The 72,089-nt window shown below is 47.0% G+C and overlaps 1 protein-coding gene across 1 annotated transcript; it reads right to left on the reverse strand.

Moving 5' to 3' along the window:
- Positions 1–13,151: 13,151 nt before the first annotated feature.
- LOC115330007 (plasma kallikrein-like) lies at positions 13,152–49,906 on the reverse strand. Its single transcript, XM_040210634.2, has 3 exons — positions 49,825–49,906; positions 46,920–47,080; positions 13,152–13,406 (listed from the first exon to the last, which is right to left on the reverse strand). The coding sequence occupies exons 1-3, from the start codon at positions 49,904–49,906 to the stop codon at positions 13,152–13,154; spliced, it is 498 nt and encodes a 165-aa protein (XP_040066568.1).
- Between the last annotated feature and the right edge of the window lie 22,183 nt (positions 49,907–72,089).

Genomic DNA, 72,089 nt, shown 5'->3' on the forward strand with positions numbered 1-72,089 from the left:
TTGCATCTTCCTTTCTAGGACGGGCGACGAGTAATTGTGTGCACTGGTTTATGCTAACCGAAAATGCCTGAGTTCTTTAAACGCCTGTGTCTTTTTTTTTTTTTTTTTAAGGTCAGCGAAGTTAACGTCAACAGTCTTGAAGGGTTTTCGGAATGTTTTGGAAGAACCATTTCGTCAGTCCGCAGACCTTATTCGGCTTTATGTAGTTGGCATTCGCGGCAATATGTCAATTAGTTCTAGGGTTCCTCCTTCATGTGGTTCCATCTGAAATTGTACCAGCTAGTTGTAAGTGCGCTCAAAACCACGATGTCCGCGTGAACCTAGATATCGTGATACAGCCTCAGCACTTTAGGAAAGGGTGTTTCATGAACAGTCGATTTGCCGTCTTCAAATCAGAGGTGCTTCTGTTGCTTCCCATACTTTATGAAGATAAGCCACCTTGAATGGGAGGTATAGAGCCAGCCGGACAATGCATCCGTGTCAGTCAGAATGTTTCCATTTACATTGACCAAGATATAATGAAGGTTAGCGTTGTTCAAGAAAGTAGTCTCTCTTAGCGTCATTGGGCACAGACTAAAACCCTGTTTTATTAGTTGTCTTTTTTATCTCAATCGTCTCCGCTGGTTTCTTCGACGTAGTCCTCTTGGGACAAGTTTGCGGTATTAGAGATGGTCTCCTTTTGTCTTCAACCATTAGGGGGAGTACTCGTCCAAATGGTCTAGTTGAAAACATTCCAAAGCTTCCGGTGCTTGGTTGTTGTCACACGCTGGGCTTTGGTGAAAACGAGCTTTCATAAAAATTTTGACCAGTTCTGTGTGTTCGCGAATTCAGACACTGTTGTTGTATACATCTTAGCAGTTCCTCAAACGTCGTGGGAAGCTGCACCTTGACTTTCTTTTGAAGGTCCTTCGTCAGCCCATGAATTATGAAAGGAGGCAGTGAAGAGTTTGGTAGCTTTGATTCCTGCAAACTGCATAACCATCCTCTTTTCAAAACTTGTATGGCAGTGCATGCCTCACTTTGAACTTGTAGGCTATCGCGCTCTCCCACGCTTGTACCACGTTCTAACAAAAAGTGGAAAGAAAGTTGTCTCGTTATTCCTGCCCTTACTTTTGCTCATGCGAAAGCACGCGAAGCTCGTGCCAATTTGGCCATGCCATCGAGAAAGAGACGCAAGTTTTTAACCCTGTCGTCGTCTGCCTTCCAGTTGCTTTGCCAGCATACGTACTCGCAAAAGGTAATCCTGCACTCCGAGCTGGTAGAAGCTCTGTCGAAGGTCTCGGGCTTCATCCGCTTAAAACATTGCTTGTTTAACGCTTGCATTGTTTAAGTGCCTGAAGCACTTCGAATTGCTGGATTATGCACGGTTCTTGCCAATCAAGCAGCATTGCATGTAGAAGGCCTGCATGTTAAAACTCGGGGTTTGCTTGCGTTGGCTGAGTAGATTCCAAAATTAACTTTTGATAATCTGAGATTTTCGCGTTTGTCTTGACATTGCATTTTTTTAAACATCCTCCAGGCTTCGGCTTCACTTGCCAAGTAGATATTGAATAAATTCGAGGGCGCTTACCATTGGCGGCAACGCGACGGCCTCTTAATCTTGCGGCTGACATTTCATGGAGCGTAGGCCTCCCCTGTCGTCGCTTTCAAATTCCAAGGTCATCCTCATCTTGAGGTAACTTCAACTTACTGCTATTCTTTCGACAGCACAATTCTGTAGTGTTCCAAGACCTAAAAGCCAGGAGCCACACTATAAAAGAATGATCGCATTCTTTTTGTTTTATTTGAATATCCTCTTCTTTTTTTATTCCCGTAGTCTAGTCCTCGTTGTCTTGTCTCCTTAAAGTATCCATAACAATATTCATATCAATATCCATGACAGGCCAGCTCGAAGATGGATCTGCCTGTCAGATAAAATTTCACGGCCCTGGCAATATAGATCGCGCTGCGGCGATGTTTATAGGTAAAAAACCCATCACAAGAACGGCCAGGCAATCTAAGGCGTACGGGAGCATGGCATTTTTAAGAATTCGGACGTAGCCCCAGCGTTCAGTGTTTCATCTATTTTTGCAGGAGTCACGTTGACGCTGATTCGGCCACTGAATGAAACTTGCTAGGTATATCCAGGATTAAATTTGGGAATATTTATTTTAAAATATATAGGCACGGAGGACATCATAAACAAGGCCTTAAATCAGTGAAAGAGTTCGCTTCTGTATAGTAAAATACAAGCAATTGAGTATAAGGGCAGAGATTCCCGCATAACAGAAACAGCTGGAAGTTCAATCACCTGTAGTTTACGCAGGACGTTGTGGGATATTGTCCGAAAACACGTTTTCGGACAATCTCCCACTGTCCGAAAACATGTCACCAAACATGTCTTTGCCGATTCTGTTAGTACCTTTTGTTGTTCTTAATGTGCGAAAGTTTAAACATAAATCGAAGATGGGTTTTTATAAATGAGTTTTAGAATACAATTTAATTATTCAAAGGCCCCTTCTGGCCATTTCCCATAAATATTTTCCCATAACAAGGACAACAATAATTAGCGAGAAAAAAAAATGTCAACACACTAGCAAAGTTGAAAAGTTCTGGTATTAAGGCATACGGAGAAAAAAAAACTCGTGTGACTATTTCAGCCAGATGTGCCGTGTTACCGCTTTTTGTTTGAAAATTGCCTCCGTCCGAACTAAATGATAAATATTTCGAGTCGATCCTCCTAATACGTAATTTTTCACTAAATATTTTTAGACTTGGAGCTATAACAGTGTTTTGTGGAGAGGCCCGAATTTCCAACTCCGCACAATTCGCGAGAAGCGCTTCTGACTGAGCGTGTGCTTCTAATTTTTTGTCCCGCAAAGACAAAAAGACCTCCAGTGGGCCACGCAGATGAAAAGACAATTGCATGAACTCCCGCTTCCTCGACCGCTCGTGGCAGGGAAAGTGCACTTATAACATTTAAATAGTTCTCAATTGCCTCATACTACAACGCCGATCACGTTGATACCACCCACGTCAACCCAGGACTTTCGCTTGGCCAGAGTCGCGCTTTAAAGTAATGACTACGAAGGCGGCCACCGCAGAGCCTACTCCCTCCCAGCCGGCTTACGCCGTCGCCACGCCGGTGCTCCCTGCACATAACCAAGCCCCACCTGTCGCCATGCTCCCGGCCCGCAACCACACAGTCCCCCACGCCAGGCACACGGCAATGGAAAGCACGATAGAATTGGACGCTCTCAGCGGACGCACAATGCCGCCATTTAGCCCTCGTTGCAAATTCTATGAGAGCGCCGCCTTCTCGAACAACAAGCAGCAAGCATACCCCGCTTCCAGCGCCCCGCACTCAGCTGACATCTCATCGAAGCACACCGGCGCCTTGACTCCCTGCTACAGACCACAAAATCACCTACCCACCTTGCACAGGACACCGCGTAGCTGCTTACTTACAACGACCTGTAAGTGACCCAAAGCATACAACACGGAAGTAAGATCCACGACCAAGTGTTTAGCGCCTACGTGAGAATACAACTTCCAGCATCGCAAAATATAATTCTTCCGAGCGCGTCCTACTAAAAACTGTACCACAGCGCTTAGTTAAATCACCACGCTGCAACTTGGTAGATCGACCCACAAATTCCTATAATACCTAAAGCCATTTCCAGCGAGGATTGGTGAGGTGATTCATGGAATGGACCAGGGCACCACCACGGAATAGGTATACCATACATTATCGCACCCCACGGACCCCGTACCCTGCCTATATTAATGATCGGTGCCTCCACATCTGCAGTCGTAACTTTCGCCGAAGTGCATGTACCGTTTTACATCAAAGCCTACTGCCTCTCCACATGATGCCACCCTTATCGACAAACTGTGCAATGCTGCTCTCTGTGTGGTGAACTTGGATACAAACAAGACGTCCGTTCTACCTCTGATACGGCTGTATGTGTTCAGTGCAACAAAAGAAGAACCACACCTGATCATGACTGCGCACCCACGTGCCAACTCTGCTGCCTGGATCACCCCACGGCCATCGAGGACTGTTGCAAGGGACTCCACCCACCTCCTCCACGTGTGCGTGTCCGCGAACGAGCATTTCCCAAGCAGAAGACCTTCCATAACCCACCTATCCACCAAGCCCGGTCAACGCCTCAACAACCACTAAATCAGAACCTTCAACGCCTCAGCAACTACGAAAGCAGATTATCCAACTCCCAAACAAACACCAGGGGATCTGGCCATCTGCAGTCTCCCCCCCACCTCCCCCCACTGCCCTTCACCAATTCCCCCCACTGCCCCCACACCCAACCCCACCCACTACCTCGGTTACCACCCTCCGCATCCATACCCTCGAAGAAGAAAACGCGTTCCTACGCCGCCAACTCGGAGCTACTGAAAAACGCGCCGCAACCCTAGACACACGCATTGAGCAGCTACTAACCGAAATGGAACTCTTAACGTCAATACCTGTCTCCCCTGCACCGCAAACACCCCTCCCCCAAATGGCCGCCAACACACATGACTCCTCCCCTACCACCTCAGATATAAAACACCTAAGACGTTTTATACATGACAGCAACAATTAGATCAACACCCGTTTTTCAGGCCTAAAATCACGCTTCGACGCCATAAAGAAAACCAAACCCAAAGCCCACAAAAAACCCAAACATCTCACCGCATCCCAAGACCTGGACAAAACGACCCATACCACCATACCCTTCGGGGTCACTTCCAAACTAACTTAAGGACGCATCAGCGCCCCCAACCTCGCTACTCCTACAGCGATGGAACTGTCGATCGTACCGTACAAAACGAGCCTCACTTTTTTCACTCACACTGCAGCACTCAGCTGACAACTTTGCCCGACAAGAAACGGACTCCGGCAATACTACAAGGACACACATCATACACTACAAACCCCACATCCATACCGGCCACCCTAGTACAAACAACCCAAACTGCCCAGCCACATACCCTCCCCACCACAGCAGACAACATTTTGATTGAACTGCAGCCCCACAAGAAGACCCATACCAGCCTTTTTACTCTAAATATATAGAGCCCTCCCACCGCATCCCTCTGTAAGGGCGACCGCATACTAAGACACGTACGAAAACGTAACACACGGACAAAAACTCGGCTTACGAGACATTAACGCTCCACACATAGCCTGGGGCTATCTCACAAATAACCCAAAAGGCACTGAACTACAAGAAGCCTTCAAACAGAATATTCTGCACCTATGCAATACCCCCAATACACCCACTGGCATCGGCAGCAGCGTTTCAAGAGACACCTCTTCAGATATCACGTCCACCTATACCAGGGGTGGCTAAACTGCGGCTCGCGAGCCGATGTGGCTCATCGCGGGTCCAAGTGCGGCTCGCGGCTTTGGGGTGAGCTTGACCCCTTCCTCTCCTGTGTTCCAAAGACGAAAAGAGTCCTAGAATTTAAAAAAAGGTTCCAAATCTCGGCAGCATTGTACTGCCCTACGCAGAAACAACGGGACAGCTCCTTGATACATTGATGTGTCCAGTGGCACTGTTTCCTTTATTGTTCTAGAAAAAAGTTTCGAGCCGTATACCCATAACGGCCGTCAGGGGCAGTGGTTGGCTAGAAAACCAGCGGAAGCATTCATTTTTGCTCAGCGCTTAAAGTATCGTTCTGCTGCTTGGTGGTATTTGTTGTTGTCAACACTAGTTCAATTTGAAATGCGCTGTTCCTTCCATATTGTTTATTTTTAAAAGTTGCATCCCCCCCCTTTTTTTTTTCTACGGCTCCTCGAACTTTTGTTGTTTTCTCTGCGGCTCTAATTCCGTGTCCCTGTGGACAGACCTGACCGATACCATCAAAGACGCCACAAGGGCCTGCCTTGAAGAAACCTTAGGCAGCGACCAGAACATCATTTAACTCCCAATTCCTCATTGCAAAAACAATCAGCAGCGAATAGGCACAGCCCGACTAACGAACTGAGTTTGACTAACAAAGTGAGACAACACAATTCGGGAAAACTCCCCCTCCGACGCTATTGAAAATCCACGACCTGGACCTCCAAGCTCCTCAAAGGAACCACCAAACAAACCAAAGAATTAGCGCTAACTCAAGACAACCCAGCTATTGATGCCCACCTTCTCCACCTTTGGGATACCCGAAACGGACTACTTAAACCATGAAAAACACGCCAAGCAAACCTTAAACTGCAGATACGCGTCACCAAACGCACGCTCGAAGTAGAAATCGGCGCCCCCTATTAAACCAACAAAACTGGTGTAAGTTCTGCAATGAACTCCAACGAACACTGGGAGCCTGTCGTACCAGGGTCCCAGTGTTCCATTTTGATCCGCTCCATTTTGGGAGCAAAAGAATCCATATCGACTACGGCGCGTCAACTTCGAAGACTTATACAAAACCTCCCAGACACTAAGCAAGACCTTATACAAGAATTAAAATAACCCCTCGAAGCAACATTATCAAACCTACCACACGTTTTCCACCATACACCTGTACCCCCAATCGCGAACTAGGTGAACCTTTCTTCATCACCGAAATTGAAGCCATAGTGCACAACCTCATAAGAAACTCCAACCCGAGAAAATTCAACATTCCAAACAAACTACTTGGAAGCCTCGACCCAACAGCCCTTGAAAACCTAGTATCATACATCAACTATCTCTGGACACCTGCCCCATCCTCCCCCAACGAAAACATGAGGATATAACTCTCATGCCTAAACAGGGTAAACCCCTATACCCAAAATATCTACGACCCATTTCCCTCACATCCTGTGTGACAAAGCTCCTTGGACACATGGTCCACAACCGATTTTCACCCCACACCGAGAAAAACGGTTAATGCCCGGATGCGATGCATGGTTTCTGCCCGCATCTCTCAACCCAAGATGTTCTAATTTGACGTAAAGCACACATCATAGACAAATTTTAAAAAAAAAATCACAAAAAAAAATCTCAATCGTAGCGTAAGACATCATTGGAGAGTTTGGCGATATAACGCATCAAGGAAGCCTTCAAGGTCTCGCTTCGACTAACTCTGGCCAACGACTCTACACCTACATTAAATCCTTCCTAACCAACCCCACCGCTGCAGTCGGTATCAGGCACCTCTTTTCCGACACCTTCAAGTAAAACCGAAAGGAGCCCCACAAGGATCAGTGATATCTCTACTACTCTTCAACATCGCCATGAAAAACCTACCTCCTCTAATACACTCGATCCCCAACCTCCAACACGCTATATATGCGGGTAACCTCACACTCTGGATTCCTACGATATCCAAAGGTGAACAGCAAGGCCTCTTCCAAACTGCCATCCAAGAAACACAGCAATGCCTGCACGGCCGGTAGCTGGAATGTGCTCCGTAAAATCCGCCTTAATTACACTATCCAAACGAACACCTAAAGAGCGCGCCAACTCCATACCAGATCTGGAACTCAGCCTGCAATAGTCCATTCGTCCTCAATGTCTTCCACATCTGAATTCCTTAGCTAACCACACCTAAAGTAGATCAGGTATCCAAATAATTCCCCCCTGCAACGTGCTCTCACACACTCATGCGCCTAATGCATCGAGTTTCTCGCCGAATATTTGACCTCCAAGATTCAGATACTCATCGTATCATTCAAGCCATCCTCATCAGCCGGATAGCATATCGTACTCCGGAGTTAGTCCAAAAACCCTCTGAACAAGCTCAACTAAACACAGCGATAAGGCGAGCACACACCCCGCGGTCTCAGCGAAAAAACTACTGAAGTGCTACTTTGGGTCTTACAAGATCATCCGACGCCTCGGAGATCTGAACTAAGAAGTTCTTCCCCGACGGAACACAACCATCAACAAGACGTCAGCCGCGACCCGAGGTGGTGCATGTATTACGAACGATAGAACTTTGCACTCTCGTCTACGAGTGAACTGTGAACTGTGAACTGTGGCTCGCGATTCTGGTCTTTTTTTTGCTGTGAATATGAGTTTTCGTTTTTGCTCCATTGGAACGATGCTTTTTTTAAAGGGGTGGGGGGGGGGGGGGGGGGAGGGATAATACCGAGCGCCCAGCTGACCATGTAGGCCGCGCGCCAGTGGCCAAACGGCTATCGCGCTTGCCTTCCGCGCAGGAGGCCACGGTTTGTTTCCTAGCCGCGGCTACCCATTTTTGTTAACTCTGTAATGTGATGTTCTCGTAAATTCGAAAACTGTCTTGCTAATTCCAGGTTAGAATGTTCTGCGCACCGAACCTTCTACGCCGAATGTTCCGGAAGCCCACGCGTGTACAAAGCGGGCTCCGCGTGGCGAGCCGCAGTCAGTCTTGCCCCAGCGCTCGATCCTGCGGTTACGCCGACATCGACGCCCGCGATGCTCTGCTGTTTTTCTCTGTTCCCTCTTTGTTTTGGGCACAAGTTCGCCCAATTATACGTTTAGTTTCTTCAGTTATCAGAGCCTTATCAATTGACATTCGTAACAATATGCAAGTCTCCAAAATGACTTGCTGGCGTGTCGTCTTCATAACGCGAATATAGCCAAGGAACTTTGAGTTTGTCACTGGCAGGCCTTTACGAACTAAAACCAAGGCGTTTAGCTGAACATTGCGAAGATTGCTGCTGTTGCGATTGTCAAAGTTTTGCTTCATTCTCGCCCGATAGTTGAACTCTTCGACCGCCGTTTACTTTTGTTCCTTGAGCTTCAACTTCTCGAAAATTCGCAACTGGTTGTACGCTGGCAATTTAGAAGCTTCTCCAAAGACCACATAATGTGGCCTGCACCCAAGAGTGGTAGTGTGCGAATGGTTGAGATGTGACACTGCCGCCGCGAGGCTACATTTATATACTACTTTGAAGGTTGCATACATCATCATGTGCCGTTTAATGTCTCGGATGACTCTCTGCCATGCCAGTGGCTGCCGGATGGTATGGAGATGACCGCTGCAAAATAATTGCGAGCTCTAGAACCCAGTTCCGGAGGCGTTTGCTTATAAGGGCAGTCGGTTGTCAGAAGCGACGGTCCTGGCATATTTGAAGACATCCCGCTGCAATAGACGATTCCGCTATTTGCATCTTCCTCTCTGGGACGGGCGACGAATATTTGTGAGCACTGGCCTATGCAAACCTAAAATGCTTGAGCTTTCTGAAGGCCTGTCTTCTTTTGAGTTCACCGATGTCCAGGTGAACAGTCTCGATGGGTTTTGGGAGTGTTTTGAAAGAAACATTTTGTCAGTCCGCAGACGGTATTTGGCTTTATGGAGTTCGCATGTGTGGCAGCATGTCACGTACTTGTTTGTCCTGCCTCAATGTAAAAAAAAAAGCGGGAAAAAATCTAAAATTTGTTTTAAAATGTGTAATAGCGACAATCATTGCACAATTTTTTTTTTTTTTTTTGTGCTTCCTCTTGAATGTCGTTTTTCCCGGCTCTGTTGCTGCTTTCTGCAGGCGGTCAGGGACCCGTCAAGGTGTACCTGACAGCTTTTTTCCCTGATCGCCACCATCGTATGGTGGAAAATAAGCATTATTATTATTATTATTATTATTATTCCATCTGAAAATTGTTCCAGCTGGTTGTAAGTGCGCCAAAACCCGTAATACCCGCGTGAATCCGGATAACGTGATACAGTATCAGCACTTTAGGAATTAGTGTTTCGGGTACGGTCTACTTTCCGGCTCCAAATTTGAAGTCTTCTGTTCCTTCCCATTCATTATGAGAGATTTTCCTCCTCGAACGGGAGGTCTACAGTCAGCCATGACAATGCACCCGCGTCAGTCAGAATATTTTGTTTACAATGACCGAGATATAAAGAAGGTTAGCATTGTTCAAGAAAACAGTTTCTCTTGGTGTCATTGGGCGGAGACAGAAGCCCTTTTTCATTAGTTTTTGGCATCGCAATCTTCATTCCTGCCACTTCGACGTCGTCCTCTTGGGACATGTTGACGGTGTTGGGGGTCGTCTCCTTCTGTCTACAATAATTTGGGGAAGTACTTTGTTCAAATGATCTAGTTGACCAGGTGCCATACCTTCCAGCATTCTTTTTTTCTTTTTGTCTAATGACACGCTTGGCTTTGGTGGAACCGAGCATTGAAAAACACTTTCAACCGCTTATGTGGATTGGGGTATAGAGGCAAGGTTGTTGAATACGTCTTAGCAGTCCTTAAAACGTCGGGCGAGATTTCACCGTGATTTACTTTTGTAGGTCGTTCGTCAGCCCATGAATTATTAAGGGAACTAATGAGGTGTCAGGTAACTTTGAATCTGCGAGCTGCAGAAGCATCCTCTTATCAAAAAAGTACGGCAGGGCATGCCCGTATTTATATTGTAGGCTATCGTGCGATCCCATGCTTGTACCTCGTTCTCATAAAAAAAAGATCGTCTCGCTATTCCTGCCATTACTCATGCCCGTACTAAAGCACGTGAAGATTTTACCACAATTTATACATCCCATCGAGAAAGACAAGTAAGTTGTTAACCTTCTTTAACCTAAGACAGGGTACTTTGAAGACTTTAACCAATATCTTCAATGTGCCCGAAGTGTCGAAGCCGGCTCGGCTCCTTGATCACGGATGACTGTATGTGGGCGCAAAGGTAGCAATCTCTCGTTGACTTATTCTTCTCTCTCTTAGCATTGTTTTCTTCTTCTGCTTTTGTGTGGGGCGCATCGTAGCCCGTGGATATAGCTGCTTGGCAGCGTTCCGGTGGATTGTTTTAGATTGTGGTCAGTATTTTGTATGTCCAAAGATTCTAATAAGAGACGCAAGTCTTGTTGACTGTAAGGTTAGTCTTAAAGATAGAAACGGAGCTGGTCAATTGTACATATCGTTTGGCAAGTTGGACTACAAGCAGTCCTGGCTCTTAAGGCATCCATAAAAAAGTCGAAGACGTTGTTATCGCCATGGCCCGCACCACTGCCGAAGAATATCTAACAACACTCACTGACTCCTGAACTGCATGCCACAGCTTCCTCATCGAACGGATATCACAACCAGCATTCACAATCCTACAACAAGTGAAGTAACTTCCAGAACGACATATTGTCTGATCCCCATGGGCAAGAATCTCTCAAAGGAAACGAGGCGGCACACGCAGTTGCCGCGCTCATACGCACCGGGCTGTTTCCCAAGGGGGAGCAGACTTTCAAGCTCAAAACACCCTCAAGCCGAGGCCTCTCCAAAAATACGCCTATATACTCGCCCACTACCGGCATGAGCACCAAAAATGTCCAGCATCCCACCCGCTCCTATTCATCTTCCGACGACTACAAACTAACTTTTACACCCACAATTCCCTACTCCATGCCGTGTACCCCACACTCTACCCAACCTTTTGTAAATACTGCTCGACCCTGGCGCCCTATACCACCTGGTATAGGAGTGTGAATTAACCCCACCAATTGCTCCTAATCTCAAAGCCAAATACGAGCAGAGGGCGGCACAGCTGACCAGCTCCGACCTCTCTTCTCAACGTAGCCTGGTGGAGAGGGTCCTGTGAGCCAAAAAAGGCCAGGGTACCCCGGACAAGAGAAAAAAAAACAAAAAACACAAGGCGGGTGCCAAGACATCAGCGCCTCAGGCTAATAATATTGAAGTTTTTACTTCCTCCTCCGTAGAGACAAACATCTGTTTCTCGCACAACAGATTTCGTGTTTTCTTTTTTTTTCGTTTTTTGATGGGCGTCGAGTCTATAAAATATTTTTTTTTCGCAGAAATTAAAAAGTGAAAGCCGTTTACAACTCCCTGTAACACCGAATTAGAGCGCAGCTCTTGAGGAGGAGGAGGGAAGGGTACTGGGTGGTGAAGTGACCTGGGGGGGGTCATGTGACCTTGGAGGGTCACGTGACGATGCCGATGATGTAATCAGTGACGTCACTGATGACGTCATCCGTGATGATGACGATGACAATGAGGATGCCGGTGACGTCATCAGTGACGTCACTGATGACGTCATCAGTGATTATGACGATGACGATGTGGATGCCGGTGAGGTCATCAGTGACGTCACTGATGACGTCATCAGTGACGATGACGATGCGGACTCCGATGACGTCATCAGCGATGATGACGATGACGATGCGGATGTCGGTGACGTCATCAGTGACGTCACTGATGACGTAATTCGTGATGATGACGATGACGATGCGGATGCCGGTGACGTCATCAGTGACGTAACTGATGACGTCATCAGTGATGATGACGATGACGATGCGGATGCCGGTGAGGTCATCAGTGACGTCACTGATGACGTCATCAGTGATGATGACGATGTGGATTCCGGTGACGTCATAAGTGACGATGACGTCATCGGGGAGGTCACGTGACCTCGGCGGGGGGTCACGTGACCCTGGGGGTGGTCACGTGACCTCGGGGGTCACGTGACTTTGGGTGTCACGTGACCTTGGGGGTCACGTGACCCTAGGGGAGGGGTCACGTTACCTCTGGGGATCACGTGACCTTGGGGTGACCTTGGGAGCCACGTGACCTTGGGGGCCACGTGACCTTGGGATGACCTTGAGGGTCGCGCGACCTTGGTGTGACCTTGGTTACGCCGACGGCGACGCCAACGGCGACGCCGACGCCGCTCAAGCCGGGAACGGGCCCCTAAGAGCTGCGCTCTAAAATGGTCACCGGACATGGTCGGCCGAACTTATCTTAAAACTCCCACATGTTTCAATGCACAAAGTCCAAGTGCAATTCCACCATGCTCTATGGAACACACATCTTTGAAACTAAAACATAGATGACGGTTCAAACGATGGGAGGCACGCTGAAGTGAGTGAGGTGGGGGGGGGGGGGTACCCCTCCGCGGGAGTTCTGCACCTGAGGTAATCTAATAACGTTGATCATAAGTCACGTTACGATAGATCATGCGCCGTCCCACGTAGGAAACGGACGAGCAGGCAATGCGATTTAGTTTACTTAGATTCCTGTTCTTTACTAAAACGATGCGGATGACAACCAAAGCTACGAGACTAGAGACAGCAGGAAAAAGCGAGTAATTGAGAAGGACAGCGTCTCATTTGCACCATTAGCCCGTAGATTTTGATTACGTAACCTAGGTTCCACCTTATTAGCAGTGTTTGATCACACTTTCTGTTCAATAACTACTCATTGGTTAGAAGAACTTGCAATCACAAGGTGCCAATTACTTTCACAAATATGCACGTTAGAACAGGTCAATAAAACAAGGCCACACACTATGATTACACGGGTCTATTCTTGCGAAACATGGAGGCCAGAAAGCTGCCGGAGACTCATGGTGTCGTTCCAGCGACGCTGCGATCCAGTCCAGTTGTGTCGATACTCTGGCAAAGACGGTTGGCTGATTTGCCTTTCCAAATACAGTACCCCAAGATGTGCACCCCGCGAGGACGTAGCGGTCGTCCGACCTCGAGCATTGAAGAGGTCCTCCGGAGTCACCCTGGGCCGGAAGTGAAGATATGTTGCACGACTCGACAAAACAGAAGCAAGTCAGTGATTTCAAAATTTGCTGAACTTCTGAACCTTAAGATCAGTTGAAAAATCGAATATCTTCAAATTTATTATCGCGAAAAATTTAAAATTCCGAAATTCATTTAACTTATTAGCGTCAACACCTTGAGAGTTAAAAATTTGTGAAATATTATATTGTAAAAAAAGTTTAAAACTTTAAAACGCTTCGAACCTTTCAAGCCTCGGATAGGAAAAACTATCAACGGTATCTCTAATAAAAAGCCGCTTTTGGAGTGCAGAAAAAAAAGAGTTTAATGCTAGCGCTGGACATGCGCAGTATGGCGTCTCTGTTGAGAACATAGCGGTGGGAAAGAAACGGCAATATTGGGAGAAAAACGCCCCACGAAAGCTTAGTATTGTTAAGTCGTTTCTCCGCTAAGTTCAATGCACAAAGTGGCATCACGTGATGTGTATGTACGTCGCAGTACTATGACTTGGCACCACGGAGTCACGTCAAGTAACCACGTCAAGTGACGACATGGTAAGACGCTACACCTCAAATTATCATCGATGTGGCATCAGTTTCCCGGCTACATTTACTTTAAATTGCAATGGCCGACGGATCAAGTAATTTCTGCTACCATTGCGTACCTTAAAAACAAAATATTTCATGTTTTATGTAAAAGTGAAAGTCGCTTACAACCCCCTGTAAAATCGAATTACAGCGCAGCTCTTGAGGAGGAGGAGGGAAGGGTACTGATCAGAGCGTATACCCCTCCTCTTTCCTCTTCACCTCCTCATCATATCTGCTACCCCTCCCTCCGAGACTCGTCGGCGTCGCCTTCGCCGTCGGCGTAACCGGAGGTCACGTGACCCTCGTGATGTCACATGAGCCTCGTGACCTCACGTGACGTCGACGGGGTCGGTGACCTCACGGGGGTCCCGTGACGTCATCGCCATCGTGAGTGATGGCGTCACACGTGACGATGATGTCACCAGTGGCGTCATCGTGATGATGATAATGACGATGAGAATGACGTCATTGTGATGACGTCATCACTATGATGTCAATGATTACGCCATCAGTGACGTCATTGTGAGTATAATGATGACGTCACTGATGACGTCATCAGTGACGTCGCAAGTGACGCCACGCGTCTTATAATGCACCGCGCGGTTACGCCAAAGCCGACTCTGACGCCGAAGGCGACAGCGACGCCGCAAAAGCCGGAAACGGGCGCCTAAGAGCTGCGCCTTAAAACGAAGGGCAACGGCACTTTTTTTGGGTGGCATTTTTGTTCTCTGAGTATTATAGTTATAACAAGGGAAATTGTCAACGCCTTTTCGGGCTCTTTGGAATTGAACAATTCAGTTGCGAATATATGATTATCCATATCTGATTCGGATCATCTTTACAGGTACACAGGCAACGCGTGCTTTGTCAGGTGGTTCTCTAATGTGTGACGAGGAAGGCCGTAACTGTAAATACTGTAAAATGAACGCCCAGCAATTTATGTTCCCTCTACAAAAAATAAATTTCTCCAAATGGAATAATTTCTTATTTATAGGGTGCATATAAATCTAACTGCAAAATATCATCCGGTGCATTATTGTACTTCGTCGTACTACGGCCCTGTAACGCGTTGATAACTAGTGTGCGCGTCTTAAGAAGTAGCCCATTTATTTCCAACTGACGACGTCAAAGGATCGTAATGTCGCCAGCCATGATCCTTGCAGTTTGGCAGCAGCGGTAGTGGTTGAGGCTGCGGTCAATTGGTGACTGCAGCCTCGCTACGGCCATCTGCTTCAGCCGAAAACACTTATAAATAGCGACCAAGCAGAGTTCTCTGAGCTCAGTGGTTTTGGGTTACACGGGGCATCTCCTGCTCTCTTGCCGCCGGCCAGTGTGAGTATTATTCAGCAACACCAGCTCCATACCAGTGACTCCCTTGAGCACTTTTGTTTCCTATGTCGAAAAAACTCGGCAGAGAACCAGAATCAATCGGATGTGGCAAACGCTTTTGCGTGTTGCACTCAAGCTTGAAACTGCACTGAAGCATCGGCAGTCAGGACGCCGCGACGACAGCGATACCGCGTGCTACCCTCTCACTTTTGGCCGGGACTCGCAACTGCCAGGATCGCGACATCTGAAAAGAGGCCAGCTTTTGTGTCACCATCTGTTGCCACTTCGGGACCAAGCATGTCGTATGGGAAGGATAGGACAATAATTACCTGTGTGAAAGACGCCTTGCAGACACCGTAGCTGTAGCGCCATATATAGACCAGAGTGTCGAACCGATATTTTTATTGGTTCGGTTCGGGTTCGGGTTCACGGCTTTCGGTTCAGTTCCGGTTCAGTTCCAGGGCGCAAAAAATAACGGTTCAAACCGGTTCGAACCGGTTCGAACCGGTTTGAACCGCTAAATTGAGAATATATTTTCCGCGTTGTTCTGTCAATAGGCGCTATTTAGGCCGTGAAACTAACTGCTGTAAACGATCTGATTTTTGCGAGGACCTATTTTTGAGAATTTCGCGAATCACCTACAATTCGCGAAAAATGGGTCCCGCGAACAATTTCGGTAAAATGTAAACAGATTGAAATTTATATTGAGATTCCACCGCGTCGAGAAAATTACAACCCGCGAATTATTCCAAAACTTCAGCTTTGACATAAATCGCGAAATATTGAGCCCACGAAAAATAGTCGTTTACAGTATATTGTCACGGGTGGTGACTAAAAAAACAATAAATAAACAGGAAGAAATAAACGTTTAATGTGGCGAACTTGTGCCAAAAATAAAAGAGTACAAAAGATAATAATAGAGCGTCGCGGGCGTCGAAGTCGGCGTGGCAGCAGAGTCGAACGCTGGGGCGAGACTGACTGTGGCTCGCCACGCGGAGCCCCTTATGTACATGAGTGGTCTTCTGGAATAATCGGCGTAGAAACTTCGACGCGTAGAACATTCGGGCCTGGAACAAGCAACATGATTCTCGAATTCTCCAGAACACTGAATTGCAGGAATAAACAAAAGACACGTCACTCCCAGGATTCGAACCCTACCTTTTCGCGTAGGAGGCAAGCGCGATAATCGTTAGGCCACGCGCGCGCTGCCTACTTCGCCAGCTGCGCGCGCGGCATTACTCCCCCCTTTAAAAAGTGCATCGACCCGATGCAACCCAAGAACAAAACAAATAAAAATAACGGTAAACTAAAGAGTCCTTTGGAACATATAAGGTCCACAGTCCTATCTAGCGTAGTACGGCTTCAGTCGCACGACGTGGACGACTTCCGGTCGTGGTGGGCGGCGTGATGATGTTCTTGTTCCGTCGGGCATCACCTCGTAGTTCAGGTCCCCGAGTCGACGAAGCACTTTCTAAGGTCCAAAGTAACGTTTCAGGTGTTTCTCGCTGAGACCGCGGCGGCGAATCGGTGTCCACACCCACACCCTGTCTCCGGGCTGGAAGTGGACGTCCCGAAGACGAAGGTTGTAGCGGCCAGTGTCGATACGTTGTTGGGCTTGAATCCGGAGTCTGGCGAGCTGACGGACTTCTTCTGCCCTTTGGGCAACCACCTGGGCGTCGTCGCTTGCGCCGACAGCCGGTTCGTGGGGTAACATAGCGTCCAGCATTGTCATTACCTTCCGCCCATGCACCAGTTGAAAGGGTGTCACTCCGGTGGTTTCTTGTACGGCCGTGTTGTAGGCAAAGGTGACATACGGCAACACCACGTCCCATGTCTTGTGCTCCACGTCGACGTACATGGAAATCATGTCGGCGATGGTCTTGTTGAGTCTTTCCGTCAGCCCGTTGGTCTGAGGGTGGTACGCCGTGGTGCGACGATGGCTGGTGTGGCTGAGACGAAGGACTTCTTGTGTCAGCTGGGCCATGAACGAGGATCCACGATCTGAGATCAGGACTTCGGGAGCGCCGTGCCGGAGGACGATGGATTCAATAAAAAACATGGCAACTTCCACAGCAGTTCCGGAAGGAAGGGCTTTCGTTTCGGCGTACCGCGTGAGATAATCTGTGGCGACGATGATCCAGCGATTTCCCGACGTCGACGGCGGAAAAGGGCCAAGTAGATCCATTCCGATCTGCTGGAAGGGTGCCGTTGGCGGAGGAATTGACTGCAAGAGTCCGGCCGGCTTCGTTCGAGGTTTCTTTCGTCGCTGGCATTCATGGCATGATCGTGTGTATAAGTGGACGGTTTTGGGGAGCTTGGGCTAGTAATACTTTTCACGAATACGGGCCAGTGTCCGGCTGTAACCAAGGTGTCCGGACGTCGGGTCGTCGTGGCAGGCTTGGAAGATCTCCTCTCGAAGGTCGCTCGGGATTACCAGCAGCCACGTCGAGTTGTTGTTGCCGAAGTTCTCTTTGCAGAGAACTCCCTGTCTAATGGCGAAGGTCGGCAGGGCTCGTGAGAAAACACGTGGAATGGCACTCCCACGCCCTTCAAGGTGCTCTATTAGTGCGCGCAGCTCAGGATCGTCTCGTTGTCGTCGGGCCATGTCGTCGCTGTTCAGTGCGCCTAGAAAACACTCGTCGTCATCGCCGTCGCTGCTGTCGGAAGGTGTTTCGACGGGAGCTCTGGACAGGCAGTCGGCGTCGCTGTGCTTGCGGCCAGACTTGTAGAATACGGTCATGTTGAACTCTTGTAGTCGATGACTCCATCGCGCAAGGCGTCCTGACGGGTCCTTGATGTTCGCAAGCCAGCAGAGCGAATGGTGGTCCGTGACTACGCGGAACGGGCTTCCGTATAAGTACGGACGAAACTTCGTGATCGCCCAGACGACCGCAAGGCATTCTTTTTCAGTCGTGGAGTAATTTCGCTCCGCCTTGGACAATGTCCGACTTGCGTAGGCGATGACTCGCTCGGTGCCCTCTTGTACTTGAACCAGTACCGCGCCAAGTCCTCCGTTACTTGCGTCCGTGTGAATCTCGGTTTCCGCATCCTGGTCGAAATGTCCAAGAATAGGAGGCGCCTGCAGTCGTCGCTTCAGCTCGTCAAATGCCTGCTGCTGCTCCTCGGCCCATTCGAACTTCTCGGCGTCCTTCGTGAGGCTTGTGAGCGGTGCGGAAATCCTTGCGAAGTCTCGAACGAAGCTCCGATAGTAGGTACATAGCCCAAGGAACCTTCGCACGGCCTTCTTGTCCGTCGGCGCTGGAAATGCTACGACGGCGCGAGTCTTCTCTGGGTCGGGGCGAACGCCTTCGTTACTGACCACGTGACCTAGGAACTTCAGCTCGTCATAGGCGAACCGACACTTTGACGGCTCCAGGGTGAGTCCGGCGGTTCGTATGGCTTGGAGAACAGCTTGTAGTCGTCGCAGGTGCTCGTCGAAGTCGCTGGAAAACACTACGACGTCGTCGAGGTGGACGAGACAGCTCTGCCACTTCAGTGCTGCCAGTACGGTGTCCATGACACGCTGGAAAGTTGCTGGCGCCGTGCACAGTCCAAAGGGCATCACCTTGAACTCATACAGCCCATCCGGCGTGACGAAAGCTGTCTTCTCTCGGTCCCGCTCGTCGACTTCGATCTGCCAGTAGCCGCTCTTCAGGTCCATCGATGAAAAGTATCGGGAGTGGCGCAGCCGGTCTAACGTGTCGTCGATGCGGGGGAGCGGATAGACGTCTTTCTTCGTCACCGCGTTCAGTTGCCGGTAGTCCACGCAGAACCTAAGTGTTCCGTCCTTCTTCTTAACCACTACGACTGGAGAGGCCCAGGGACTGCTTGAAGGTTGGATTATGTCGTCGTTCAGCATCTCTTGAACTTGCTCCTGGATCACTTCCCTTTCTTTAGCGGAGACTCTGTACGGTGACCGATGCACAGGCCGCGCGTCGTCCTCGGTAACGATGCGGTGCTTCGCAACGGTGGTTTGGCGCACCTTTGACGACGTGGCAAAGCAGTCGCGGTATTCGGTGAGGAAGTCACTGAGCTGTCGTCGTTTCAGGCCCAGAAGCTTAGGGTCAATGTCGAGCTGCGCTGGCGACGTACTGTCTTGCTGAGGTGGCGAGGATTCGTCAGTAATGGCGGCGATAGCGGCGGAGTTTCGGAGTTCCTCGACCTGGCCCACGGCTGTACCTTTTGTGAGGTGTTGCGCTTCATTTCGGAAGTTCGTCACGAGGACCACAGTGCGGCCATCCTGAAGTTCAGCAACTCCTCTTGCGACGCCTATTCCTCTTCCAAGAAGCAACTGGAGGCTTCCTTCGAGCAGAACTTCGCCGCAGAAAGCTTCGGTGATCCCGACGGGTACGAAAACACTCGACCGCGGCGGTAAGTTCACGTGGCTTGCGAGGACTCGGACCGCAGACGACGTCGCTATGGGTTCCTCCGGTGGTGAAACAGGTTTTCGTAGCGTTAATCGGTTTGCTCCGAGGTCGATGACGGCGCCATACTCGCAGAGGAAGTCCATTCCGAGGATAACGTCCCTGGAACAGTCTTGCAGAACGACGAACTTCACAGGGCACGTCTCACCGTGGATCTCGACGCGAGCAGTGCATCGCTCGACTGGTGTGATGAGGTGCCCACCGGCGGTTCGTATTTGAGGGCCTTCCCACGGCGTTGTCACTTTTCGCAAGCGGCGAGAGAGCCTCCCACTCAAGACTGAGTAGTTTGCTCCGGTGTCCACGAGTGCCGATGCGTCGTGGCCGTCAATGGGAGGCACTCACTTGATCGAACGACGTTTTAGCGAACGCCCACGTTTCATCGAACGACACTTTAGCGAATAGTCGGACGCCGCAGAGCGGCGTTTTCGGGTGGGCCAAGTGAGTTCATATTTTTGTAATGAGTTGCCGCAGACTGTCGCCGCGAAGCGCGACGGATGGGTTAACGCGCGCCCCCGTTATTCGCTAAAACGACTATTCGCTCAAACGTCGCCGTTCGCTGAAATGTCATTCGCTCTTGTGATATGGACCCGCCGTCGATAATGATGTGTAGGTTGTTGGACACCGATGCAGGGACGTCGTTGTGATGCGTAGCGTCGAGAGAGTGGGAGCGCTCCGGCGTTCTTGGAGGCTCTTTACGTCGGTCGTCTTCGGCAACTCCACCTCCAGGGGTTGCCGCGCCTAGTTTCCCCGGCGTGGAGCGAGGGGCGACAGGCTTTCACGTCGGGGTCGGTGCATCGGCGAGGCTGGACGTCGTGGCGACGGTGACCGGAACTCTCGGCGGGACGCTGGCTCAGGGGACTGAGGTCGTCGCAGGTGCTCGTCGATTTCCCGAGGGCGTTCACCATAACGTGGCCGCGGGTCGTTCGGGTGGAACCCGCGCAACCCGAGTTGTCGGTACGGGCATCGGCGGTAAGTGTGGTCTGCTTCCCCGCAGTGGAAGCACAGGGGGCGTCGATCGGGCGTCCTCCACACGTCTGTTTTTCTGGGTGCGGGCTGTTCCGGACGGACCTACGGGACCCGCTCTTCTTGTCGTCGGAGGTAGTGTGGCGTTGGGGCGCCTCGTCGAGGTGGCGGCGTGTATTGGTGAGCAGCCGGTGGTGGTCGTCGCGCTACTGAAGCGTAGGTTACCACCGGTTCTTCTGGTTCAGTGATGTCGACAGGAGACTCCGGTTGAATGGCACGCTGCACTTCTTCTTTAACGAGCTCGGTGAGTGAGAGCGCAGCTGGTCGTTCTGCTGCCGGCACCAACTTCCTAAACTCTTCGCGGACAATGTCTCTGACCATCTCACGGATCGCAGTGGGGTCAGAGTTGCCGGAACTGATGCTGCAGGTAGATGGTGAAATCACGGTGACGCCATTATACCGCTGGTAATGGCTCGCCCTTGCGAGGAGCGCCCTTTCAAGGTTGGTTGCCTCCGAGATGAAGGTTTCCACCGTCGACGGAGGGTTACGGACAAGGCCGCCGAAAATGTCATCCCGGACACCTCGCATGAGTACCCGCAGCTTCTTTTCATCCGTGGCCTGCGGGTCGGCGCGGGCGAACAGGCGGAGGACGTCTTCAGTGAAAGATGTCACGCTTTCCTTGGGTCCCTGGTTTCTCCCTCGAAGCAGGTCTTCGGCGCGCTCACGTCGGTGTTGACTGACAAATGTTTTCTTCAATTCGTTCTTACAAACTTCCCACGTGGTCAAGGCGACTTCGTGATTTTCATACCACTGCCTTGCCGTTCCTTCCAGTGAGAAGTAGATGTTCTGGAGGCGCTGCTCATCAGTCCATCCGTTGTGGCGGGCCACTCGGTCGTACTGCAGGAGCCAGTCTTCTACGTCTTCGTAGAGTTCACCGTGGAGAGGGCAGCCGTCCGCGGTGCGACGGGCATGTAGATGACGGTAGAAGCGGCGGGGGCTTGCGACTGGTTGGCCATCGTCGGCCTCGTTGGCTGCCTGGTCCGGGGTGGCAGAAGTCCGTGTTCCGGGGGTAGGCCTTGGGTGCGGCGACTGGATCGGGTCTCGATCTGGTCTTCGCTCGGTCCTCGGGAGGCTGGGTCCGGACTTGCACTGCGGGAACTCGGAGGGGAGCGCTGCACGGACATGCGGTACCCCGCACCTCCACCAAAATGTCACGGGTGGTGACTAAAAAAACAATAAATAAACAGGAAGAAATAAACGTTTAATGGGGCGAACTTGTGCCAAAAATAAAAGAGTACAAAAGATAATAATAGAGCGTCGCGGGCGTCGAAGTCGGCGTGGCAGCAGAGTCGAACGCTGGGGCGAGACTGACTGTGGCTCGCCACGCGGAGCCCCTTACGTACATGAGTTGTCTTCTGGAATAATCGGCGTAAAAACTTCGACGCGTAGAACATTCGGGCCTGGAACAAGCAACATGATTCTCGAATTCTCCAGAACACTGAATTGCAGGAATAAACAAAAGACACGTCACTCCCAGGATTCGAACCCCACTTTTCGCGTGGGGGGCAAGCACGATAATCGTTAGGCCACGCGCGCGCTGCCTACTTGGCCAGCTGCGCGCGCGGCAATATAGTTTTTTTTAAATTGTTTGTTCAATTCAGTTTTATTCTCAGGTACCAAAATTATAAAATTCTGTTATTTATTCCTACACAACAAGAAAGGAAAATCTACATTAACATACAAAACGTCGTGTTTATACGACTCAACATCCCTTCGTTTACCAGAGTCACATATATTGTACCTGAATCGAAATGTTTTCGGAAGTGAAGTAGGTTGCCTAAAATACCCGTGATTGGTACAACTTTGTATCGCAGTATTAGATGTTGAATCGTGGTTTTGCCCTTGAACTAAGGAATTAATTACAGTGAATACGATCATGAAATGGGCACCTCGTCGCCATATATATCATGAAATGTGTTTTACGGAGTACGTTTCACAATATATATATGATGACAAGACGACTGAGCTTAAGGGAATATAATTTTCAAAATGTCACGAAAGTCACGGGACAAGTCTTTCCAGTCTATATTTTATAGGAACACTAAGCGACAATCGCAATGCTTGTTTTTCTAACTAGCATATTGTTTGCTCTCAGCACCATGATGCGGGCGACGAATCATGCGAAAAGGAGTGGCTGGAATTGTTCACTCTAACCTATGAGCACCTTAGTACTGAGATCGAATCTGACCAAAAACAGTGCTTACCCATGTGAACATTTTCTTATATTGGATAAACTGGCATGCCTGGATGTTGAGGTTTGCTCTTGACAAAATGCAGGTCAATTTAATTTGCAAATAAGAATCACCCTTGCTAATTGATGATTTTTGTTAAATAGAACAAAGTGGTATTTCATGCTCTACTCAATTCGGAAGCTACCTAATTGGACATTTTCTGAGAGTTTAAGTGTGCAATCGTCATAGTTCCACCGTTCATTCCAGTAAAAAAAAGGCGATAGTAAAAACACATAAAAAACGCGATAATAAACTTCTATATATTTGAGAAGTTATATGTGCGTGAGGAACACATATAGTTATTTAAATTAGCTTCAAAATAATAAAAAAAAACATTATTTAAATCTTTTCAAAATCACCTATAACGTGTCTATAGAGGATAAAAGCGCCGAAAACTATTTGCCGAACATCTTTCAGATAATTTAAAGGCGCATTTACTTATATATCTTGGAGGTGAGAATCTTCTATTTATGCTGCCAAATCTTCAGAGAGGAATTAAGTATATTTTTATTATCATCGATAAATTTGACTTTATGAAGTTCACATAACCGCCTGAGACCGACACGGAAGGACGATACTCGAAAATACGCCAGCTGTTGTGTCTTCGGCAACGTGCTTTTGTTAGCTGTTTTGCAGTGTAAAATAGTGGGTTGCAGGGCATGCCAAAAAACACTGTGGTCACATGATATATCGGAAGGCAAATACACGAAATGTGCAGAAATAAGGAGATGACACGCAATTTTTTCTAAATAATCCCTTACACAACGCTTTACTTCAAAAAGAAATGCATAGAAATGCGTAAAATGATATTCCTAATTAAACATAGATTCCGCGCAGGGCAAACGAAGATTTTTTTAGAATCCTAATATAAATCACTTTTGGGTATCAGCTTGCCTCAGCTCGAAACGTCGCGGGATACTATCACGAGAGGCCAATGTTATCTTAGGTTTTACGAGCACTTGTTTTGAGACCTTACTTCATCACTTTGTTCTTTATCAGTCATGTGCTCCAACATTTCATTAGGCTGCCGTATATCATCGCGAGACTACTATAAATACTACACAACTTTACACATTGGACGTCTACTGCTGGTGTTGCGAACGTCGCACTTCACCAGAAAGTTGAAGTATTTAACATGGTTTGCACGTGACGTAATCGCACTAGATGCTGGTTGTCATTGCGAGTTGTTCTTGCTGAGAAAATCAAATCCGGTTTGGCAAAATGCACGCTGCAAAAGTTTCGCGCTCAGTGCAAGCTATGTATTTGAGAGGCACACATTTTTCTTGTTGGTACATCGTCGTTAGGCACGGCGCGAGTATCTGGCGCGACGAAAACGTGCTTTCTGGCAGGAGTGTTTTTACAAATAAAAGTTGTACCAACTACCCATCTGTCACTATCGTTTCCAGGCCACGTTTTCTAGTCTGCGCCGAAAATGTGGGGTAGAGGAATCTTTACGACACAGTATGCTTTAAAACTACCCCCCTCCCCACTCCCTTTTTTTTTTTTTTAGTTGCTCCTCAAGATACTTTTTATTCCTCAGGGATCGCCTGCTCCGTATTGAGTGGTGTTCACTCGACAATTATATTTGTGTCACTTGTTAACAGTAATTCTTCCTTGCTTTAACTTTGCACCAAACTGTGAAGGTTAAACAAAATACAGGGCGGTCGAAACTTGGAGAACTTGAGAGCGACACTCCTGTGAGACTTAGAGCGGCTGCCAACGTTCGGCTATCCCCGTGAGGCCATTAGGATCTTTCTTTTCAGGTATCCCTCCCGTACACCCTAATAGTCCCATGTAACGTCCGACTAATACGGGAACGCGACAGAACAGCACACGACAAAACAGCACGCGACAAAACAGCACGGTCAAAACAGCACGCGTCAAAAGAGCACAGCGTCAAAACAGCACGGCGACGAAACAGCACGCGTCAAAATAGCACGCGACAAAACAGCACGGCGTCAAAACGGCACAGCGACAGAAGAGCACGTGCCAAAACAGCACGCCGTCAAAACAGCACAACGACGAAACAGCACGCATGTAAAAAGGCTGTTATAGGTAGCGTTTTATGAAAACAAAAGAGAACGTAAAGAAAACGGGTCGGACATTCCATGGCATTATTTAACAGCTAGTGGAGAAACAATAAAAAAAATGTACGCTGGCGGCGACGGGATCGCACTCAAGTCAGTATCCCGAGTGCTGCTGCTGTGTGATTACTAAAAACAAATAAAATTAGCAGTAATTACTACTACTTAACTACGCTAATCTCTGAATAGACTGGGTAGTTAGAGTTGGCTGCGTTGTCTGGTTCTTTTTTTAAGTATCAGAGAAAGAGGAAAAGTTATTCGGAAAAATATATCTATAAGTTCAAGTTATGAACTGCCTGGTTTGTGGCGGTCCGGTGAGGTTCCGTAGTACTCGTTGTTTCGTAACTACCACCTAAGCGTATACGTCCCCTCCCCCCCCCCCCCTCCAAAAAAAGAAAAAAAGCGGGAGATGCGCCGATTACAGATGCATTGATAGAACCTGTAAGATAAGGTGACTTTAATGTGCAGCGTATTCAATGTGCATGCACCATGGGCACCGATTCTGCGGGGTTCATTCGCCGTAGATAAAATCTCCTGGAAACACGCGGCTAGGGCTTGGAGGCGAGAAGTTGTACGTTTTGAGTTAAGTTCACAGATTATTGCCGACGAAGGCCTTGATCGAGTGGAAACCGGTGAAGCAGTAACATGCCGTAGCGTCAATGCTGTGGCCTTACACTGCAGCATGGGCTGAACGCAACGTTGCCGCACACGCCTTCTGTTTTTTTTTTGTTTTTTTTGACAACTAACGACAGCACATTGCCGTGCGATTGAATTATTTATTGTAGACGATGTCAACAGCAAACTTGCGCGTCAATATGAGCAAGACTGCTCGAAAAAATTGCGATGGCTTAGCTCGGCTATGCCAGGATATACGTAGTGTGAGCTTATGCGTACAAAATGAGAGGCGCTATCAAGCGGCTCCGGTGCAGCGTCAGACTTGGCTACTGCGCAACGGAGACGCAACGCGGTGGCGCCAGTGTGTCTGCCGCGGCTATGACGTCACTCCTCTGGAATGCGCAGACCCACGAGGCGGGCGCGGCGGCGGCGGCTCCTGCGCGCCAGCTGTGCGCCGTGTGACGTCACTGCTCCTCGCGCATGCGCAGCACGGAGCACGGCTCATTATGCGAACCACGCGAAACTGCTGAACCTCGGCCTGTGTAGCTCACGCCACAAAAAGCCAGAATACGGACCAGCGGGGGCTTCGGTACTTCCCAGGGAATTGTCATACGCGCATCGAGTATACTCCCCACTCCGAACTTGCTTCCAAAAGAACAGATTCGAAACATTGGCCGTCGAAGAGTTGGCTTTCGACGAATTGGCCTAGAACCTCAATTCCTTTACTGTGCCTTATTTGAGAAATGCATTTTTTAAACTTCAAACGCTATATTTAGGGTTCAGCGTTTTCGGGTTAAACCGAATATAACCGGTAAAAGTACGTCGAATTCATTTTTCCACAATCGGTCTTAACTGAAAAAGTTCAGTATTTTCGAGGGCGTTTGGAGTGGTGTGTGTGCGTGGCAGGGGGGGGGGGGGGGGGATGTGACTCGGAACTACGGTTTCGAGTTTTCGGATAAATTCGGAAAACACCCGCCGGTAAAAGTTTCGTCTATTCCGATTTATCTGATAAACTCTGAATTTCGATGTGCCAATCTCCGTCCCCCCCCCCCCTCCCCGCCCACACACAAACACACAAATATATTTTACAATTAATAATTTAATCAGCGCGTAGAGTAAATGTCCCGGGAAAATGCCACCATACATATCTTTTGAATTTCGGTCAAGACAACAGGTCATTGTACTATCGGGTCAAGACAAAAGTCACTGTTTATGTTTCCGGTTTGGGTCATACTATTTGTGCCTGAGAGGAAGGAGAGGTTGTGTTTTTGTAACCGCGAAAGCTATGGACCATAGATATTACATAAAGTGGAAAAGAGGGCACTTGAAACTTCTCTATTACATCCTTTTCCACTCTATCTCTTGCAGCCGCGCTATAGGTTGATGGAATAGCATTGAATGAATACAGGCTTCCCAGTGACTACCTCCAGTAGGTTATTGATTTTAAGGTATTCACGTTTATCGAAATAACACTTGTGTGCCACTTTTGTTCTAGGACAAATTAGTATTGCCAGTAGTAATGGCACCAACGCTAAATCCAACTGAGGAAAATATCAATTGATACAATCGCGTATTTTTTGTGTTTTTTTTTTTACCCAGAATATGTTTACATTTGGATATTATTTGTTTATTATTTATAAGAAACATTGCGAATTTGAGCTCCAAATTTCGGAGAATTCGGAATCAAACAAAAATAAACTCCGATAAACTTCGAATTTTCGGCGAAAAATAAACTCAGAAAAACACCCTCCGCACTTGACGAAAAAACTCCGAAAACACGGAACCTTTCTCATTACTGACCATATGACCACTACCTTTCGCAGTTTTCAGCTGGTCTGCAACGTCAGTTCAACTTTCAACAGAAGCTCCGGGGGCGCAGGGGTCTTCAGGACGAAATCTGGGTTTTTCACCTGATAGAGATTTGTGCCGAATTCTTTGTTAAAAGAAGAGAGTTTAATCGTGAAATCAAACAACGGAAATCAAGAGCGTCCGTAAATGCCGCGCATTGTTAAACACCCCTAGCTTCCGTCTACTAGAGGAGGGCATAAATACGAGTGTTTTATTGTCGTTTCTGCCGTCGGCGCTAATTTATCACCTCTCGCAGTCGTGAAAATGGGGGAAAACGCACCGAGTACAATGCTTGCTAATTGCTCCATTTTGATGTTTGCCTCTCCGACCGAAGTAGTACTGAAGCTCATGCTCATCCTGTGTACAAATACGAGCACACGACGATGTCAGACACAATAAGGCCCCAGTGCATTTTATAGAACAGGTCGCGACGGCTGCCAAAGACGGCAAAAAATAAGAAGACCAGTACCTGGTACTCAATATACATTTTACACAAACGCTTTTAATTATTGCACTTTCGTTAGTATACTGTTTTTTTGTCAATAAACCTAATATAACTGAGAAGTTCTTGAGTCTACAAATATGCACCGACATAAACCGAAAACATTTGTTTGGAATAAAAACCGAAAAAAGTGCGCGGAATTTCAAATAATACAAACCTAAAACGCTGAATATTGTCAATGTCATGTTTTTGACGCTGTGCTGTTTTGTTGCTGGGCTGTTCTGACACTGTGCTGTTTTGACGCCGTGCTGTTTTGGCACGTGCTCTTCTGTCGGTGTGCCGTTTTGACTCTGTGCTGTTTTGTCGCGTGCTATTTCGACGCGTGCTGTTTTGTCGCCGTGCTGTTTTGACGCTGTGCTGTTTTGACGCGTGCTGTTTTGACCGTGCTGTTTTGTCGCGTGCTGTTATGTCGTGTGCTGTTCTGTCATGGTGCCGACTAATACGTCACATTTAGACCCTTTAACACTTTTATTCTCGGGACAACTTTCTGAGGCAGTTCAGGAATAACAAAAACATGTTTGGGAGCCTCAATGGTGTGCATACATGTAAAATGGGTCATGCAGCATCTTTTTTTTTTTACCTTAAGTTCAATAAATACCGCTAAGTTGTAATCCTTGACGTTGATAACTTGCAAAAGCATCCATTAGTTTGCCCTTCCGCGAAATGGCAGACAGTCGAAAGAAAGAAATGAAACAGCTTTCTCCTCCTCAACTCACAATTAGAACTCTCAGCCACGTGATCTGATCCTAATATATACACCGTCAGTGTTTATCATAGTCATACGCAGGGTTGGCAAAGCAGAGAGCATGGGCTGATCTTCAGATATAATTTTAGTTGGGCTATAATGCCCGAGCCCCACTAAAGCGACAAACAGAAACAAACGACAGCGGCTAGCCTTAAACCAGAGTATTTCGCGATTTGACAGGCTTTGTAGAATAAAGAAGGCTATGCTCAAACACGAGTATCATGCACACGATGGTACCATTTGCACGCTTGTAAACACTCGTGCTAACTTCGCGAGCACCGAACAACTCAAAGCCGTATAAAGGTACCATCGCGAACATGCTGCATCTGTCTGAGGCTTGTCGCTTTCGTTTGTTTCTGTTTCTAGCTCTAGTGGGACTCGGGCCCATCATAATCTTTGAGTTGAACACGAGCGTTACCAGAATGTTTGGCGATACTGGTTGTCATGAACCAGAGCATTTGACTCGGGATCATGACAATCGGGTACATCATGGTGTCACGTGGCTCTCAGTGCGAAGTTGTGATGCCATGTGACGTCACGGTATCAACAACGTTAATAGATCTAGCGACGTCCTCAATTCGAATCGACTTAACGCGGTGAGTCACGTGACGTCACGGGGTCACGTGACATTACTTGACAGCATGTCTTGACATCATGACGTCACGTGACATTGTGACACATGGCTAATCATAGTGCCAATAAGAAAGCGCCGCAAAAAACCAGGATTTATTATACATTGCAATTCTGTATATGACGACTTGATCAATACGTAGAGGAATACACGTGCCAATAATAATAAATTTGTAATACTAACCAAAAAATAAATACCGTGAACCGTTTTGAACCGGTTACCGTTATATTTTTTTCCGGTTCAGTTCCGGTTCAGTTCCAAGATGGCGGCGAAGATTTCGACTCGGTTCAGTTCCGGTCCGGCTAAAAATAACGGTTCTGTTCCGGTTTTCGGTTCGGTTCGGTTCCGGTTCGACACCCTGATATAGACTATCCCGCGGCGGTCTATCCCGCGGTGACACCACTCCGGTGTCACTACTATAGGCAATGGCGCGTGCGCAGGCGGTACACTTCAAGCGAAACCTGGTTCCCGCGCCAGCGCAGTGCCCACACCTCGTGACGGCTTGTACGGAAACTGCGCAATGACCTATAGTCACTTTCAAGGGGTCAAATTTAGGGTTTTGCGTGCCAAACCAACGGCGGGCATCTGGCACGCCCCAGCGGAGGACTGAGGATTAATTTCGACCACTTGGGGATCTTTTCACGAGCAACCGAAAGCTCGGTTACACGGCGTCTTCTCCGCAATAAGGCTTCGTCAGATTGCAGGCGCCTCGGCCGGGATTCGAACCCGCCACATGGGGATCCGTAGGCCGACGCTCTTGCCTCGGAGCCACCAAGGTGGCTACTTTCAAGGGGGGAACGGTAGTACCGGTAGCTCGTCTCTTTCGAAGGCACGGCCTCCAACATGCGCCCATTTCCTTTCGGCGTACCTTTGCTGCGCGTGCAGTCTCGATGCTCACAGGATGTTTTATCGAAGCTTTTAAGCTCTCACTGGGACAACTCCAAGTCCTCCCTGTCGGCTTTATCCGATCAGCGCGACAAAAGGTATTTTTAGTAGTTCGTACGCTGGAGCTCCGCTTTGCTAACAGAAGATCATGGAGTCATTTCGAAGCATGGATTAAGTACGCGCCCTCTGGGCTCGCCTCCTGTAGCGTACGATCTACTCAAATTCTCTAACCCCTCATTCAAGCTGGTGGTTGAATCGCATACGTGAAGCGATGGCGAACGCTGTTGCTCAAAGATTCGGTGCAGTTTCACGTGCATCGGATGATGAAAACGAGCGGATTCGAAAGCCAGTATGAATGCAGCACAAAGCTTCGTAATCGCGGTTATCAAGGCAATGTTTAAACTTCACTCAGGATCGCAGCTCAATTGTTTGTATTAAAAATACCCTTTTGAGTATTACTTACTCGTCTGGTTAAGTACTTCACAGTACCATGTGCAAAAGACACCATTGATCCCAAAAGTCGAGTGTAGTCTATGTTCCAGGTTAAGAAATGCGGGACAAGCTCCTTGCGCAAATACATCCACTCTTTCCATTTAAATGCTGGGGGGAAGAGGCTCCTCCTTTCTCACCTCGTTCAGAGTGTTCGCATTCTCACACACACAAAAAGATTAGTTATTGAAAGATTCTTCCACGCCCCAATACCTCTTACAGCTCCTAAATAAAGCGATTTCGCTTCAATGAATATAGCTACTGCTGCACCAGAAAGAAAACTGACGATGGAGAACTCTTTCGCATCAAAAGAGGGGCTTAAACAAAAGCTGATAGGCTTTTCGCAAACCCTTTTAGGGGAGCCTAAGAAAACGTAACACGGTGCAAGTCAAAGAACCCTAAAAGGTCTTTTACGACCACTTTTTTTAGGGTGCAAGTGCAAAGATGAAGAACTTGTAAGAGGGACTTGTAGTATTTTTTTACACAAGGTTTTAAAGTGTATTTAGTTAATGAGTGGAATACATCACACTATTTGGACATGTGTCACCAATTATCAACGCAGTAGGGAATGAAGTAGGGTATGGGGCGAGGAAAACAGTGCCAACAATCTGTTGACAGTTAAGAATAGCAGGAAAAGCTCCTCCCTCAAAGCCCCGACCTTTTGACTTGAGCATACGGACCAAATATTTTAATATGTTTTGTTTTACCTTAACCTAGCAATCGCCGATTGCTTCGTACTAGTCATCTAGTCAGCACGTTGGACGGGGACACGAGCGTGTGCTCTATATGAATATAGTCAGTGGCCGGATTAAAATTCAATTGATGCTCCGCCCAAGAGCAATATATCGAGAGAATATGGTAAATGGGAGGAGTGGCAAGCGCCAGGCGTGCACCGACGCACGCTCAAGTTTTTACATGCTATCTTGGTCAGCCAGAAGCCGCAGATAATCCCCTGCTGGTGGTAACAGGAAACGACTTTAGTAAGAGCTTATAAGTTAAATTCAGTCGCTCTTCCTGAATTAAAAATTGGTGCAAGAAATGTTTCGATTTCGATCACACAAAAAGATGTAAGAAACAAATGTGCCAATAGAACCCTGTTTTGCTCGGACGGAGTCACAACACTTGGACGGCAGATTCGCGGCCCTCTGTGTTTGGTGTCAAGATTACATCAATCGTTCTGCTAGTCGAGCATGCTTCTTACGTCTTCTACGTCTTTGTAAATATTCCCGATGATTTTTTATGACCATGCGTGAAGCATCACGTGCATCATATTTTCAGTCTTCTAGAATTGCACCGACGCACTTATTAAGTTCGCTTCTCGCGTCCACCACCGGGGTATTATACGCGGCTTCAGGTTGGCCACAATCAAAAGTGTGAAGACGTCCTGGAAGAAACCCAGCCCGCTTTCGGCCAATGGCGCCTCTTTTTTGCCTCCTATACTTCTTATTTCATGGCAAAACTGCCTCTTCATTTCTATATGGGCAGCTACCCAAGTCGTCTGCGCGTTTGGTTGACACGCAGACTGGCCGCGGTTCGAGGCCTGGTAGCGGAAACACCTTTTTGTTATTTTTGTAATTGTCACGCCCTGATAAAGTCGAGAACCTTGTTGCTCGTTCGAGGTCCGAATGTTCTACGCGCCGAAGTTCCTACGCGATTGTTTCAGAAAATGCGGGTGTACAAATGGTTCTCTGCGTGCGAGCCGGATGCAGTCTTGACCCAGCGCTCGGTCCTGCTGTTACGCCGCCATCGACGCCTGCGAAGCAACCCGTTCTCAATTTTTTTTTTTTTTTTGGAGCGGGGGAGGGTAGGGGTTCAGGCTTGCCCCATTAAACGTTGTGTTTTTCTCAGTAATTCGTCATGTCTTTAATTGAATATTGGTGACATTGTGGTGGAAGTGTGTGGTCTCCATTCTATGCCCGTGAAACGTACCCCTCTGACGATCTTTCGGGCTAGAACACTTTCAAGTCCCGCAAAACTAATCGCCGACGTCGAACCCGTGGCGCGAGCCAGCCGCGGCAACCAAGGTCAGTTTCCGGTGTTTTCTCAACTGCCAGAGCAGCCGAGGAACAAGAAGACGTCGATGATGAACACCACGACGCAGCAAGTGCGAACGCCACCGACGACCATTGTCTACGTGCAGGACCCACTATGGACACCAGCGACCTTCCATGGGGATCGCTGTGAAAATCTGAACGAATGGTTGAGCCGATACGAGTGCGTTGACCGGTTCATCGGATAGGGACCTGAGCTGAGCCTACGGATTGTCTATTTCGCTCTGGAAGGCACGGCACGCACTTGGTTTAAAAGCCAAGAGAGTTCTGTTTGGTTGTCGGAAGACTTCCAGACATAGCACCGACGCAGATTTGCCAGCCAGTGGTGACGTGAACAAGACAAAGAACTTCGTTTAGCAAGAGGACAAGGGCCGAACAAGAGCGTCACAAGTTTCAGTCGAATGCGTTCTCCGACTCATTCACCATGCCGTCGGAAAGACTCCCGAAGGAAAAAAGGTTCTGGTCTTGATGCCGGGCGTGTACGATTCGCGACACGGTACGCTTCGCGACACGATTCGTAACCCACTTGTCTTTGCCTGCTTGCAGGTACTATTCTTTCCAGCAGTACCTGCAAGCCAGTTTCGCCCCAGCGCTCGATACTGCCGTTATGCCGCCATCAACGCTTTTTACGCTGGCCTTTTTTTCTATTTTATTTTCGACACAAGTTCGCCCCATTAAACGTTTAGTTTTCTTCAGTCAGTCGTCGCCTCATCAATCGTCATACGTGACAAAAACGGGCCTGCTCCCCCCCACTGGTATAGTGCATACGCTGCAAGTGTCTCCGCTATAGAAATGTAAAGCGTTGTCTCCTCCGCGACACGACGACATCGACAACGTCGCTCTCAGGCGGAAGCGCATCAAGGAGCGAAGCTCGAGTCTTTTCGACCTGAACGACACCGTCACAACGTTATGGCGAGGTGGCAATGTACCTATAATACTTCGTACGAGGCGAAGTGCTCGAAGATTTTTTACCTCGTGCGGTCGAACGTGAGGGCAGGACTATTCTATGCGTGACAATGGTAGGACGACAGAATCGAAGCATTCCTAATGTACTGTAAAATCAAACTTATTACAACGATGAGATTTAGCGAGCGCGCTGTTTTACGAATAAATATATAAATTTGCGTCGACGGCGTCATATCAGGAAAAATTCTTGATTGATTAAAGCGATCAGGGAAGCAGAGACAGTCCGGTGAGGCCGCATGGCGGTAGCGTAACGCGAGTTTTTACGCAGAGTATCGTATCGATCGTGGCGACCGCATAAACCCAGTGTCGACGTGCGAAGCTTAAGCCTCATATACACTTCTGCGTCTGAGTGAGGTTTAGTGCGGAACAGCATCCTTGCGGCATTTAGCTGAGGCAAGGATGCAGGGAGGAAGTTTCGGAGTAGCAGAGCGCACCTGCTCTCAACCAAGGAAGACATGCAGAGTGCCAAAGACTCGGAGGAATAGCGGGATGCTTCCCGGTTGTTCGAGAGACCCCAACAGTGCAACATGGTCAGGCGTCCTAACTTCAGTCACGAGTTCAAGTGGAAACCCGTCCAACAACTCGGCTGTAGTCACCGCAGCAGTGCAGCAAGACGGCGCAGGAGCGAATGCTCGGACTAGTAAGGGCGCTACATGGATATCAAGCCGAACTGTGCTCTGACCACAGTGGCTACACCACGGCCACAAATACTACCAGTATACAAAAGCAGAGTACCGCTTGTTTTATGTGTGTTTCTTTGTTTTTTTTCGATTTTGTTTTTTGGTTTTGTGTGCTTTTTTTTTATCTTCTTCCTTAAAGAAAGGAAAATGTGACAATTGTGACGCTTAGAACCTTGTGCGATGGAAGCATGTGAGTGGCTGCACTAATATGCATAACGTTTAAAAAAATAAGAGGACAGATTGTTTTTAGAATCCGATCCTGATGATTGGTGTCTGATACAATTGCTATTTTTATATTTTATTCTGGTGTGCAGCGGAATGGCTTCAAATTACTATTTCTCATACTAGTAAACTTACTGAGTCACTTGTCTATTTTAAGGCATGCTGTATTTTAGTGACTATTGGAACTATTTTCGTGCTTTCGGCGTTTTGTGTTTGTCCTCGCTTTGTTTGAAAACGTTTCACTTGCGACATTTGTGTTTTTATGGGTAGGATTGTCTTCAGCTGACCCTTAGAGGAATTTGAGATTTATTGCTGATTTGACCAGCTTCAAATTGCTGTGAATGGCTAATTGCAACGTTGAATGCCACTTATGTGTCATTCGTGTTTTTAGGACTGGACTGGTTTCAATTGGATAATATTGTCTCCGGAATCTCTTTTTTTTTTTTTGTCAACTTGGCTTGCAAAGGCCAGAGATGGCTGTGAGTGTCTAATATTGACAATTCAAGCAATCTGTATACTATCAACTTTATCGACTTCAACGAGCTATTACTGGCCAAAAAGCATCTACTCTTGACCTAATTGCATTGAAGGTACTAAAAATAACTAGTAGACATTACTTACAATCGACCCTGTAAGTGATGACGCCACAACATGGAGCTCATCTTCTAACATACATTTGCAAGAGCCGTTGTTAGGGGCAAAAAGAACAGGGTATTGAAACGACTTTAAAATTTGTGTCATAAAAAAGTGACGAACGTTTATAAGCATGGTATCTCCTTGACATCTACTCATTATTACTGCTATCGTCCCACGGCCACATAGCGATGATAAAAACCCAAAATAAGGTGTTAAAACCGGGTTCGCCCTGCTAGAAAACGACTGCTACGCGGGTCACGTTTTGCTCAGTCGTCTTTTCTGATGTAACACGCGACTAGATTGAATGAAGTTGATGACGAGTGACAAAACTTCTACTCTCAGGTTCAAATTTCTGTAGGGCTTTGGAAGCAAAGAGTGCCCATTAAAAGTTGGACTAAGGCGAAACGAAGTATAGCGGCCCGCGTTCGACATCCCATCCCGTTGACTGCACGCCGAGGAAAAGGATTCAGGCAACGCCGCGAGAATTATTCATGTCAGTTTCTGCTGCCTCGAAGGCCCACGGTACGAAAGATTGCGGCAGCCAGCCCTCCCAGTTCAGTAAAAAAAAAATGTATGACAAAATAGACAGACAGCTTTGTTGCATACGTGAAACGCATTGAATTAATCGCTCTGTGGTTCATCGCTGAGATTTAGCGCCGCTAAATGCCTATGTTCACGGCGCTCACCTTGAGATAACTTAACGCGGACGGTGCCCATTTATAGACCTTCCTCTAATGACACAATACCGCTAACCCCTCCTCCAGCAGTACACACCCCTCAGCCATGTGAACACTTCCTCCTCACTCACCTTTCTTCACATGACCCCCACCCACCCCTGTGAAACTGTCCGGCTTCCTCCGCCGGTTCAGCAGGTGCACTCTAAAAAAAGGTATCACCTCACACCCTTTTTTCCTATATAATGCACCGTAAAACTTCAATTCGAAGTACAGCGCACAGTAGTCCAACATATGGCCCCAAATATTTCGAGGGGCTTGATAACGGTAAAGTAGGTATCAAAAACCACAGAGAGAAAACACTGAGGTTTTGCAGTAGGGCAAAGAAAACCCCGATTTTTTTTTCTAATCAGTTAGACGTACGTTCGAGATTTTAATAAGTTATACCACATGGCTATGAAGCCTCTCGTGAACGTTAGTAACGTCAGATCGACGTCAGTGCGCTGCACGTCAAACTGAAATTGTGCGGTGTTTTATTTGGGACAATGGGTGTAAGATTACACCTTTTTTCTTAGAGTGTGGTTATACTCCCAGTCAGCCATTTGTGGTCACGTGACCTCACGTGCTAGCCAATCAGCATCGAGCTTCCTTCGCTGCTCCTCTTCCCCCGCTAACCAAGTATCGTCGAGCTTCGTGGTCGGTTCTCTTTTTTTTTGGCTTTAAGAAACGCTGAGCAACTAGCCAGAGATGGATTCACGTTAAGAAACCGAAACTGGGCGTGTCTGGTCGTTCCTACTTGGCTAAAGCTGTTACCGCCAAGGCCACCGGTATTTCGCAGAGGAAATAGTAAAGTATTTGAACGAAAGCAGAAAAGGAAGACACCACGCATCATGGAGCGTAGGGAACGTTTTGGGAACGGCATATTTGTACCTCCTCACCTTGCAACAGAAGAGTATAGTGAGCGACCCCTGACGACCGTATGAGGCTGAGTAAGGAATCAAAGATCGGATTGCTCCGAGGGTGTTCGAAGTCAGGGTTAATACAGGCTATGCACGATGCCGGTTTGGCTTTTGAAGGAAACTTGCAGAACGCTGCACTGCTGCCTGAAAACGGCACCGTCTCTCATGAAGTGGGAACACTCGACCGCGACCACGCAGCGTGCGCAGAAGCTATCTTCGCCCATAGGAATTTTGTTAGGCCGCATTACCACTGCCGACACATCTTTCAAAGGCCTTATGCTTCCGGAGGCGCATTCTTTGCTACTTTGGTGAGACAGAAACCACCTGCCGGCGTGTTCCCAGCCTGCATATCTATGCCGAAAATATACTTCAGACATGCTAGAGGCTTGTGCGCGGATAATGTTGTCAATACGACGTCAGCAAGCACAGTGCTTGTTGTACGTGACTGCGGCTTTGGGGGGGGGGGGGGGGGGGGGGGGCAGTGGTGGTCGCGTGTGTCAACGCACCGTGGTTTGGAGCGAAATCTCGCGTTGTGAAAACCAGTAATGCTGGGTTCAGTCCCCCTACCATTGGCGCTTTTGATCTCGATGACCATCATACCGCCAGCGGTCGTGAATCACCACTGCGGGAGGCGGGATAAAAACGCCAGGCAAGCATTGCTGGTGCAATGGATAACTTTCCTTTCTATAGCGTACACCAATGATGGAGTGTATCAAAAAGACATCCCTATTATTGGCGCACTCCAAACAATGAACGTCAGATGTACTTCCTCTTTGATTTGTTGTTGTAAAAAAGCGCATCTAGAGCTGTTGACTCTTCAGCCAAATAGCAAGAGTGTAAAACTTTTCAGAAGAGGCACTATCATTTTGAAGGAGACTTATAAGTTATAATTCATACATGCTCGCATACGATTTGCGCACAGACATGGCAACCATATTGAAAAAAAAATCTAATGGCGCTCAAGGCTCATTTCACAGAAACCATACTAACGAATTATGTATCCTAGGCATCAATCCTTCTCGTTAAAGAACAAACAGGCCAATATTAGTTTTGGCCGTGGCTAGCTACCATGTATTACCTGTGAAATGCCACGTCAATGACATTGATTACTTTATTTTGTAATTATTTCTGAATCCTCAATATTATTATTAAATACATAAGAGGCACGCAAGTAAACGTCATTTGTACAATAGTTACCCTAGGCAGCACACAATATTGGGGCGATATTCGCCTCGGGTCGGGAAAGTCGTGCCAGTATTGCCGATTTTTCGCTGTATTCGAAAAATTGTGCCGCTACCATTTTGATTCTGCCGATGTCGACGGAATATATGTTATATTGCGGCGACGCAAGCATGATCTACATGGTAGACGAACTGTGTTTTTCCTGAATATTGTTTCTGAGTCGGCAAAAACTGTGCAGTATTAGGCATTTTCGGCCGATTCGAAAACGATATTGACAGTTAAGTACAAAACGAGCGTGTTGGTAACGGTAATAAGACATGAGGAAGATACAAAGAAAGGGGGGACGGACAAAAAGCCGGAACCATTTTGACACGGCCTATGTCCACAGAATATCTGTTATACTGCACCAACGCAATCCTGATATATAGTTTCCGCAAACCGGGTAACCACGATTGACACGAATATTGTTTATTTTTCTCCCTCCCAAAAAGATAACTTGCAAAGGGAGAGGAGAGAGAAGGGACGACACGAGTGAGAGAAGAGGCATAGTAAGAGGGTGAGTTAACCCAATCTTTTTAGTTCAACGAATTAACCTCACATGGCCAGACTCGCTGGCGCCTTGGAAGGGAGAGGGAGAGAGACAGTTGTGACGTACCCGTCTTTGGTTAATCCTTACTTAGGGTGCTCGGGCCCAACGCAAGATCCGGCTAGGTGCGCGCGCGAGTGTGTGGGTGAGTGTGCGTGTTTCAAGAAGTGAGAGGTAACGGGCGGTGACACATGGCGATCGCGACATGCTTCGGAGAAGGCGCCCCCCCCCCCCCTTTTTGGACGTGACAATCTTGCTGACCTCCTCTCCCTCACCACGAGCCAGAAGAGGACCACGTTGCCCAAGCAAACGGAAACAGGTGAGGGACATGCCAGCAGAGCCTTCGACTGGAAAGATCTCAAGTTCTCCCCCTTGAGTCAGCCACGAGACTTTGGCGCTGAAAGACTTTTCCATGAACTTCGTTCCGCCGTTTTTATTACAGCGTACTATGAGTGTGTTGTATGCTCGGTTGCATCAAGGATTTATAAACCTCTTGCTTTTTCATTGTTGTAATCGCTGGCCTCGGGTCCATTCACGATCGCGCCGAAGCCCGGTAGCTTTGTTGCTCGAGACCCTACGGGGGTTGTCACACAGTGTTGGACGGTTTTCTCCTCTCCTGATTACGTGTTGTTTACGAGTTTAGCCCGCACGCTGGCTAACCTGGTAACTGAACTAACAATCTTTCTTTTGCCTTAAGTCCCCGATGCGCCAGTATCGGCGCTTGGCGCTCTCATGTCTGGTTGTTTTGAGACTTGTTTCCTTCTTCCTGTAGTTTCTCCGTCGTCACCGCAGTCTCGGATAGTTTTTTTGTTTTTCGTGTTCGCTTGATAGTACGCCATTTACGTGGATTCGTAGAACAAGTCCTGATACGGTTTGAGTGACATCTAGTCAACGATGACACTGGTCATTATCGATAGACCCCTCTCTGGACAAAAAGACTTCTTGGAGTTCGTGTTCAAATGGTTTCGTGGCGGATTGAGCGGGACCTATGGATACGATCGACAAGTGAGAAACAACTTATGTATGGGTTTTCTTCGTCATGTAGGACGCGAGTAAAGTGCTGCAGTCGATTTTTTTTTTAATCACCGGGTCAAATGGAATCCTGTTTTTTGTCGTTATTCGCGTGCTGTTGTGTCGACATTTGTAAATATGCGTGCTAATATTCTGGGTTTCATTGGAAGGTGAACAACAAGTTTGTGATTATTGGAAGTCCGTTGTTGGTGCTTATGTGTTTATTTCTACTAATGTTACTTTATTGCCTTTACCGCGTTTATACCAGAATCTTAACAGTATTAAGGTATTATTAAGGTAACAGTATTATTGTATACAAAATAACTTATATTTTGTTCGAAGGTTGCTCTAACCCATAGGGACAAGTGAATTAGTTGACTAAACTGTAAGTTTAGTACCCATGCCACACGAAGAAGTTATTATACTTTTATTAAGTGATATGAGATTTAATCCGTTCCTGGTCTTGAGTGATTATACGAGCATCGCAAGCTGATTTGTCGACCCCATAATGACATTTGATCGACATTCAATTAATTCTGCCATATGGACGGGATATAATGCTGCGCGCGATAACAGTCACATGATCGTAAGTGACACTTGTCTAGCCGTGTCCGCGTTGACTACGTCTACCTGATCTTTATCTGTGATCTGTTTTGCTCTGTCCAATCACTGCATGTATCGCCCTTTTGCCGAAGTATTTCTGTATAAAAAATGCATTCCTACAGCAATATTTGCGTGACTCAGTGTTTTCGACCTAAAACAATCACATTTTTCTTTAGACGTCGTATACGCACACCTCGTGCCATTTTGTAGCAATTACATAGTGGTGCAATATTTTTTCCCGTATAATAAGATGTTTTCTAGGCCCATTTACATGTGCAGCATTATTTTATCTCATAAGACACGTGTATGTGACTGAAAACGCGGTACGACGGTCGATCCACGCGCGTTGCCTTCGCTCCGACTCGCGCCCCCGATGGCCCTCCGTTGCGAAGTCACGAGAAGAGCGCTACGGCCTTATTTCTAGGGGGGGGGGGGGGGTTGGTTAGTGTGTTGTTGGGTTGATGTTTCTATGTGCCGTGTATGTGTATGCGCTCAATGTATACGTTCAGCTTATGCTTGTGATGTGCGTAATGTATTTACATGTGTGTATTATAAAAGTGCCAAAAAAGCCCGAAGCGTAATGGTGGCGTGAGCAAATAAAAATAATTTTGTAGCATATAGATTGGGCGGTATCTATAGCTTGTTGCAACTCAAGAAGGTAGGGCGAGGGTAAGACGGGCCGGGGAAAAGGAAGCAGCGGAACGCTAAAGAGAAGAGGTCTTCCCCTCTCTTCTCCAGCGTTCCGTCTGCATCCTCCCTTCCGCCCCGTCTTACCCTCGCCCATCTTGAGTTGCAACGGACTATAGCACCGACGCTCTAAGTACTATGTAGATATATGCGCAATATCCGGTGACTGCTCGGACGGCACTGCCAGTACAAAATTGAAATACTCGACCCCCGGCGGATACTCAGCCGACGCTCTAAGTACTCTATAGATTACGCGCAATATCCAGCAGGTGCTCAGACGACACGCCAGCTCGATTGACATACGCGATGCCCGGTGGATACTCAGCTGACGCTCCAAGTACTCTATGGACATACGGGCGATATCCGGCGGGTACTCCGGCGACTCGATTGACCTTGGATTAACACGCGATGTCCGGCGTGCACTGAGCCGACGCTGCTAGTACTCTATAGATATACTCGGCGTCCGGTGGGTAGTCCGTCTGACGGTGGCGGTACTCCAGTGATATTGTGCTGGTACTGCCCCGCTTTTGAACCGATATTGTCTAAACATCGTGTCGATGGGAAGAAGCGTATATTCTGAGTATTTGCCAACAATACTGTGTAGATACTCGCCTAATATTCTTGTGCCGCTTGGGACACGACCGCACTCAGCTGTCATAGAGCCAACGATCGTTGGCCTCTCCCAACTTTCATTGCGCTCAACCAAGTTGTCCGGTGTTACACGGTACATAGGCCTAACGACCACCACTTTCGATCTCGGTTAAAACCGAAACGTAACCAAACATATGTCATATTAACAAGTAAAACAGAAAAAAAAGAAACCTGAGGACAAGAAGACAAAGTATACAAGGAGAGAGTTGAATCTCAACAGAATTAATTGGAAAAAAAAAACGCGCACACACACAAAACGACAAGCATCACGCCTCATCAAAGAAACATCACGTCGCCGACCCCCGCAGGTGTGAAACTTGCTCGAGAATGCAAACTCTTTGTCCAATAATGCAATTGAAGGCTGACTGCCGCACCTTTCTTGTTGATTTAAAATAGAAAAAGCCTCTGGAAATTTATCTAGTCATCTGTTGACTGCGTCGTCCTAAGATACTCGTTACATCAAAAACGGGTTTGCAACCCTATCAGTCTGCAGCCAAGTTATTATAGGCATATTTTGCATTCATTAATGTTTTGCAGAAAATAAGATAATTTTAATTTTAGGGTAAATAAACTATAATCCGACCCGTTCATACGAATTAAAGTAAGAAAGACGTGACGAAAGTCTGATCGGCACCGACATCACCATGGCCGCGATCGCCGAGCATGGGCTTTTGCGACGTGCCGTAATCGTTTTAACGGCAACTCTGGCCCCGAATCATACCTCTTTCGACACTTTTTGCTATTAAGCTTACTCTCTAGATATCTCTTCTGATCTTCCGCAATAGTAAGTGTTTTGCTGGCGCTGACAATCGGGGCCGATGCGGCGGTCGCCACCATCTTTAAATATATTGGGGCGAACCCCGTCAGTTATACCTGGTTTCATCTTGCGATGGAGCGCAGCGAACGTTATGTGACACTCAAGCTGTTAACCCGTCACGTGACTACAAGCCCCTCACGTCGCTGCACCCCTTCTGCAGGTCACGTGACCTTCACGCGGTGGTGGTTTGGCTGCGATGTCTCCAAATGTCCGCGTCAGTTCTTCGTTAGACGATGCAGGGAATAATTGATGTACACTCTAAGAAAAAAAGGAGGAGAAAGGTAGCAACAACGACTGTTCCTCCTTGTTGCGGACAAGTTGCCCAGAGAAGGGAGGAACGGCAGTTCAGATGAAAGGAGGAGGCCAAGTTGCTCCTTGTTCAGTTGGCGCAGGGGTAAAAATCGCGCTACTGACTAAGTGGTCAAAAATTCGATCCCTAGAGGAGCGTTTTTTTTTTTTTTTTGTTACGAGGACTGCAACCGAGTTGTGGCCCTTTGAGGTCCCTTGTTCTTGCGACCGCTGTGCAGCGACTGTGATGTGTGGTTTATCTGTGCGACTTCTGTACAACGTTTGGTATTGTCAGCCCTTACCGTTTGTCAACCGACCATCACCTTAATTCTGTGTTTCCGGAGCTGTAGATGGCCGTGCTGCTGTTCTGTACGAAGACGCGAACGGTCGCCGACGTTCTCTGTGTGCATAGGCGCCCGTTCGTTCTTGTTACCCCTTATCGTGTCAACCGACAATCACATTAATTTTGTGTTCCTGGAGCTGCAGATAGCAGTGCTGTTGTTGCGAACGAAGGCGCGAACGGTCGCCGACGTCCCAAGTGTGCGAGGGCGCCCGAAGGTGTTGGTGCTAGGGGGGGGGGGGGGGGGGGTGTGGAAGTTACAGCTTTCTGCTTCTGGAAAAGACGCAAGAAAACGAGAGGGTTTTCATTTCTACTCCGGCCCCTCTCCTCCCTCCGGGAATATTTCTGCGGGCGCTCATGCCTGTGTGTCGTGGTATTTGGCCAAATTGCTAAAAGCCAGTTGGTAAAAGGCCAATTTGTCGATAGACAACTTGTAAAATAGGCCACTTCATCATAGGCCAATTTGCAGACCCCAACTCGTCGAAAACCAGTTTGTTTGGTACAATCTAAGAAAAAATGGAGGAAAAAGGTAGCAACGGCGCTTCTTCCTCCCTTCTACTGACGCGCCCCCAAGCGGAGAAGAAGGGAGGAACGAGACGTTTTCCTCCTTCTCCAGGCAGGCGGGAGAAAGCGTTCGCCCTCCCGACTCATCTTCTTTCGGTTTCGTTTTTCGAGCACATCGCGCACGTTGTTTAATAAATTAATGTTGAGTTGATTGAGATTCAGCGGCAGCGAAGGCCGCCTGTAGTTCCGTCATCTAGTCGAAACGTGCAGAAGGTTTCGGTTGCATTGACGTTTTTACCACTAATTGTATCAAACGAGCAAACGATGCCGCTAGAAACAGCAAAATTACGGAGCACTGCTAGCAGCGCTACATACACTGGGTAAGACGGCCGTCTCCGGTTTGCGGGACACACGCGGAAGTACAGTAGCGAAACCACGAGGAACTGTGTCGACGTTTTCGACGTTGTGGAAATCTCTGGAACTGCCTCCAAGGCAGGCAGGTTTTCCTGCCGGCTGCCTGGGTGCCTTCCGTGCTGAGTTCGGTTCTGTTGTCCCGTGCCGAGTGTCAACCGGCGTTCAACGTGATTTTGTATTTCTGCGTGTCAGCAACATCGTCAACGTGGTTCTGTATTTCTCCGTGTCAGCAACATCGTGATGGCAGTGTTGTGGGTTCTGAACAGAAGACTGGAATTATCGCCGATGTGACCGCGTGTTCCCGTATCAGTGGTGTAACAACAAGATGAGATGACGTAAACTGTCGGGCATTGATGCCGCTAGTCGGGCCGTGATCGGAGGGGCGGGGTGTCGCAGGATGACATTCCACTTTACATTAAAGAGTTTAGGACCACTTGAGGGATTAGGTGCAGTTGATCGACGTGTGGATAGTCATGTTGAAACGCTGGTCTGAAAGGTAAGCTCCTATCGCACAGTGGCCAATGTGACTGTCGGTCTCCGAGAGCGATTGCACTCTGGGGAAAAGACTGAACAGTACGAAATTATGACGGAAAGTACGTATATTTACAATGAAAGTTTAGCATTAAAAAAAAGGTAAAATTGAAAAAAAACGCTATCCTTTATGTTACTGTTTAAATATACTACGGTTCCTGTAGAAACTGCCCTCCAAGTGGCCCGCTGGAATGAGCGCTAGAAGTTTTCGAGCTCGCAACGGCGTAGCTCCGTACACTTAACACCTGCCGCAAGTCGCGGCTTTGACTGCATTCAAGTTGATCGTAAAGCGATTTCTCTGCCCGTGAAGCATCACTTCAAGCTGAGTGAATATCCGCTCTACAAAGCTTAATTCAAGACGGCAATTGCAGCCGTGCGCGAACAGCACAAATAGAAAAACAAACACTACAATAGAAATACTGGCTACGAAGGGCCGTGCGGGGAAACAAACTCATGGCTTGGAACCACATTGGAGCGGCTCGATTTATTGGCTTTCAAATAATTACGGCATGATCGAGCGTTTTCTTTTTAATAAGAGATTCATCCCCTGAGCCATTAAAAATAGTCTCAGATGTATGACATTGCTGGAAAAAAATGAACATGCTCGGAATATTTTTTATTGCTTAGGGAGTCACCGAAAAATTCCGTACGTTCGAAACGACCAGTATAAAAGAAGGAAACGCAGGGCTCGGGACTAGTGATCGGGGTAGTGTGCTGTTGTATTGATGTTTTTATGTGCAATGCATGTGTATGCGCTCAATATATGTTCACCTGATGCTTGTAGTGTGCGTAACGTGTCTACATGTGTTAGAGGTTCCCGAAGAAAAGGAAACGCAATTGTGGCGTAAGAAAGTAAAACTATTTTTTTTGTAAAACATGAATTGGGCGGTACCTAGCGCCACCTAGCCTAGCTACCTGCGATTAGTCTGCTTGACCCTGCCATCTGGTGGCAAGCGATTGAACATCCTTTTACGCTACGCGGCTACGCCTTAATTTCGTGTTACCGTGCTGAGGTAAGCCAACATTTTGCTTCGGATTTTTTTTTTTTTTTTTTTTGAGAGCTGCTTTTGGTTTTGCGGGCGAATGGTTTTCACTCCTCTGTGATGTGCGGTTGACGCAACGGTTGACAAACGAATTGTGGCTCGAGAAATAGCAAAGGTAAGACATTAAGTGCGCGAACTGGGTGCCGGTTGTTTCCGTTGAAGATCACAGTGCTGACGATGAGAAGACTGAGTGACTGCATGCTTTCGAAACGTAAGTTTCTTTACCTGCAGAAGGAAGCCGGCTTCGGAAATAAATACAGTTCGCGGAAAGCTCGTGTTACGTTTTTATTTGCTGTTCTTCTCGCTCCGTACAATAGACTTAATGTTCGTGTTAAGCCTTATCGAGCTCGATTCGCTCGATTCGTGGCCGCCATAATGAGATGCAGTCGACGGAGGAACTTTTGCTCCCCTGCTTAAGGGACGAAAGTTTCTCCCTTTTTGAAAGAACATATGTATCAAGAGCGTTCCTCCCTTTAGGGAGGACTATACTGACCCTTTTTTCTAAAAGTGTAGGCCAGCTCAGTTGACCTCAATCATCGTTAAGGGCTGAATAACAGTTGGCGCCGCTGTTTATCTACGGCCGATTTCGATCGAGCCAACTACCGTTGGCTCTAGGAGTGTGTAGAGCGCTCGTGTACCTAGGGCATTAGAGTACTTGTGGTCAAAAATTAGGATTTCGCGGTGTTTGAGGGCTTCCGTGTTGATAGTTTCACCCGAAATACATTAGGCGCGACAAAGTGGGATTCATATATCTCAAATAATATTACGGACTGCCAGTGTTGTCCCAACCCTCCACACAGCCTCTCGGATAAAGACATTACGCCTACATGGACGACCCATTTCGTTTCTTCTGTGGCGGGTCTTGCGACCTCGATGCGACCACTGTTTTCGCAATCTTGCGATCGTTTTTCTTTTCTCCCACTATCCATGCTAGAAAACCACCCTTTTAGTATATTATGAACGTTATATAACATTATGTACTTGGTTTCATGATATACCTAACATTGTGAAAACCGAGCTGAATGCAGATGCACAATGTTTACAAATGAAGGATAAAAGAACTATAATTGCAAAGTCCACGTAGAAAGTTACTTAGATTTTAAACTTTCCTTGTTACTGGCATTTTATATGATATTACGAAATATGAATCACACATGTGCATTCCTTTTTTTTTTGTAGAGATCAAAGTAAAACACAGTGCACATCTCGCATAAACCTTGTTATTGTTGTCCTACAGGTCTTGCAATATTAAATATTGCTTTTTTTTATCCACTCACCTGGCAAGCCGATTTTCCGCCCTCTTTGGGACCAGCGCAGATCATGGTCTCCTCAACCACCGTGTTCACGTTCCTGTAGTCGTTCTTGCATTCATTGTAAGGAACTGTGGGCAAATCCACCTTCTGAAGAACGTTGGAAACAGTTCCTCCACCCATAGATTCTGCGCCAAGTAAAAAACCAACAAACATTAAAGTGTGAGAGCGACGAACAGATATTTGTGTTTTCTGGGAACCTTAAATAGGATTCACCCCATCGTCACTCAAATGGTAAATTTTTCTACACAAACCTGAGTTTCAGGAATGCACCGGTGTACTGACTCTTTTTGAGCATCATTATTAAGATGTATTGAACGTCACACGAATCTTAGATTTTCCCTCAGAGCACTGAAGATGTTTAATCAATTTGAGTGTTTTGAGCGAGTTTTTATACAATCTGAAAATTAAAAATACTTGGAAAATAAAAGTGACAAAACGATTGGTTGTACTTAGTGGAGGTTTCACCCATCTTAATTTCAAGACCCTGGTGGAAAGACTTAATTTGTTCGTATTTGCGAATTAGAGTAAACGTTTTTGTCATTGCACTTTTCGCTAGATTTATTTTCAGTGGGTTCAACGAGATGGCGACACAAGCACCAAACGTCCGAAGAGAGCATTTGCTTTTGTTGCTGTTTTCATCAGCTTGCACAGACGTCGACACGCGGCACGAGTGCTTTGCTTGATTCTAACGAGAGCAGATTTGACGTTTTCTTTTTCGGTGGATTGTTTGTGTCACAGCCATTACATAAGCTACGCTTCAGAATAATGACAGTTGCCCATCTTGTGGCTTAAAATCATGGTTGCCCTTTCCTTCCTCCACAAATGTCTAAACAGTTAGCGATAGATTAATTCAATATTACACAAGCTTCCTAATACCGAATCTAATGATGGGAAAGTCGCACTTTTGAATCATGACAGCCGGCACTTGCGACTGCTCAGCACCAGGCGGCGTCGACAAAAACACCAGTTTGATGCTCTACGATCGCCTTCATGTAAGCGTAGCGCATGTAACAGCAGCATATGATGGCTTTGTCTTGTAAGCGGCATCAAATCTTCAAATACGCCAATGTCCGAGCCCGTGCCTCGTTTGATACTTCGAAGCAAATGGCGGCGCAACACTGAAATGAGAAGCAATGCAGCAGCCCCTAAAGGAAATTGTAGTGTGACACTCGTTTGTGGTCTCGTGGTACCTGTATCCCGTGTTCGCCAACTCTGATAGTCGGTACTTGTAAGATACGCCAAGCATGAACTCTATTAGAGACTTTATCTCACAGCACTTGTTTGGCTCCCTGGCTCCATCGGCCGCTTCATAGCTCGGTCTTTTTATGGACCATCGTATGTTTGCAAGAAACATGCGCTGTGGCATATATCAGTTCCAGAGCTCAAGCCATGCTTCGTTTCGTCATCTACAGCAAATCTCACACAGAATGGCAATTTGTTTTTTGTTTTTTTTTAAGATTACGCATACCGAGCACTTATTTCCGCACATTTGTAGTGATAACAATCTGACCAGACTGCCAAAGTTGAAAGTGATTTTCAAAATTTTTGAATGGAAAAACAGGGCCAATTTTCGCCCATTTTCGGTAATTGGAGCTATTTGTCTCTACATATTTGAGGACCCGTCGGCCGCCATTTTTTACTTAATTTTTTTTAGAAAATCACCCTTACTTTCTAAATAAGATAACGCATAGTTTGTAACTTTATCATCTGGTTCGAACTGTTAGCGCTACATGTGAGCGGAGAAGGAGCCTTCGGCGATAGGCAGTTTAATTTTGGGGTAAAAAACTATCAAAATTGTTTGGGATACCTGTCGCTTCTATCGAAGTGCATTAGTTTTATGAACTAAAGGCTGTTTTTCATGCCGTGATTCTCGTCCCAAATCGGTGCGAATTAAAGAAAATGTGCGATTAAAATCGCATACGCACTGTTCCAGCAACTATGCGACTGGTTTCCACCAAGTTGGTAGTTTGTCGCAGATTCGGTGCGATCGCTTTCTCATGAAACAGCCGTTCATTAGCCAGCTTTCATCCGCGATAGCTGCGCATTTAAAAATAAATTCAGACGCCTAAAAGCTTTTAGTTTAATGCTCAATTATTATGAATTTCTGGTTAAATATTCTATTCGTGAGAGATTTGTGTGTATTAAGACGTTTTAGTTGTATCTTAGGCAGTCGAACACGTGACGTTAGTGTCCGAAAAGCCGGCCGCGCCGACAGAAATCCTGCGGTTTTTGGAGCATGTGAAACCAAGCATTGCGATCGCACTCGCTGCGTCGGCTTTTGCACCTATCTTTTTGCACAGTCGCTGCATGTGAAACAGGCTTTAGACCGGAGTTAATGGTGATCCTATAAAAACAGTGAATGTAACAATCTTTTTCAGCTCTGATTCCACGGCGTTATGTTGCTCACAGCGCAAAGATTTGTAAGTTCGGCGGAGTTGGCGCTATGCCTGGCTTGCACGTAACGTCGCTGCGCTATGACGGTGGTCATTACTACTTCTTCTTGTCACCAAAAATATGCGATACTAAAACATTTCAGCTGCAAAAGGATACGTGCTCGGCAGCAAGGCCACCAAAATGGCAGCTGGTTTGACGTCCTTGCAGGCCATAGATAATAGAAACAATGCGTTCATGTCTTAGGGTTTCTTCGCACTTATATAGTAATGTTTTTGGTCAGCACACAGCTTAGCCGACGCTCCCCCTCCCATGCGGGGCAAGGCTATTGTTTGCGCACTACGACGTCAAGCGAGTACCTTTGTTTCGTTGTTGACACAGCCACCCTTGACTTTACCATGGTGCGACCATAGCAGCATGATCAAGAAAAGTCCGTGCAAAATTCTCACTTAAAGCTACCACTTAAAAAAACACTTACTGTCCTTTAAATATCCCCATCCGGTGGCAGTGCAGGTTCGGTTGTCAAAAACTTGGTTCTTCTCAGGAAGGCAGATTGGCATCAGCGCCTTCTGAGCACCGCTGAAGTCCAGTGGGGTGTTCAGCTTCAGGATCGCGTAGTCGTAATTTACCGTCGCCCTGTTCCATTTCGGATGAATGGTATACTGTATTTTATAAAAAACGTAGGTGCAATTTTTTTAATTATTTACCAGAAATTATTAGAAATACCTTGTAAAATGGAACTCCTCAATATTGGAAAGGCAGATTTAAAAATTAAAACATGCAGTTGTTGAGTTGACTGTTTTTAAACTCCTTCAGGCATGTATTAGAAATAAAACTAACATGATCCTAAAAGATGGTTCATACCCTACATATTTTGCATCTGACATCTTCACGCGTTACTGGTAATAGCGCATGTTCTTGCAAAAACAAATCGAGTTGCGAAACGTATGCAGCATACGGTACGCGCTCTGTAGCAAGGCTGATACAATGGCTGCTGATGTGACGTCAGCGCAAGCCATGAGTATATAAGGTAACGTAGAAGTAAGACCCACGATTGCTGGTTGCTATCGATTAGTTATTTTAGGTGTGTCAACGCTCAACCTCCTTTCGAATATTACATCAGGGAAGGATTAAACCTAGTCCTAATTGAGCTAACCAATACTCTAGAAGGAAGTAATTGTTGCAGTATATCGATTATCATCTTATGTTTTCTTTTTTGCGTATAGTTCTTATAACCAGAAAAAAACTATTGGACAAATAGTTATATGTCCCAACAATACCAACATTGCGCTGACTAGCCATTTTTGCTGATAGCGTAGATTTTATCCAGACTTACAAACAGACTCGGTCCTGGGATGTGAGGGGGACCCGCTTAGATCGAAGGAGTCACGAAAGGGCCTCAAGAATTTTCTCAAGTAGGGTTGGGCATTATTGAGATAACACTTTTGCACCGCGATATTATTTTAAAAATTCATTTCGCATTTGAATATCCGTATCATGATATCATGTGTAGTTTTAACTCGCGTTTCTCCATAGACTTATTTGCAGGTGTATTCGTTGTATTGCGATACAATCAGGGCCCGAAGCATCTCGTTCTAATCTTCGAAAAATCTTCGCCCCCCACAAAAAAAGCTTAAGTTGTCAGTCTACTATTGCTTAAGAAACATGAAGAATGTTGGGAAGGGAACGCAGAGGCTTCGTTAGTGTGTAGAGTCAAGGCCGGTTCACGCCCTTGCGTCTGACTGGGGCCCACTGTGCTCTAATCGGAATTTAAACCGATCGCATTTTTATTCGCACTTTCACGCTGACAGATGACGAGGAACACAAAATATGTTGAGCAACAATACACCCCAAAAGTGCGGTTACGCTAGCCCCGCACGGAACAGCCCCATGCCCCAGCACCCACATAACGCAAAAGCAACCCACACACTTCAGGCATGTGGTGCCTCGACGCATTGCCTTCCCCGTACTTTGTAAGTATAATCAAGCTGGTTTAAATGTCTGCCTCGAAGGATCAGGGATGCCAAAGTTTCCGAGTTTTGGAGTTTATTTTATTGCGAAATTTGTGGGGTGTTTTCCGGAGCCCATTTTCCGCTATAAAATTCAGGGTTCATCGTAGTTCATTAATGCGATCGCGAAGAGCGGACGCCGAATGTCTGCGAACAAAACAGTGGAAATGAAAGCACGCCGCGTAGGAAGGAGGAGAGTACTGAAGGACAATAATTAAAAAAAATAGCGCAAAGACGACGGAGGGAAGAACAAGAGACAGGAAAGAGCGCTAACTGACAACTGGCGTTTTATTTACAAGAGAAAAGAAGACGAAAAGAAGTGAGGCAATTCAAAGACAAAAAAGGAGATGGAAAAAGAAGGAAGATTAAAAAGATCGGATAGGGAACAGAAGGATGCTTTCTGTAATTATATACTAAATATTATGAAGCAAAAAAAAATAATTATAAACAAGAATTAAAAAAAGCAAAAGAAAAAGGAAAACGGTACAAGAAAAAACAGTACAAGAAAAAAATAAGAAAAATTCAGTGTGAACATAATGCGTAGGAAGGATCTTCAGGAATGAAGGCTGAGGTAAAACTGTTCTTTTTCTGATAAGGCTACTGAAGGAGCACTGACGCAGGCGTCGCCCTTGGATATTATGACGTGTGCTTCGAAGAGTTCTCTACTTCTCTGACCCGAAAACCGTTTGAGGACTTTCGTGTGCTCGAAGAGTGGGGTACACAGACAGTCTCTTACATGCACCGCAAGATGTCCCGCGGGAGATGACCTTAACGCTAAGGCATGTTCCCTTAGCCTGACATTTAGACAACGCCCGGATTGTCCCACATATACCTTTCCACACGAAAACGGTATTTCGTACACTACACCGCTAATGCAGGTGACATATTGGTGTTGATGCTTTACAGTACATTTTGCAGTTTGTTCCTGCTTGTTATTGATTTTTGGGCATAGCCTCCTTAGTTTATCAGGAGCTGACATCAAAACCTGTACATCAAACTTGGATGCCGCCCGCTTCAAGTTATGGGAAATGCGGTGTATGTATGGCACTACAGCCGGTCGGCGTCCCTTGAAGTTATTTCTTGCTGGTCTTCCACTTGACGTAATCATAGATTCAGCGACATCGAACAGAATCGAATAAGGATATCCAGATGCCGTGAGTCTTTGAATTTGGGAATAAAAACTCTCACCGGCTGTATGTTCACATGATTTCTTGAGGGACGCACTTAAACAACTCCTTACGATCCCTCTCTTGATTAGCTTTGAATGGGCAGAGTCGTATTGTAAGAGCATTTTCTTTGATCTTGGAGAGTAGATCCAGCACGCTTGATCATCAAGAAACGATAACCGAAGATCTAGAAACTGAAGAGAGGAGTTCGCCGGCAACTCATGCGTAAACTTGAGCCCCTGTGCTTGCTCTACGAAGGTGTTTCGTATGCTGTCGCTTACCTCTGTGTCATTCTCATTGGGTCGGTCTTTCATGAGGACAAGATAATCGTCAACATATCTAAATATGACTGACACCTGGCCGGTGTTAAGTGTGCTAGCAATGGCCCGGTCGCATTGGGACAAAAAAATGTCACATAACACAGGTGCCACGCACGAACCTATACATATACCTTTCTTTTGTGTATATGTATTACCATTAAAGGTGACAACAGTTGCGGAAAGGTAGAACCTCAGAAGTTCTAAGAAGGATTCCACGTTGATTCCACATTTGTTTTGAAAAGATATGGAACCATTGGCCTCGATACACTCACTTACTGCTGCAAACAGTTTGTTGTGAGGTATAGAATAAAACAAATCTTCAACGTCCAGAGAGAACCCGAAGTGAACCGTCGTAGCATTCTGTTGCAGGTATTGGATTACCGCTTCAGAGTTTGGCACCAGAAAAGGATCGTCCAGTTGGAGGGTAGACAGGTGACGTAGATGGAATCGTGACATCATACCCTGCCAAGACCCCTTTTCCGTCACAACCACTTGAAAGGGACATTCTACCTTATGGGTCTTGGCCGTGAAGAAGATATCTAAGTGGTCCCTTCTGGCAGATGTGATATGCTTGCGCAGTTGCTCCAGATCAAGCCTATGGCACATTTGAAGCGCCTTAGCCTTGAGTGTCTTGGTTTTGAAGTCTTGCAACGCGTTAAAGTTCTTTTCAATGGCCACTGTAGCCTTTTCTAGGTAGTTCACCTTAGATGTCACAACAAACCCTCCTTCTTTATCTGACACAAGTAGGTTCAGATCATTCGCTTGAAAATACTCTACAATACGAGGAATCTTCATTGTCTTTCACTGATAGGACCCTTCCTTAACAGTACGTCGACGCAATCCTCTATACAGCGGGATCGATCAGCTTCTTGACCCTTAGCCGCAATGTCGTGAATGTTAGACAATAGATGTACACCTTCCCTCTTCGGCGTAGTGCAATATTTAGGACCCTTTTGAGTAGATCAAGCGTGCTGGATCTACTCTCCAAGATCAAAGAAAATGCTATTACAATACGTCTCTGCCCATTCAAAGCTAATCAAGAGAGGGATCGTAAGGAGTTGTTTAAGTGCGTCCCTCAAGAAATCATGTGAACCTACAGCCGGTGAGAGTTTTAATTCCAAAATTCAAAGACTCACGGCATCTGGATATCCTTATTCGATTCTGTTCGATGTCGCTGAATCCATGATTACATCAAGTAAAAGACCAGCAAGAAATAACTTCTAGGGACGCCGACCGGCTGTAGTGCCATACATACACCGCATTTCCCATAACTTGAAGCGGGCGGCATCCAAGTTTGATGTACAGGTTTTGATGTCAGCTCCTGATGAACTAATGAGGCTATGCCCAAAAATCAATAACAAGCAGGAACAAACTGCAAAATGTACTGTAAAGCACCAACACCAATATGTCACCTGCATTAGCGGTGTAGTGTACGAAATACCGTTTTCGTGTGGAAAGGTATATGTGGGACAATCCGGGCGTTGTCTAAATGTCAGGCTAAGGGAACATGCCTTAGCGTTAAGGTCATCTCCCGCGGGACATCTTGCGGTGCATGTAAGAGACTGTCTGTGTACCCCACTCTTCGAGCACACGAAAGTCCTCAAACGGTTTTCGGGTCAGAGAAGTAGAGAACTCTTCGAAGCACACGTCATAATATCCAAGGGCGACGCCTGCGTCAGTGCTCCTTCAGTAGCCTTATCAGAAAAAGAACAGTTTTACCTCAGCCTTCATCCCTGAAGATCCTTCCTACACATTATGTTGACACTGAATTTTTCTTATGTTTTTCTTGTACTGTTTTCCTTTTTCTTTTCCTTTTTGAATTCTTGTTTATAATTATTATTTTTCTGCTTTATAATATTTAGTATATAATTACAAAAAGCATCCTTCTGTTCCCTATCCGATCTTTTTTATCTTCCTTCTTCTTTTTCTATCTCCTTTTTTGTCTTTGAATTGCCTTTTGTTCTTTTCGTCTTCTTTTCTCTTGTAAATAAAACGCCAGTTGTCAGTTAGCGCTCTTTCCTGTCTCTTGTTCCTCCCTCCGTCGTCCTTGCGCTATTTTTTAATTATGTTCACCCAACTAGCCCATCAGATGATTTTATTGTAATGAAGGACAGCTGCGAAAGGGAGGCGACGTCACGGGGTGGAAGCCAATGAGCGCACGGGAAACCGGTGAAGAGTGAAAGGAGTGTCAGGCAGCGAATGCCGCTGCTAATAGCCGATTCAGACGCCAGACGGAAGCGTGATTCTCGTTCGCGGACCGTGTACCACGTGATCATCATGTTTGACATTCCTGCGATTCACGCCACGTCCACAGACGACCGTCCTAATAGGTTCGAGCGCTTTTTCACTCACTAAACGATTTTCACTTTTCAGCCATCTTAAAATCCAAAGTTCTGAGGTAAAGTCACTCTTTACGCGTGCAGGAGCCATGCCTCCGGTAGGTCGAGTGAATAGGCCTAGTCCCCTCGGGTCCGTATGATGGGTATGCATTCACGTTGCCACGGTTCCGCGAGAGTTACGTGTCAGCCTCTAATGTCAGACGCGTGATGTCCACGTTTTGGGTTCACGGCATGGTAAAAATGTACCCAAATGTGCCTAATTTTGTCGCCTTGGCCGTCTTCGTTTCCTGTCCTCACCAAAACATAACCGACTGCCTTCGTCGTCGTCGCAATGCTCAAGTGGATGAAATATGAATGATACGACCCATAAAGGGAAGATATACCGCCTCATACAAAAAATAAACATCATGAGCACAGTTTGGTTTCTGCTAGGTAGCGGCTAGCGCCTAACGAAGCACCGGAGCGGCCGTATCAGGGGCTTTCCTGTACAGCAGTTGATTTATTTCGTGACGTGATCAGATTTGGCGAACAGCGGCGCGGTGACACGTGGAAAAGAGACGCACAACTCTGGCTTCCGTAGGTAGGTTATACAGGAACTCTATACCGACGCATCATGATCATGATGGTCATGCACACCCTAAAAACACGGAGACGAATGTGGTGAGGCCTCTTAGTGTACCGGCCTCGCTTGGTGCTTAGACCCGACATTTCTCGACTTAGCGTCATACGCTCCAATGAACAACGTGCGTCGTGAGCCGCCCGCAGCGTGCCGAGGAGAAGCTCGTGTTTTCACGCCGCCCTAACTGGCAACGTACACGTCTCCAAGTCAACGCCATGACCAGACCGGTTTTCCTTGCCTATGGCTGACACAAAGAGGCATCTCCAAGTGGGACAACAATCAGGCGCTGTACCAACACAAAGAGGGGTTGGACAACAGAGGAACCGGAGGCGAAGAAAAAGGTGAAGAGCTGTCATTGGAAGAGCATTGGCGGAGCAGAGGCCAGGAAAGCTGGACATTGTGAAAGAAAACGTGGCATGGGTGAAAAAATGTGAGAGCGATTAAACTGCTCTGGATAGAACAGCTTTCTTTCTGTGACTTCCATGCGCACAACCGTAGCACGGTTCGATAGGACATAGAATGAGACGAAGCGGCGCACAAGGTCTTTTTTTTCATTAATGCTATGATTAATCAGTACGTGGCATTTACACCTTTTGGAGTGCAGCGAACATGGTGGTAAACAGACGCTGTAGTCATCCTAGCTGAATTGTTCGAGCAATGCGTAGGTGCTATTTGTTATATATGAACTCCTCGATGACGTTGTATCCAAAAGTAGGTAGCACCGAAAATCACTCTCTCGCCTCACCATAAATTGTATCTGTCTGGTATAAATATATCAGAACCCTATGCTATGTCACTATGTTCTAAATTCAAAGTCACTGTGATATGTCACTGTGTTCAAAGTTTATGACGAACTTCAGAAAATTTATTTACAGGTTGTAGACACCACGCGCACATCGTAGGCGTTCAGATCCAGCAACCGGGGGTACAAAGGAATATCGGCGCCACATTGGTGTCTCTGACGAGAGACCAAAACTCGAGTCTCAACTACTGAGCGAACGCCCTCTCTCGAAACAGTATATACAATAATTACATATGTCTATTCACGATTTCTGCCCGGCGCCCTGTTCATTTTTTTTTCCACAGCCAAGCTTCGTCCATCTAGATCCACCTTTTTCACAGCACTGTAATACAAAATTTACGTGTATCTATTTACAATTTTGAACTTTACGCCAGAGTGGTTTTTTTGTGTATATCTTCACGATGGAGCTTTTGTCTGTGACTTCCAGGGCTTCGCTTGCCAGTAGAGGTTTCTTAACCTTTTTGCGACAGAAGGTTCATTAACGCCATTTTGTGTCCTCGTTCCCGATTTTCACAAACTAAGATGGGAACGTCCAAAGGCGGAGCGCCAGCGTTTTCCACACATACTTCCAGAGGCTTAGAACTGGTCTTATTGTAGAACAAGGTTACGCCGACAAATATATTCAGAGCTATCAGCAGTGTCACGAGTTCTGTGATTGTGTATTTCAGTCCTCCCCGATCTTGGTACAATATAAGAAGTATTTCCCTTAGGATTCGCAACAACATGAAGGCAGCTCTGGCAACTCAGCTTTTCTGACACCACACAAGCCACGTAGCCTCCAATTCGGGCAATACTGGCGACCTCGGGGTTGGGCACCCACTGAATTGGAGTCATGCAGAGCTGTCGGAGTCTGTTAATTGCCGTTGACGGGAAAAAAGCTCTTACGTGAAAGGCCGTCATTCTATATGTTGCGAATGAAAATCGCTCTTGCAACACAAAATAAATTCGAGAAGTCGACGTTGCTCTGCACTAACAAAGACAAGATTCCCATCTTCAAAATTTTTGCAAGTCCACAAAGCACGCCTCTCATGTCCATGGCGTCATGGCGTACTGCTGTTCTTCGAAGAAACCGAAAATGTGCTTCGATCGGCTCGTTTGAAAACTTACTCGTTAAAACGACATTGAACTTTTTTTGTAAGTAGAAAACGTATAGACTGGACATTTCAAGTTAATGTTAGAATCAGTGCGTGATGGGTCTCCTTGCTGAAAAAGTTGACGGGTCGCTCTCAATCTCTAGTCTTCTAGAGTAGCCAAGGTGTGTCATTTCAAGCCATTATAACCTCTCACATTGCCGTCATGGAAATGAAGGCTCTTCGATTCGTTTTTGTGGCTATGTTGCTGGTTCTTGCTGACGTCCATGACCTTAAACTATTTATGCATCATCACCATAACGCGCACAGTTCGGCCCAGGGTGAAAACTGCATGTCACATGTGAGGCCAGTTTGATCGTTTATATTCTTCAAAGCGGCTTTAACAGCTAAGGAAAGGATCTGCAAAGCTGGCGTGGCGCTCATCTTCTCAATATTAAAGTAATAAAGGTGTTTGCGCGTTGGAAACCTGACTGGCTTCATTGTACATCCTTGATGCATTCAGTAAAGTTCTTTCAAAGGAGTCGACGGCATTTCTTTATTGCCTCCAATATTCATTTCAAGATAATGTGCCCTCACATTTTTTTTATATCGTGACATTGATCAAAAGCAAAAATAGACTTCTTGAATCATCCGCTCCATGCAGAGCAAATGTTGCGCACATCCTTTGCACATAATTTTAATGACAGCAACATTGATATTGTGGCTATTTGTGACCAGTCGAACAATTCGAAACCCAGTTCTACCATCTTTTGGATGACATAAACCATGGTTTCTGCAAGTTCAATTCCAGTGAAGCCCTTGTGAAAAACAAAAATACAACAGGTATCTTGAAACGTTCTGCCACGCCCCGAAGCAATAAACAAAATAAGGAAATCGCTAGGTTATTGTTGATGTCACTATGCACCATGTGCTTTAAATCCGGACTTACATCGAAATCGCCAACAACGCGTCTCGCTGCTTATGGTATTCTAGCTTTTGCTTGATATACACTTCGTCCACAATCAAGCTGCACACTCTCGACTGAGCAGAATTGAAGCCCTCGAGCTCCGCTTCCACCCTACAACGAACAAGAGGGTTGAAACTGACTTTTCCAGCTGGGGTTCTAGTGAACTTCTGTGGAATGTAGCTGCATGGAAGACCCAGAGACAGTTCACTTCGGATGTACGCGTATGCCTTGGTGGAGAGGTTCTGGAGAATAACACAGTACCTCACTTTTGTCGGCCTATGTTTTTCTTTTTTTTTTTTGCAATTTGTCACATGGTCAAAAATGGATGATGCTTAGACATTGTTCTGTAGCGGCAACAACATCTAAAAACATTTTCACGCAAGAATCTTCTTTTTTTTTGTCTGCGGACCTCTTCTTTATCTTGGTGCATTATATCTCTCAGTCTCGCAATTTGTGGCCGAAGGGCTCGCTCTTTTTCTGTCTTATTCCTACGATCCACTGTACCACCAATGCTCGTCCTGGCTCTTCCTGTTTGTGTTACAAATTTCCCTATTGCAAACACTCGTCTTGACATTACTGGCATTATCCCACTGGTGTTGTTGGAAGCCGGTAAAATCTCTTCGTAAAGGATTTTTTTAATACAAACTGCAGAACTCACGCAACGCATTGTGTTCGCAGGATGTGTTGAATGTACCGATATTGGAGTCAAGACGATAGAGGTCATAGTGATAGAGGTCACCAAAATAAGACTGGTAACACTTTGCCTCGTGAGGTGGGGCTAATAGTAGTTAAAAGCGTGGTTGCAGTGAGACTCACATGAGGGGGTGAAATTGATATCTGCAGGTTGAAATTACCATTATCGCCGTCGGCTGAAACCGCGGTGCTCTCGACGGGCGGAACGTCACATGCCTCAGTGTTATCCAGTTTTTTTTTATTTAATTCACATATTTAATTTCTTCATGATCGAGCTGAAGTTTGCGCTTGCGGCTAGATAGCTCAGGATGTATCTTGTGCTGCGCTGGAGTTGTGTACGAAGGGTAGTCTGATGAAGGACTGGCTACCGTTACTTTCTGAACTAAACGTTGTTTTCTATTTTCTTTGAAGTCTGAGGGAACAATGTACTTGGTCCTGATGACCGAGGAATTGGAGGTGCGAATTGATTCAAAGTTCTCGCGGAAGATCAGCTCCATCCACTGCAGTCGTACATCGATGTTGGCTGGAATCTCGTGAAAAGACAGGCCGGGTCCTTTGTTTCTTAATTTCGATGTGCACGACGGCACACAACAGCAATGGATAATATATCTCTCGAAGGGGGCAAAGGCTGGCCGATATATAAGCTCAGAGATTGCGCTATACTTCGTTTCAACTTCCGTCCGAGCGCAGCCAAAGCTACGTGTGACCGGAGCCAATCACACACGCGATCTCGCCTGAACTTTTGTATCACTCCGCTCTGCCGCTGGTCGTCCGCGCCGCCCGCGCTCGTCGGGTATTTCGTCTGCTACGAGTGTATCAACGGTCTCGTCTACTACAGGTTTAGAGAGTGCCCTTTCACGTGCTGAAATTTAGTCATAGGGGATGCCAGTACGTTTGCTGGCCGCTGGCGTCTGTGTCCGAGCTTTGCACCTGTTCGGTACTTCGGCATAGTGTCGAGATGTAAGTACACATTGTAAGGTTCCCGATGACCCGCGGCCAATGATGTTTCCTTATACTGTCTGGGTATACCAGGGCTTGAGGCGCAGTCCTTTCCATGAGCTTCTCGGCGTTCAATGTGATCGGCAGGTAAAGGGGTCCTTGATTACGCCGCGTATCAGTGAATTGTAGTGGCCCGGACGCTTTTCTTGTTTACAACGCATTCGTGGTACGACACTGCCGGAGTCTCCTGTTGAATTTGAAAGCAGACATTCATCACGACCTCTCGCGTCTGACGCCCAAACGTGCCTTTACGAAAGGACGTTGAAGCGACTCGGTGAGGAAAGCAGCGAAGCACATAATTCGGCCATTACGGGAACGAGATCACATAGAAAAACCGAACGTGCGTTGAAGCCGTGTTGCCAGCGGATGTATTATCGTGGACAATATAAGCTGAAACAGCGCTCCGGCCGGCGCGCGGTACTACTTGCGCCGCCTGTCGCCGTGCTCCGCACACACGGCCCACCCTGAGGCCGAGACAAATTATCACTTGCGCTCGCTGCGCCACTGCGCTCTTCCGGCTGTCTGCTAAAGAAAGTATTGCTCGACGGAACGACCATAGGGATGCGTGTGCCCTGCACCCTAATGCTACATTTCAGTTCTGCATTTTTCTAGGAAGCGTGGAATTCTGAGCTTTCCCTATGTATTAGACTCCACCGATATTACTTGCGTTGAGGTCATCCGTGAACTGGGCGCTTTTACGGATCCTGCAATTCATTTCAATCATTATATGACTACAATTGCGAACGCTTCCTTTAAAGGGCTGGGAGTCCTTACGCGAGTGACACGCAGTTTTCCTAACCCACTTTGTATTGTGCGTTTGTTTTCTTCACTGGGGCGTAGTCGTGTCGAATATGCCTCAGTTATCTGGAACTGTATTGGAGCAACATATTCAGGTGTAATTGAGTGTTCAATGTAGATTCGTTTGTTTATGTTTGATCGTTATTTTCAACCGAATTATTTCTATAGTTATAGGATTTGTGAACTCGTAGACGCGTTGTGCAGCAGAAGAAGAATTCCTAGACTGACATATTTGTATAAGATTGTAAATTGTATAATTGATTCACCAGAGCTAATCAGTCACATCTACTTCCTTGTAAGCCTTGTAAGCGTTATATTTTGTTTTAGCCTACCGAGTATTACCATGCTACACCCATGACACGCCTACAACTGACGTATAACCATTTTGAACAGATTTGTGGAAATGTTAGTCTTGATATTTTGATAAAGAGCGTAAATTTCGAAAGTGTGTTGAAACTATTGTTTTGTCCTATCATTTCATTTTTTTCCTGTTAAAATTTTACTACTAATTGTCTGATTGATATTTGCACCACCAAGGGGGCGTTAAGCTGTTGGTGCGTCACTCAAAGTAAAAACAAAGAAGAAAACGAAACAATAAAGCGCCGGAGTGATAAAATGCGTTGTCACGCTCGTATCTTTGCTCTCCCACTCTGGTAGGTATTTTAAAGACGAATGTTTTATTAAATGCATATTTATTCGCTTTAAAAGTAAACATTTGACAGAGATCTGTCTGGTTGGGAGTAATTAATATTTAAAAATTCGAACACCAACCAAGCCCTTCTGTAGGGACCCAACGTTTCAAGGCCAATTCGGCCTCTTCTTCAGGGGCGACTACGGCTATGGCCGTTGAGGAGCAGTGTCCTTTTCTTTTTCTTCTACGGCGTGTGGCTGGTCTTCTTCTTCTATGGCTCTGCCTTTTTCAATAATGTGACGAAGCCCATTCACATAGGCGGATGGTAAAGCCCCTAGAGATCTGTTGATCTTCTGTGGCGTTGTTTGAATGTGCCATGATTCTAGGAACAGTCTTTTTCGAGGATTTGTCTCAACGTCAACGATGCATGCGTTGTCGAAGTCAATGCGATGGTCCTTGTCGTCGCAATGCTCAGCGACCGCGCTACGCTCGTGATCGAACTTGCGCACGTCGTTTTTATGTTGACGAATTCTCTCTCTAAAGTTCTTCGTTTCGCCGATGTATGAGGCCGCGCAAACCCCGCACGGAATTTTATATACAACGCCTCGGGCCCTTTCTTTACCAGGGCGATCTTTTGGGCGTGGCATGAGTCGTCCAATAGAGTTGCTCCGAGCAATATTCACATACCGTTTAGCGAGCTGCGCTGTCTCCTCTCCGAAGTCAATGCGTAAAGATTTACCTTTCCTGGACGTGCTAGTAAAACGGCAAAAGGAACAGCTAAAATTCTCTGTATACCGAAAACCGACGCACACTGGACGCTACCTCCAGTTTCAATCCAACCACCCAGCCAATCATAAGGCGTCGGTGGTCAGGACACTCTTAACCAGAGCAAAGACCATCTGCTCATCAGTAGAGGACAAAAGAAAGGAGGAACAAACCGTCATTGCTGACCTGAAGAAAAACGGCTATACGAGCAGCTTCATCCATCGCGTGGCCCGCCGTGTAGGGCGAAACCAACGACACGTGCAGCAACAGTTAAGTGCGAATTTCCGCCCAACCTCCCGCATCAGCGTTCCCTACATCAACGGAACAAGCGAGGCACTGGCACGTGTACTTGCGAAAGAGGGTATCCAACTAGCGCACAAACCTGTGTCTACCCCTGGACGACTCATGCCACGCCCAAAAGATCGCCCTGGTAGAGAAAGGGCCCAAGGCGTTGTATACAAGATTCCGTGCGGGGTTTGCGCGGCCTCATACATCGGCGAAACGAAGAACTTTAGAGAGAGAATCCGTCAACATAAAAACGACGTGCGCAAGTTCGATCACGAGCCTAGCGCGGTCGCTGAGCATTGCGACGTCAAGGACCATCGCATTGACTTCGACAACGCATGCATCGTTGACGTTGAGACATATCCTCGAAAAGGACTGTTCCTAGAATCATGGCACATTCAAACAACGCCACAGAACATCAACAGATCACTAGGGGCTTTACCATCCGCCTATATGAATGGGTTTCGTCACATTATTGAAAAAGGCAGAGCCGTAGAAGAAGAAGACCAGACACACGCCGTAGGAGAAAAAGAAAAGGACACTGCTCCTCAACGGCCATAGCCGTAGTCGCCCCTGAAGAAGAGGCCGAATTGGCCTTGAAACGTTGGGTCCCTACAGAAGGGCTTGGTTGGTGTTCGAATTTTTAAATAATATTTATTCGCTGCTCGATTGAATGATTGCAACACTTTTTAATGTAAACAGTTCAGTGGCATAAGCGGCGGGCGTTTGTGGCAAAAGGGCAGTTTGGAGATCGAATCCTCCATTCTCACTCTCCAAAATATGGGCGCTCCCCCCCCCCCCCTCTTCCTTTTCGGCCGCCGCGCGTCCGCGCGTGGCGGGGCGCAGCCTTGCCCTGTGTCGGAGAAGGGGGGGGGGGTGGGGGGGGAGATGGGCTGGCAGGCCCCTCTCAAAATATAATCCGGGATACGCCAAGTTGGATTCCTGGCGTTTTATAGCGCATTCGCCAACTTCTCTCATGGCAAACGTTTCAGGCGCTGCGTTCTAGATAACAGAATTAACTATAGTCAGTGACGGGCTAAGAACAAGGGGCGAGGGTAACGAAGGTTGGAGAGGAGGAAGGAGACGGGACGCTGGAGTGGGGAGGGAAACTTTTTCTCCTCTCTTTCGTTCCTTCTGCTTCCTCCTCACCAGCCATGTTACTCTCATCCTATGTTCTTAAACTGTCACATACCGCTGGCATGGGGATCTTTACCGTGCATCACACAGCAGTGATTTCCTCCTGTTTACCAGACGATAATCATTCAAAAAAACACGGCTAGTTGTGGAGATTAAACAGAGGAGCCCTGGACTCTTCAGCCCTCGATCGAAAAAGCGTGGCATGACACAGCACATAGTAATCGCGAAATTCTTTCAAGAGAAGGTCTGTAGAAACCCAACTTTTTTGTGTGCATTTTTTTTTTAGTTATCACGAAATAATCGGTTTAATAAGATTAGGGGGCCCAAGTGCAGATTGCATTTGCTATTCATCGGAGACACATCGTAACATGTCGAGGGTACCGATAGAGGAACGGCGACACATCGTAGAGGTGAGCTTGAGAGAATATTCGCAGAGGACAATTGCAGACATGACGGGAAGATCGATAGCAACTGTGAATAGAATTATTCAGGCCTACAGAGATGAGCGTCGGCTCGAGGATGCATCAAACAGAAGACGTCCTCAAGTTACCACGGAGGAGGAGGACCACCAGCTAGTCGCAGCTGTAGCAGCAAGTCCCTTCCAATCGACCCGGGAGTTTCTCGACACCCTGGGGATCGATGCGTCCTCCCGGACAGCACGCCGTAGATTCGCTGAGGCAGGGCTGTGAAGTCGGAGGGCAGCCCAGAAACCGCTCCTCAGCGAATCAAACATCCGGGACAGGCTTCAATTTGCCAGGGTCCACGAAGACTGGACGGGGGACGACTGGGGAAAGGTCATGTTCTCAGACGAATCAACATTTACGACGCAGTGGGACCAGCGGCTCCGGGTGTGGCGGCCAGTAAACTGCCGTCAACAAATGACAAATCCTATTTTCAAGTTTTGTTTTCTGTTAAGTGACAGCCATTGCCACACAACTGACCCATGGACCATGTGCTTTCATAGCTATGACCCACAGTTCCTCCGGAAGGTCGCTGCCAGCGGTCGCAACGCCGTAAACGTCTGGGGCGCCATCTCTCGAGAAGGACTCGGGCCGCTCTTCAGGATTGAGGGCAGCCTGACTTCGGACAGTTATTCCACGATAGTTTACCATGTCATGCTGCCCTACGTCCTGGATGGCCCGTTTCCTGACGGGAACTGCGAGTTCCAACATGACCTGTCTCCAGTCCACACGTCCCGCAAGGTCCGGTCTCTCCTGGAGGTGCGCTGCGTGACAGAGCTGCCTTGGCCCCCAAAAGGAGCCGATATGAATATCATCGAACACGTTTGGGGGCGCATCAAGGTAGCCATGTCACGGCATTCCCTCCACCGCGCCTCTGCCGACGAATGGACTGTTTCCAAAACCGACGCGCCCCAATGCGGCGAAATACCACGCAGTGCACTCTGGGAACTAGTTGGCCACTCAGTTTCGGTTTCGACTGAGCAGCTGCATCTCATGCTATCACGCCGCGACCGAACGCGCTGCTTGCGTTTTCGATTATCTGACTTTTTTCCGAATGTACAATACACTCATTCTCGAGCGATACAAAACGAAGGCCGGGGCACCTTCCTTGGTTCCCGAAACACCGGATATTACGAGTGCGTATGCAAACGTAGTAAGACGTGGCTTAGTCACCTCATCTTTGAGTCCAATTTCAATAATCCCGTCTAGCACCAGTGAACCACAAGTGAAATCCGGTCACCTGGAGCATTACACGTATTTTGTTTGCCAAACGTCCGCTTCTTGTTACTTCATTGGGCGAAAAGCAAGCCGCATCCTCACAGGAGTATCAAAGTTGAGCCCAGCGTTGACGCATGAACTTTTAAGGAAACGCAATAAATTCGACCTCACTATTGCATCAAAGTTGTAATGATGTCGTCCTCGTGTCATCATATATCCCCCACTCAAATTTTATGCTGATAGAAGATTAAGTTTTCGCAAACTCTGAGCCTCGGCTAGCTACGACGGAAGCCCTAACAAGCGTCCCCTACTCCTCGCTATGCCTTTTTGGACGAGCTTTTACTGACGCCGAGGATCTGTGCCTGAACAGTGTGTCTGAAATTATCTCGGCATACTCAGGCAGGAAGAAAGCAAACACATAACACATATTAGGGCCATTAGCAACCGTCAAATGCACTTTGAATAATTTCGTTCGTTTGGCGCACCGCATAGGGGTTCATGCCCGTCCGGAGTACTTCTCGCGAATGGTGCGACATTTTTCACACAAGTGCTCGACTTTTGCTTTCTTAAAACAGTTGGTATGCGCGAATGTGCCTATACGATTGCAGGATAACTTTACGCGCATACACGATGTTGAATATTAGTAAAATGCAAGTGGGTGGGAAAGCTTCGCTTCGTGCAGTGCTGCGGGTCAGTACAGATAAGAGATAAGAAGTGTGTTATAATTCAATGGCACCTCCGAGTTTTACCACGCGTACACAGGCGTATTAAGAAAATCAATAATTGCAAAAAGTTATATTTCGTCTATGGACGCATGAAACAAACAAACTTCCTGATCAACAACACTAATGTAAAGGCGCGAGCTCGATGTATGCATACTTATTGGTTGCTACAGCTTGTTGATTCGTACATAAGCAAGATCCCCCAGTTTCGCAGCGTCGACATTCCCAGCACTGGCTCGTCCACATACCTCGAAACGCTAACAGAATGGCTCAAGTACAAAAATACAACAAGCATGTCTTAAGACAAGCTATATACGTCTCGGGCTTGTGCTAAAGCGTCGAGGTCTGACCATTTAGGTTAGTTTAGAGACCACCAATGACGCTCTCGGGGTCAGAAAACATGAGATAACGGCCGTTAATAGTCCATGCTCTGTGTGTAATCTCTTGTCGACGTGTCGATCGAAACCGAAACCATGGCAATCTCCTCCCTGGCCAACTAGTTCCCAGAGTGCAACGCGCGCCGTATTGCATGCAGGGCTTTATGGAAGTAGTCTATTGTGGGAAGCGGTGAGATGTGAATGGGAGAGGCTTCGGGGCGAGCCAGACTTCGTGGCCGTGCTCTATGATTCATTACCAAACAAGATGAGAGCCGCGGTCGTGGGTCAGAGGAGAATGACGCGGTATTAACTTCTTCTGTATGCTTTACTGCGCCTCAGGACCCCTTTAACCGGACTTCTGCCAATTGGAACAAAGCTTGCTGCTACGGTTGCGACAAACTGTTTGACGCCGTTAACCGGCGCATACTTTTGTGTGGTGCATCCTTGATCCCAATCTTCTTGTATAGTGCAGTTGATCTTCCACGCCGACTATTAATCTTTTGTGTCTGACATTGTGCTCTGTGAATATTCTTTCGATGAAGTTTCAAACTACATGTCATGGCAAATACATGACTGTTTGTCACACTTTGTCAAGATAGGAATTTGTAAATAAAACGCTGGTGTCTTGTCAGCAACTTGTTTTGTTTGAAATAACCACGTGGGCCCAGTAATAAAGAAAACAAATATTTGAACCTTTGTACACCAATCAAGGTTGCAAAACCTTCGGAGTAACATGTAGAGTTACCGTTCTTTCAAACAGCTGTGCTGAATGAAAAGGAAAAAAACTAAATACATTGGAGCCGGCCTAAATCCGGATATATATTTCGGCCTATATTTTACGATGTCCTACTTCGTGCATGCACAAAAAAAAAAAAAAAAGAAAAGAAACCTGCAACGTTTTTTTATGTGACTTTCAAAAACGGTAATCGCAGCTGCAATTTAAGATGCCTCAACATGTTTTCTGCAGCAGTCAGCGTTTTTTCTACGTGATAGAGAGTAAATACATAGAGTAAATGAATTGCAAAAAAAAGTCCGGTAACTGTAGTCCTCTGGTCCGTCCCTCCCACCCTTCCCTCTCTCTCTTATCACGCACACGATCGCTGTCGCACACGCTGTCTCGCAAGCAGACGGCCGGAAGGGTGTAGCGGCGCAGCGAGTGCAAGTGATAATTTATCTCGGCCTCAGGGTTCGCCGTGTGTGCGGAGCAAGCCGAGAGGCTGCGCAGGTAGTACCGCGCGCCGGCCGGAGCGCTGTTTCAGCTCATATTGTCCACGATAGTACATGTTTTCACCAAACCACACGTATTTAAATATATTAATAAAAATATAAACTTCAGATATTGCCTTCCTTTAGTTGCAGATGATTGTCAGAAATACACATCTTGAATATTGTGCAATGTTTACGAACAAAACAGTTTCTTAAAAAAAAAAAGATTTACTTTTGCGGACTACTTTGTGGTACGTAAGAATGCTCTTCTCGAAGTTTCGAACCGTCAATCGGCCTTTGCTTGCGTTCGGACGGTAGGTGAAACGAAGAAGGGAACCGTGCGCCCGCATGTGCTTGGCTTGGCTTGGGTTGGCCTGTAGCTTTTAGATACGGAGCATCTCTTGCTCGGGTCTATGTCCCGCGGCGTCGTAGTCCGCACTCATACTACGCATGCGCTACTCTCCTCCTTCCCTCTCTCCAACAGCTGCGCGTTACTCTCTCCGCTCTCTCTCTCTCTCTACCAGCTGCGTGCACTTCGCGTGCGTTCGCTTCTACTCACACCGCGCGCGCATGCGCAACTCTCCTCCTCTAGTCTCCTCTCCTTCAAGTGTGAATATAGACCTTTTCTGTGTACTCTCGTCTCCAGCCACATAATAGGCGTATCCGGTATGGGCGACGAAAAAATAATCCAACGTTTCAACCCGCAAATTGTAAAAAAATAAAAGGGAGGCAAAACGACAAAGTGTGACGTATACGCTTATATCCTAAATGCCTTCTATTGGCGTGGCAAAGGCAAAACAATGTTTTGCCCATACTGGAAGTGACGTCAATTCAAGATGGCGGCGCACTTGCAGAAAAGGTCTATAAGCAGCGGTAGCGCGCGCGTTCTCCGGCTCAGCAATACTTCCTTTGATTTCCTTGCTCTCAAGACTGACTGACTGACTGCGCACGTTCAGTTCACCGCTGTTGACTTCACTCCGTTCTTCCGATGAAGTGTGATGGAAGCAACAGTCCCGTCAGGTAGTGGGTTGGCGCAAGCAAGCGTCAGCACCACCCCACAAACTAACAGCAACGCTTCGTCCACTGAAGACAAAGCTGCGCAGCGAAGGGCACGCGACGCTGAGCGCAAACGCTTGAAGCGAGCGGCAGACCCTGAACTACGGCAACGAGAAGCGGCCTCCATTCGTCAACGTCGAGCGGCGGATGCTGAACTACGACAACGTGAAGCAGCGGCGGTTCGAGAACGTCGAGCAGCAGAACCTGAGGTTCGGGACCGTGAAGTTCAACGTAAAGCGGCGGAACCCGACCTTCGAGAACGGGAAGCCGCATTGGTTCGTGAATGTCGAGCAGCAGAACCTAAGTTTCGGGACCGTGAAGTTCAACAACGTTACTAACACCGTTAATAACACCGTTAATAACACCGTTAATAACAACATTAATAACGATCCGCGATCCTCCGCATCACCCCATGGTTCCCCTCGGGAAGATTGTGTAATTTTTTTCTTTTCCAGTACGCCGCGACGCCGCGTAGGGTGTGATCGCTTCACAAAAGCCCACGCGACAGGTATTATTTATAAAGGGGGTAAGGTTACCACAGTAGAGGCCACACGCTCAGCTCTGGCAATAGGGAGTTTTGGAATTGTGCGCCCCAACGTTTCGGGGCCTCTAAGCGCAGCGACAGTTTTACGTTGTGTTTACAGTGGAGACAACACTTAAATGAAATTCATAATTTCAGATCCGGCATAACAGCTCTAAATTTACGTTATGGTTGTTTCGGTCGCGTTGATCGCTACGAAAGTTTAGTATTACGAGAGGTTAATTAGATGGCAAGGCGTATAAATGACGCAGCTGGAGATGTTTCCATTCGGAAATCGAGTTTTGTCTTTATATTGCAAAATAGGCCAGACTGCACTCTGTCATCTGTTGGAAAACAATTGACACACGACGGTATCTCGGAGCTTGTGGAGTGAAAGCTTTCGCTCCAGAACCCAGGGATCTTGGGTTCAAACCCCAGCCCTACCCCTTTCGATGAGGATGGCCGCCGTAGCTGCGTGTGGCCGTACCTCAGAACTGCTAGATGAACTTTAAAGATCCCTGGCAATTAATGACATGTCACTGGTTAAATTTATTTTCCGAGGTGGCTAGTGACGTTGCTATGCCCTGGAACTGAACTCCCGATGTCTGAACAACTAAAGTAGCTTTCTTTTGTACAGTGCATGGTGGATATTGGTTGGTTGACTTTGCCTATGAGTACTTACTACACTTTGGTATGGCTGCTAAGCACCTGTGCGAGTACGTAACATGCATAGGGTTGTTTGTGATAGCGTCAAGATCACAAAAGAAAATGTTTCTCGTGGTTGTTTTGCTGGCTTCGTTTTAACAGTACCATTTCTTAATACCCGTTTTCGTAGTATGGTAATGAACATGTTGCGGAGTAGAACAGATGTTTTTTTTGTTTTTTTTTTAATAGCGTCCGAGAGTTAGAAGATGATTTTGTCTTCGGCGCAGGATATCTACGAGCGGCCACGGTCTAAGCTTGAGATATGAACCGTTTTGAACTGGTTTGCACCTGGTGGAATCGGTGGTTGAACCGATATTCCGAATGTTTGACTTAAGCGGAACCGAATTGGAACAGGACAAAGAAGCTCTGGACCCAACCCCAAACCGGAATAAAGGTACATTTGGCACCCTCATTTGTATTTCAAAATATTTGTTCGTGTTTTAAAAATATACTTCTAGAGCGCAGCTCTTAGGCGCCCGTTTCCGGCTTGAGCGGCGTCGCCGTCGGCGTAACCGCGCGGTGCATTGTGGGTAAATTTCCCCGCTAAATCTAGCGGAAAAATTTCCCCGCTAAATCTAGCGGAAAAATGTCCCCGCTAAATCTAACGGGAAAATTTCCCCGCTAAATCTAGACCAAGAATTTCACCGCTAAATCTAGAGGGAAATTTTCCCCGCTATATCTAGCGGAAAAATTTCCCCGCTAAATCTAGCGGCAAAATTTCCCCGCTAATTCGAACGGGAAAATTTCCTCGCTAAATCTAGCGGAAAAATTTTTCTGGATGGTCACGTGACTTGAGGGGTCACCTGACCCCCCGCCGAGGTCACGTGAGCTTTGGGGTCACGTGACACCAGCTCACGTGACCCCAAAGGTTACTTGACCCCCCCCCCCCCCCCCCCCGAGAACACCTGACCCTCAGTACCCTTCCCTCCTCCTCCTCAAGAGCTGCGCTCGAATTCGGCATCACAGGGAGTTGTAAACGGCTTTCATTTTTATACCTATATCAATAACATTTATAAATGTATTTTAGCATCAGTATTTTGGTTTCTTCGTCATGTATTATAGTATTACATCTGTCTTTCCGTGCGTTTACGCATTTGTATCCACAAATACGTTTAGACTATATGTGGCAAAACCTCCTGTGAATTGTGCGCGTTAGGTCTGAATAACCCATTCCCAAATGACGGAGGAAAAAAAAAAACCCTTCCAGTGGAAAATATCGATACTCCCAGATTGGGCAGAAAACGTCTTCTCGTTGGGATCTACTGTGTCAAGTTTTTGATCTCCAACAACTACGGTGTAGTAAGATGCCGACGTATATATCCCCTGAACATAAAGAACAATAGAAACCACTTCAAATACACTGCGCGAAATACTCAAAGATGGTTTAATAGGGGGAAAAAATGGGGGGGGGGGGGAGAGAGGGTTGCGTCCGAACCACTATCCATCGAATATTACAGCCGTAGTCGCTTTCCAAAACGACGATCATGCGCGTTCTGGGCTAAGGAGATTGCACGCTGGACTGATTGATTGTAAATATCAAAATGGTCTCTATGTAGTTTAAGAAAATTACTGAACAAAGAGTATTCAACAAAATATCTGGGCCGGTTGGCTAGTACCGCGCCTCACCTGAGACCGGGTAAAAGAAGTCCGAGGACACCTAAGCACTTGATATGAGTTGTGAATGCGAAAGCATGAATGTCGTTCTTCCGCTCCCTTAGTTCGCCTGCGGCGCAGTGGCGTGGGCGGCCACGTTTCAGTACTGCCGAGGTTAGCGGCCAACGGTCGAGCGCACGCTCTCGTGAGCCCCGATGAGCTCGGCTATGCAACTACCTCCGAGTTGGCCCGAACGGACTCTGTGGCCAAGCGTCCAGGCCCGCA

Source organism: Ixodes scapularis, unplaced genomic scaffold (assembly GCF_016920785.2).
Source record: "Ixodes scapularis isolate PalLabHiFi unplaced genomic scaffold, ASM1692078v2 PGA_scaffold7__128_contigs__length_106722199, whole genome shotgun sequence".
NCBI classification, from domain to species: Eukaryota; Metazoa; Arthropoda; class Arachnida; order Ixodida; family Ixodidae; genus Ixodes; species Ixodes scapularis.

Bases quoted from the DNA above. Each gene is read 5' to 3' on its own strand.
- LOC115330007 (XM_040210634.2), bottom strand. From the start codon at position 49,906: ATGCCAATCTGCCTTCCTGAGAAGAACCAAGTTTTTGACAACCGAACC. The intron at 47,081-49,824 runs GTAAGTGTTTTT...TACTTGGCGCAG, and splicing joins ATGGGGATATTTAAAGGACA to AATCTATGGGTGGAGGAACT. The intron at 13,407-46,919 runs GTGAGTGGATAA...CTTCCGGCCCAG, and splicing joins GCGGAAAATCGGCTTGCCAG to GGTGACTCCGGAGGACCTCT.